Raw genomic sequence first — 56,377 nt, 5'->3', positions numbered from 1 at the left:
GAGCGTGGCACTGTTTACTGCAATTTTCTGTATTGTCTTTTAATCAGAACAAAACGTTTATTTTTTTACTCAACTAGAGATTGAAATAAGTGGTGTTTATTTAAAAAGATGCGCTAGGCTGACATGGACTGTTTTCTCACCTGACATGGACGGTTTCCTCATGATGGTTGTTGGTTATTTACCAGGTAACAAGTCTAAAACGAAACAAGGAATGAAGCCATAGACTCCTTATTTTACTCAACTAGATATTGTTACTTTGAAAAGATTGGCCTGGCTGACATGACAAATACATTAAGGGAAAATGATCTACAGACACAGAGGATGATTATATTTCTACACATCTCTTTATGTTATTTGTTATTGTTATTACTATTATGTTATTATGTTATCTATATATTTTTTTTCTTTTTCTTGGGCCTCTATAACTATATCTATAGTTTTTTTTGCGAATTGGATTGATCCCCTCTACCACACGGAACCCCACTAATCCTACCGACGGAAACGCACGAGGTGGCTAATAACAGACCTCCATCCTATGCTAGCTTGCTACCGATGGCCGACTAGCTGTCTGAATCACCGTGACACCCAACCAACCTCACTACTCACTGGACCCTTTTGATCACTCGAATAAGCATGCCTCTCCTTAATGTCAATATGCATTGTCCATTGCTGTTCTGGTTAGTGTTTATTGGCTTATTTCACTGTAGAGCCTCTAGTCCTGCTGATTATACCTTATCCAACCTATTAGTTCCACCACCCACACATGCGATGACATCACCTGGTTTCAATTATGTATCTAGAGACAATATCTCTCTCATCATCACTCAATGCCTAGGTTTACCTCCACTGTATTCACATCCTACCATACCTTTGTCTGTACATTATACCTTGAAGCTATTTTATCGCCCCCAGAATCCTCCTTTTGCTCTCTGTTCCAGACGTTCTAGACGACCAATTCTTATTGCTTTTAGCCGTACCCTTATCCTACTCCTCCTCTGTTCCTCTGGCGATGTAGAGGTGAATCCAGGCCCTGCAGTGCCTAGCTCCACTCCTATTCCCCAGGCACTCTCTTTTGATGACTTCTGTAACCGTAATAGCCTTGGTTTCATGCATGTCAAAATTAGAAGCCTCCTCCCTAAGTTTGTTTTATGAATTGCTTTAGCACACTCTGCCAACCCGGATGTTCTAGCTGTGTCTGAATCCTGGTTTAGGAAGACCACCAAAAATTCTGAAATGTTCATCCCAAACTACAACAAGATAGAACTGCCAAAGGGGGCGGTGTTGCAATCTACTGCAAAGATAGCCTGCAGAGTTCTGTCCTACTATCCAGGTCTGTAAAAACAAGTCTCTCACCGTTGTCGCCTGCTATAGACCACCCTCTGCCCCCAGCTGTGCTCTGGACACCATATGTGAACTGATTGCCCCCCATCTATCTTCAGAGCTTGCTGCTAGGCGACCTAAACTGGAACATGCTTAACACCCCAGCCATTCTACAATCTAAGCTTGATGCCCTCAATCTCACACAAATTATCAATGAACCTACCAGGTACCTCCCCAAAGCCTTAAACACAGGCACCCTCATAGATATCATCCTAACCAACTTGCCCTCTAAATACACCTCTGCTGTCTTCAACCAAGATCTCAGCGATCAATTGCCTCATTGCCTTCATCCGTAATGGGTCAGCGGTCAAACGACCTCCACTCATCACTGTCAAACGCTCCCTGAAACACTTCAGCGAGCAGGCCTTTCTAATCGTCTGGCCGGGGTATCCTGGAAGGATATTGATCTCATCCCGTCAGATGCCTTCCTAACCATCTTAAATAAGCATGCCCCATTTAAGAAATTTAGAACCAGGAACAGATATAGCCCTTGGTTCTCCCCAGACCTGACTGCCCTTAACCAACACAAAAACATCCTATGACGTTCTGCATTAGCATCGAACAGCCCCCGTGATATGCAGCTGTTCAGGGAAGCTAGAAACCATTAAACACAGGCAGATAAGAAACAATACTGTGCAGCCGTATTCATTGACCTGGCCAAGGCTTTCGACTCTGTCAATCACCACATCCTCATCGGCAGACTCGATAGCCTTGGTTTCTCAAATGATTGCCTCGCCTGGCTCACCAACTACTTCTCTGATAGAGTTCGTTCAGTGTGTCAAATCGGAGGCCCATTTTATGCAAATAAGAGTCTTACAAATTCTTAGGAAATGACAGAGTGTTTAATTTTAATTGGGTATTAAAACATAGAGGAATTTGATTCCTGTAACAGTTTTACAGGAGATCCTCTGGAAACATGGTGTAAATAAGGCGGTGGAATGGGACAGTGCTGAGATATGGGAATTTCGGGATTTTAAAGGGAGGACATCCTTGAACACCACACCTGGAGAAATCACTATCAGACAGCTGACCAAGCAGCTCAGTGGGGTGTATGATTGGTGGAAAAATACAGACCTTTCAGCAGAGAGTGAAATTCGTTGTAAAGTCATTGTTTCCTAAATGGAAGGTCGGGACTTGTGATCCAATGATGGATCGCGACCTCTTTTTAGGTACTAGCTAAAGGCGGGGATGTAACACATTTTTAAAATGTAATCTTTATTTAACTAGGCAAGTCAATTAAGAACAAATTCTTATTTACAATGACCGCCTACCCCTAGCCAAACCAGGACGACGCTGGGCCAATTGTGCGCCGCCCTATGGGACTTCCAATCATGGCCGGATGTGATACAGCCTGGATTTCAACCAGGGACTGTAGTGACGGCTCTTGCACTGAGATGCAGTGCTTTACACCGCTGCGCCACTCGGGAGCAAAACATGTCAAAGGTTCAAACACAAAAAGGTTGCCAACGACTGTGTCATGTGTTAAGGTGCTGAACAAGAACCTTGGTTAGTCCACACATTTCAAAGGCATTTCTGTTTCTGGTTATCTTTTTACTTCTCTTATAAGCAAACCCTATATGCGGCTCTCTCCAAACGTCAATAAGATAAGAACGCAAGGGACTTTTTTTGTATATCAGATGGGAGAACTATGCAGGTTTGTGAGTAGAGAGAAACAAAGAGACAGTCACAGATAAATCTGACATGTGTTTTATTCCATGGATCCTCATACTAGCTGCTTTTGGTGTCCTGGCCTTAGTTTTGTTTGTTGGAGTATTTCTTATCTACAAGAAGTGTTAAAGGTAAGCCCACATCTTTAAGTAATACTATGGGGGTTTTATTTAGCTTTTGCTCCTTTTAAATTGGATTTAATCTGTCAGGATCAAATTATGATTTCAGGTCAAACACTATTCATTATGTTAAGTTTAGACTAAAGCTTCCCACTAGGCAGAAACTGGTTGAATCTGTTGTTTTTATGTCATTTCAACCAAAAATGAAATGTGATGATGTTCAATCTATGCCAAAACCGGATTGGATTTACAAGGAATTTCATGTTTTTTCACCCAACTTTGAACCTAAATCCAATGACATTGTGAAATGTTTTATTGATATCACGTTGAATTCAAGTTAGTTGACAACTCAACCAAATTAAAATCAAAACTAGATGTTGAAATGATGTCTGTGCCCTGTGGGAAATCTGTCACTTGAAGTTGCTTTTCGGTTACATAGATACAGATTGTTACACCAGATAATGGGATTTAGTCAAAGATGTTTGGTAACCATTTCTGGGAGTGACAGGCAGTAGGCAGTAGGAACCAGCCACTCTGAAGAGGACCCAGAGAAGGCAGTGGGACCAGCCACTCTGAAGAGGATCCACAGTAGGCAGTGGCAACCAGCCATTCTGAAGAGGATTCAGAGAAGGCAGTAGGAACCAGCCACACTGAAGAGGACCCAGAGAAGGCAGTAGGAACCAGCCACTCTGAAGAGGACCCAGAGAAGGCAGTAGGACCAGCCACTCTGAAGAGGACCCACAGAAGGCAGTGGGAACCAGCCACTCTGAAGAGGATTCAGAGAAGGCAGTGGGAACCAGTCACTCTGAAGAGGACTCACAGAAGGCAGTAGGGACCAGCCACTCTGAAGAGGACCCACAGAAGGCAGTGGGACCAGCCACTCTGAAGAGGACCCACAGAAGGCAGTGGGACCAGCCATGCAGAGAGTGGGGAGAAGGAGAAGCAGCCATTACTGGTACAATAACCTGGGGTTAAAGTAGGGGACATGGTCAACCAGATCAAGCAGACCAGGGAGGGTGTGAGAACCAGAGATAGTTAGGGAGATAAGAACACATTACTGGACTATGACAAGGCAGTATCTACTGATAACATAGGTGGGACTGTGAGTAATAACCAGTTGAAACTAAACAACCAGAATCAGGGCCAGGATTCCAACCGGCCTAAATATTAGATGAGGACACCAACTAAGGAATGTAGGAATGTGAAGACGGAGAGGGGGAGGGAGAGAGAGGAAAGTGAAGAAAGAAAGTGAACGAAGAAGAGGGACTCCTCTCACCCCTTCCAAAGACCCCACAGATGTCACGTGCCAGCGATGGATACAGCCTGAACCACAATCTAACACTCCCAACAGGTTCAGGATAAACAGTGGGGGAACCGTGCTGACCAGGAGTTACATGAGGAAAGTGACAAAGGAAATGACTGAGACAGAGGGAGAGAGAGATGGAGAGGAAAGGAGAGATATCGATGGAGTGAGGGAGGGAGAGACAGAGGGAAGATGAGATGCAGCGAGGGGGGGAAAGGAAGACGAGGAGACACAGAAGGAAGCAAAGGAAGAATAGGGATATAGAAAATAAGAAGGTGACGACCAACAACAGGAGGACATCCACTCTGAGGTGGAGCCAGGGTCAGAGGAGCAAGAGGAGGAATCCAGCAGAGCCACACACACACACAACAGCCAGACTGACGGTCAGAGGTCTCCACCAACCCCTCGGAGAATGGACTAAGATGGAGCGTCCAGAGAGAGAGTAGGTGAAAGAACCTAACTTATCCCAAACAAACACCTCCATTCTAAATTCTCATACATCAAGACCCAACTTCTCCTAAAACAACGCCCCACCACCTCTTGCCCCAAAATCATCAAGTATAAGACACTCTCATGGCTATCAGATGGGTGTAGAACAAGGAAGTGTGTTGGAAACAATGGAACCCAGAGGAGCAGTAGTCAGGTAGACAGAGAGGGAGGAACACCTGGCCTATCAGGTCTGAGGAGACCCACTAGCTCAGTGTCAGACAGTACAGACACTCATGATAGAAGCAGTCCAGAATTGTCAGCTGGTCTCAGAGCCACAGCATGTAGGTACATTATCTACTCCAGTAAACTACAGTTCAGGTGCACCTTCCGGACCAGTAGACGCCAGCTCAGATACAGCATGTACACCAATTGAGAGTAGCTCAGATACTCTGTCTACTACATAGGGAAGTATAGGTAAATCCTCTGTATCAACAGAGACCAGTACAGCTACAGTCCCTGTACCAGAAGAAACCAGTTGAAAAGCACTTGTTGAATTTATAGTTTGTTTGACAAATAGTTAGATTCTGTTCAGGGAAGGTTTGTCTTCAGTAAACTCATATCTCTTCTTGGTTATCATGTATGGCCTGTCATGTTAAGCCTAGGCTACTATAATGTTCACCTATGTATACTGAACCAAAATATAAAAGCAACATGTAAAATGTTGGTCCCATGTTTCATGAGCTGAAATAGAAGATCCCAGAAAAAAAGCTTTATTTCTCACAAAATCTTTGCACCAATTAGTTTACATCTCTGTTAGTGAGCATGTCTCCTTTGCCAAAATAATCCATCCACCTGACAGGTGTAGCATATCAAGAAGCTGATTAAACAGCCTGCTCATTACACAGGTGCACCTTGTGCTGGGGATAATAAAAGTCCACTTGAAGAAGTGCAGTTTTGTCACACAACACAATCCCACAGATGTCTCAAGTTTTGAGGGAGCGTGCAGTTGGCATACTGACTGCAGGAATGTCCACCCAAGCTGTTTCCAAAGAATTTAGTGTTTAATTTTAGAGAATTTGGCAGTACATCCAACCGGCCTCACAACTGCAGACCACCCGGCTCCCACTTGGGCATGGCTCCCTTCCAGGCCCACACATGGCTGCGCCCCTGCCCAGTCATGTGAAATCCATAGATTAGGGTCTAATTTATTTATTTAAATTGACTGATTTCCTTATATGAACTGTAACTCAGTAAAATCGTTTAAATTGTAGCATGTTGCGTTTATATTTTGGTTCAATATATATTGTGAATTTTAATGAAATGTTGATCGATACAGTAAGATGGCAAACGTGTTATAAACTCAGCAAAAAAATAAACATCCGGGCCTCCCGGGTGGTGCAGTGCTAGCTGTGCTAGCTGTGCCACCCACCAGAGACTCTGGGTTCGCGCCCAGGCTCTGGTGCAGCCGACCGTGAGCGGGAGGTCCGTGGGGCGACGCACAATTGGCCTAGCGTCGTCCGGGTTAGGGAGGGTTTGGCCGGTAGGGATACCCTTGTCTCATCGTGCACTAGCGACTCCTGTGGCGGGCTGGGCGCAGTGCACGCTATCCAGGTCGCCAGGTGCACAGTGTTTCCTCCGACACATTGATGCGGCTGGCTTCCGGGTTGGATGCACACTGTGTTAAGAAGCAGTGTGGCTTGGTTGGGTTGTGTTTCGGAGGACGCATGAACTTCGACCTTCGTCTCTCCCGAGCCCGTACGGGAGATGTAGCGATGAGAGAAGATAGTAAATACTAACAATTGGATACCACGAAAAGGGTAAAATAAAGAAGAAAAAAAAGTCCCTTTTTCAGGACCCTTTCTTTCAACGATAATTTGTAAAAATCCAATTAACTTCACAGATCTTCATTGTAAAGGGTTTGAACATGCGTTTCCCATGCTTGTTCAATTAACCATAAAAAATTAATGAACATGCACATGTGGAACGGTTGTTAAGACACTAACAGCTTACAGACGGTAGGCAATTAAGGTCACAGTTATGAAAACTTAGGACACTAAAGAGGCCTTTCTACTGACTCTGAAAAACACCAAAAGAAAGATGTCCAGGCTCCCTGCTCATCTGCATGAACGTGCCTTAGGCATGCTGCAAGGAGGCATGAGGACTGCAGATGTGGCCAGGGCAATAAATTACCATGTCTGTTCTGTGAGACGACCAAGACAGTGCTACAGGGAGACAGGTTGGACAGCTGATCGTCCTCGCAGTGGCAGACCACGTGTAACAACACCAGCACAGGATCGGTACATCCGAACATCACACCTGCGGGACAGGTACAGGATGGCAACAACAACTGCCCGAGTTACACCAGGAAAGGACAATCCCTCCATAAGTGCTCAGACTGCCCGCAATAGGCTGAGAGAGGCTGGACTGAGGGCTTGTAGGCCTGTTGTAAGGCAGGTCCTCACCAGACATCACCGGCAACAACGTCGCCTATGGGCACAAACCCACCGTTGCTGGACCAGACAGGACTGGCAACAAGTGCTCTTCACTGACGAGTCACGGTTTCGTCTCAAAAAATGATTGTCGAAGGAATGAGCATTACACCGAGGCCTGTACTCTGGAGCGGGATCGATTTGGAGGTGGAGGGTCCATCATGGTCTGGGGCGGTGTGTCACAGCATCATGGACTGAGCTTGTTGTCATTGCAGGCAATCTCAACGCTGTGCGTTACAGGGAAGACATCCTCCTCCCTCATGTGGTACCCTTCCTGCAGGCTCATCCTGAAATGACCCTCCAGCATGACAATGCCACCAGCCATACTGCTTGTTCTGTGCGTGATTTCCTGCACAACAGGAATGTCAGTGTTCTGCCATGGCCAGCGAAGAGCCGGGATCTCACTCCCATTGAGCACGTCTGAGACCTGTTGGATCGGAGGGTGAGGGCTAGGGCCATTTCCCCCATAAATGTCCAGGAACTTGGTGTAGTCCATGAGGAGGAGATACACTGCAATAGTTAATGCAGCTGGTGGCCACACCAGATACTGACTGTTACTTTTGATTTTGACCCCCCCCCCCCCTCCCTTTGTTCAGGGACACATTATTCAATTTCTGTTAGTCACATGTCTGTGGAACTTGTTCAGTTTATGTCTCAGTTGTTGATTCTTGTTATGTTCATACAAATATTTACACATGTTAAGTTTGCTGAAAATAAAATCAGTTGACAGTGAGAGGACGTTTCTTTTTTTTGCTGAGTTTATGTTTTGAGGAAAATATTTAATATTGTCAATGTTTTAGTGTGCATGCCATATAGGCCTGTGAATGAATGGCTATAGGCTGGTGAGTTAAAATCTCTCTTACACTCAGTGGACAGGAAAGCAATTAAATTAACTATAGTTATTATTATTATAGTTATTATTGAATATGACAGTATTGCCAAGTTTTGTTACATTATAGCAGAGATTCTATCAATTCTAAACTAGATATATGGAATTCTGTGCGTTGCAGCCAATTATACACACTGGGAGGCGCCAAAGACCAAGACTTGAAGAAGGAATATTCCAGAACTGGTTAGAAAAAAATGCTTATTAAAGTTATTATAACATATAAACAATAATGCAATGTGTTTGTTATAAAATATTATTTAGTTGCCGCCGTCATTTACAAGTCAAATGGACCTTTATTTTATTTTCCACCAAGAGGTCATGAATAAGGAGGAACTAAACCACAGTTTACTTTCACTATCACAGCCTTAGGAAATAAAATATCAGAAGTAGGGTAGACTATGAACCACACAATGTTTTGGCATATATAATTTGAATTTACTTTTATTATCTGAACAAACAAACGAATGAGCAAATATGCCCAAACTAACGTTCATCGGATTATACTTTTGGATTTGTCTGGCGCAAAAGTTGGTTTCCGGAGGTAAGTTGATTGGCAAGGCCGAACGTAGTTTTTGCCCTACTTAATATTTGTAATGTTATTTGTGTGCTATAGTGTGCTTCCTGTATAGCCTACAATATTATCACATAATGTTTGACTATCATGAACAATAGGTATATGATATGTTACAATGTGCCTTATTAACACAATGTGCGTTGCAACTTAAAGAATACAGGAAGCCGCCCAAGTGTTATTCACATCATTGAAAAACATAGCAATCTGAAACAAGAAGCTTTATATCGACATTATGGATAATAGCCTAAACCCGCTCTTCTTAGTGATTTTCAACATGGAAAGTCAGAATGGTTTTAAACGAAGTCTGTGGGGGTTTCAATGAGAAATAAGGACCGCACCCTTATTATTTTTACACACACACACACTTTGGGAAGTGATTGAATATTAAGTCTTGGGCTTCCTTCCAAACACTTGCACATTTTCAAACCTTTTTACATTAGTTTTTACTTACACTTCTATGTTGATTTATCCATATTGACATTGAGGTTTTAAGTTTCGGCTGACTTTTTTTAGTGGATGTACAATCATTGCGAATTTAATTATGGAGCGTTTCAGGCCCCGACGTGAACATAATTGTACACTCACAAACTCAATCAAAAACAAGGGCTGAGGGGCTTACATTGCAAACGTCCCTTGTTTGGCTAATCATTTGGACCGATGTCCAAGATGGTGACAGGGATTCCCCCAAGGACATACGGCGAGGGTAAGTGGACGAGAGTGTGTCTTTTCTGAGTTTGAAACGCAGCCCTGGCCTAACCAAGGCGTAAACCTACAGAAGGGCCTGTGTGATCATGGCAGGGCCGGTGATATGGACAAACGTCCTCACGAAAAAGTGAAGAATCTTGTAGTGTGTGACCTTCGTCTGTGCCACATCGTTTAGTGTGAGCACCACTACACTGGCAACACCAAAAAATGACAGGAAACACAGTCGTTTAATGTGAGAGGCTCGGCGTTGTTAGGATTTTGAAAGTCGTGTAGTGTCCACACAGCTTTAGTTGAATTTTAACTTTGAGATTTGTATAATTAACCATTTGCCAACGATTTTGAGAAACGAAAACATTATTATTGAAATGAAACTGCTCCACGAAAATGCGCATATAAAAATAATCAGAACCTTCATGCAGATCGGTAGAAAAGGTAAGATACATTGTAAGCTTCCTCAAACTTCAATCTCACGAGCTCCCTATGGTCTTTACTATAACACCCATAAAAAAATGTGTGAACGCGCAAGCCGTGCTCACTGATGGATATCAAAGGCCCATTCAACTGATTAGTTCTGCACACACGCTCCCTCAACGTTATCAGGAGAGAGAAACCAGACATGCTCATTGCGCACATGGAGCACTTCAAACAAAAGACAATACAAAATTCACACAATGTAACAATGAATGTGTAATAATTGGCGGGAGACTGCGGAGCACATTCTGGAGAGCTGAGTGCATGCATTCTGGAGAAAGACACCCATCACTTCCCCACACACCCCTCACTGTAACGGTCGCCGTTGCATGAAGAAGAATCGTACCAAAGCGCAGTGTGGTAAGTGTTCATGACTTTTATTGAAACTGAACACTAGAACAAAATAACAAAGAGCAAAACGAAACCGAAACAGTCCTGTCAGGTGCAGAAAGCACTAAACAGAAAGTAACTACCAGCAAAACATAGGTGGGAAAATGCTACCTAAGTATGGTTCCCAATCAGAGACAGCTGTCTATTGTTGTCTCTGATTGGGAACCATACTTAGGTAGCTTTTTCCCACATGGTTTTTGTGGGTAGTTGTTTTCTGTTTAGTGTTCTGCACCCTACAGGTTAGTTTCGGTTTTGGTTATTCACTTTGTTATTTTTGTTTAGTGTTCTGCACCCTACAGGTTAGTTTCGGTTTCGGTTATTCACTTTGTTATTTTTGTTTAGTGTTCAGTTTAAATAAAAAGTCATGAACACTTACCACACTGTGCTTTGGTCTGATTCCTCTTCATCCGATGATGACACCCGTTACAGAACTACCCACCACAAACGGATCAAGCAGTGTGGTATTGAGGAGCAGAGGGTTCAGGACTCCTGGACATGGGAGGAGATCCTGGACGGAAAGGGACCCTGGAGACAGGCTGGGGAATATCGCCACCCGAAAGAGGAACTGGAGGCAGCTAAAGCTGAGAGGCGGTGGTATGAGGCAAGTCAGCGCTGCAGGCACGAGAGGCAGGGGGGGCACACGGGGAGATTGGCGGAGTCAGGCTATTGACCTGAGCCAACTCCCCGTGCTTACCGGAAGCAGCATGGTACTGGTCAGGCACCGTGTTATGCGGTAAAGCGCACAGTGTCTCCAGTGCACGCTCATAGCCCGGTGCGCTTATATGCCAGCTCTCCACAAGTGCCATGCGAGAGTGGGCATCCAGCCAGGGCAGATTGTGGCAGCTCAGCGCGCTTGGTCTCCGGTACGCCGTTTCAGCCCATGGTATCCTGCGCTGGCTCTGCACACTGTGTCTCCGGTGCGCTGGGACTGTTCAGTTCGTCCTATGCCTGCGCTCTGCCCGTGCCGGGCTAAAGTGGGCATTCAGCCAAGTGGAGAGGTGCAAGTGGTAAGTACCAGCTCTCCAGTGCTCCCCAACAGCCCGGTTCGACCTGTGCCTCCACTCTGGAGGGGCCGGGCTAAAGTGGGCATACAGCCTGGAGGAGTGGTGCCAAGGCTGCGCACCAGAGCTCCGCAACGAGGGTGCCCAGTCCGGGGACCGCAACGATGATGCCCAGTCCGGGGCCTGCTGCGAGGGTCCCCGCACTAGAGCCGCCACCTCGTGGGCCAAGCCAGAGGTGGAGCGGGGTCTACGTCCCGCACCAGAGCCGCCACCGCGGAGAAATGCCCACCCAGACCCTCCCCTATAGGTTCAGGTTTTGCGGCTGGAGTCCGCACCTTTGGGGGGGGGACGAACTATCACGCCCTGACCTTAGAGCTTTTTATGTCTCTATTTTGGTTTGGTCAGGGTGTGATTTGGGTGGGCATTCTATGTTATTTTTTCTACGTGTTTGTATTTCTTTGTTTTCGCCGGGTATGGTTCTCAATCAGGGACAGCTGTCTATCATTGTTTCTGATTGGGAACCATACTTAAGTAGCTTTTTCCCACATGGTTTTTGTGGGTAGTTGTTTTCTGTTTAGTGTTCTGCACCCTACAGGTTAGTTTCGGTTTCGGTTATTCACTTTGTTATTTTTGTTTAGTGTTCAGTTTAAATAAAAAGTCATGAACACTTACCACGCTGCACATTGGTCCGATTCCTTTTCATCCGACGACGACACCCGTTTCACTCACCTTATTATTTTCTCAATATTTTAAATGATTCTCAAGACACATTATCTTCACACATTTTAGATGCTTTCCACTGACCGCCACACCTCAATAATCAGCTAGACATATTGCCACACGCTGAGCAAATTGCTGGCTTCCCAAATAGGCATAGGCATGTGCATTTTGATTTGAAACAATCCACAGCTATTTTTTTAAAATTTTGGCAAAACATCCATTTACTTAATTTTTTTATTTCACCTTTATTTAACCAGGTAGACAAGTTGAGAACAAGTTATAATTTACAACTATCTTGGCGACCTGGCCAAGATAAAGAAAAGCAGTTCAACACATAAAACAACACAGAGTTACACATGGAGTAAAACAAACATACAGTAGAAAAATAAGTCTATATACAATGTGAGCAAATGAGGTGAGAAGGGAGGTAAAGGCAATAAATAGGCCATGGTGGTGAAGTAAATACAAATAGCATTAACACTGGAATGGTAGATTTGACAGTAGTACTTTAGGGGAAGGCTGCATCCGAACAGCGAGCTGTGTGCCCGCCAATTTTCCTTTCTAATTCGCAAGTGGCTGAAACCAGAGATTGGTATATAATGACGAGGTGTGAGTAGTTGCCCCAAAGGCGGGAATGCAGGCGACAAGTTTATGTCCCATGGAAACGTGTTGGGTTTATTCAGGACAGATTTTGGCGAGAGTGAGCCCTCTCGCTTAGCCTCTTCCTCTTTGCTCTTTTATTTAAGTTAACTGCCACCTGGTTCTCCACTCGTATAGGCAGCCTACTCTTATCTCAATGAGTCCACACACACTAGACACACTGGAACTCTCAGGCCCAACTAGAAGAGGTAGGCTACTGAAGTTGAAGCAGTGAATTCTGAGTGTCTGAATAATGCAAAAACGATGTGATTTTAATACAATAGGTAGGCTAACACATACAAAGCAGAAAAAGGACAGTTTCCAAATAATCTATGGGACAACCTAAATACAGTGTTTTCATCCCAAAGTCGTCTATCTGACCACCCGCTCCCACCTGCAGACAGAGCCGCAATGATCTCTGTCGGAACCCGCAGAGGACCCGCGTGAAAGCAGCCCTCTGGTACAGTCAGTACACAACACTATGCTCATCATGTCTTAGCAGGATCAGATGGTGACAGGGGTCCCAGCAGGTCAGACAGCCGGGGAAGACCAGACTACAGTGAATTTAGCAGTATATTAACAATATCAGTAAATGATACAAACTTCCATATTGAATTGATGGGTAGACCTACAGTAGCTACAGGACATCAGTTTAAGCTTAAAGCTACATTCTGGGATCTGGGAATAATGACAATTTCAATTAATGAACCATTGATTCTATTCTTGGATGTTATCATGTATAAATGTACACCAAGGTAATTCTTTGTCATGCCTCATCTTAGGAGATTCAGATGGTGACAGGGGTCTCAGCAGGATCAGGCAGTCAGGGAAGACCAGTCTGTGATGGATCTCAGGGGAATTTTTTACAGATACAACACTCTCTGTGCAGCAAACCCTGGACAAGCCAGATGCTATTTTAAGGCAGTCTGACAAACCTCCAAAGTTGATTTACAAACTGTATCAAGGGTTAATAGAAGATTTTCCCGATGACACAAAACATGTAAAACAATGAGTCAGGTTCATATCATCTCAGACATAAATTACTGCAGTTTAAGACCATCTATAGAACGTTCTGTTTGCCAGGGTAACTGAATAACATGCACTCGGAAATGTCATTCCTCAATTGGAGGTGTAAAACACAAAAGGGGACATATTTGCATATATTATGGTCTTGTGAAGGCTGGCTGTATTCTGACAAAGAGTATCTTCTTTTATCTCAGCAGTCCTACAGATTCTCCCTTCTCCCTGTTTCTGTTTACTTTAAATGTTGATATTGGAGACTTATCTGAAGAAACTGCATTTAGAGAGGATAAGAAATGTATTGCCATTAATTGGAAAGTTGGTTATGTATCACTAGCTTTGATCTATTACCAGATTAAGGGTATACTGGGCAACTTTCATAAGGCCTAGATGCCTGGAATTCAGTATGACTAAAGGAGTCTGTGTTGAAAACATGCCCACGCCAGGGGAGATACCTATCCCTAGCTGCTGGGAGTCTGCAGTCCTGTGGGTGGTCACTCTGGCCTTAGCCTAACACACCCACAACTAATAATATATGTTTCACGAAGATCCTAAAGCTGAGTCAGGTGTGTTGGGTGGGGCGCTGCAGGGTGGTGGACCCCTAGGGACAGGACGGGGGGACCCAGCTATATTGTGTGCAAGGTAAAAGAGATCTGCAGTACTTTTAGTCCTATGATATTAATTATATGGAGGATTGGCTATTTCTTTGTGTTAATGTATTTTTATTTATCTGTTATTTTACCAGGTAAGTTGACTGAGAACACGTTCTCATTTGTAGCAACGACCTGGGGAATAGTTACAGGGGAGAGGAGGGGGATGAATGAGCCAATTGTAAACTGGGGATTATTAGGTGACCGTGATGGTTTGATGGCCAGATTGGGATTTTAGCCAGGACACCGGGGTTAACACCCCGACTCTTACGATAAGTGCCATGGGATCTTTAATGACCTCAGAGAGTCAGGACACCCGTTTAACGTCCCATCTGAAAGACGGCACCCTACACAGGGCAGTGTCCCCAATCACTGGCCTGGGGCATTGGGATATTTTTTTAGACCAGAGGAAAGAGTGCCTCCTACTGGCCCTCCAACACCACTTCCAGCAGCATCTGGTCTCCCATCCAGGGACTGACCAGGACCAACCCTGCATAGCTTCAGAAGCAAGCCAGCAGTGGTATGCAGGGTGGTATGCTGCTGGATATTTGAGGTGTACACTGAATTCGGAAAGTATTCAGACCTCTTGACTTTTTACACATTTGGTTACATTACATCCTTATTCTAAAATGGATTAAATAACAAAAAATCCTCATCAATCTACACACAATACCCCATAATGACAAAGCAAAAACAGGTTTTTAGAAATGTTTGTAAAGAAATTATATACTTATTTATATAAGTATTCAGACCCTTCGCTATGAGACTCTAAATTAAGCTCAGGTGCATCCTGTTTCCATTCATCATCCTTGAGATGTTTCTACAACTTGTTTGGAGTCCACCTGTGGTAATTTCAATTGATTGGACATGATTTGGAAAGGCACACACCTGTCTATATACGGTCCCACAGTTGACAGTGAATGTCAGAGCAAAAACTAAGCCACGGGGTTGAAGGAATTGTCTGTATAACTCTGAGGCAAGATTGTGTCGAGGCACAGATATGGGACAGGGTACCAAAACATTTCTGCAGCATTGAAGGTCCCCAAGAACACAGTGGCCTTCATCATTCTTAAATCTTCCTAGAGCTGTCTGCCTGGCAATCGGGGGAGAAGGGCCTTGGTCAGGGAGGTGAACAAGAACCTGATGGTCACTCTGACAGAGTTCCTCTGTGGAGATGGGAGAACCTTCCAGAATGACAACCATCTCTGCAGCACTCCACCAATCAGGCCTTTATGGTAGAGTGGCCAGACGGAAGCCACTCTTCAGTAAAAGGCACATGACAGCCCACTTGGAGTTTCCCAAAAGGCACCTAAAGGACTCTCCGATCATGAAAAACAAGATTCTCTGGTCTGATGAAACCAAGATTGAACTCTTTGACCTGAATGCCAAGCGTCACGTCTGGAGGAAACCTGACACCATCTCTACGGTGAAGCATTGTGGTGGTAGCATCATGCTGTGGGGATGTTTTTCAGCGGCAGGGACAGGGAGACTCATCAGGATCGAGGGAAAGATGAAGGGAGCAAAGTAAAGAGAGATCCTTGATGAAAACCTGCTCCAGAGTGCTCAGGACCTCAGACTGGGGTGAAGGTTCACCTTCCAACAGGACAACGACCTTAAGCACACAGCCAAGACAATGTAGGAGTCTCTGAATGTCCTTGAGTGGCCCAGCCAGAACCTGGACTTGAACCTGATTGAACATCTCAAGACCTGAAAATAGCTGTGCAGCGATGCTCCCATACCACCTGACAGAGCTTGAGAGGATATGCATAGGGGAATGGGAGAAACTCCCCAAATACAGGTGTGCCAAGCTTGTAGCGCCATACCCAAGAAGACTCGAGGCTGTAATCGCTGCCAAAGGTGCTTCAACAAAGTACTTAGTAAAGGGTCTGAATACTTATGTAAATGTTATATTTCAGTTTTTTACTTTTAATAAATTCGCAAAATATTCTAAAAACCTGTTTTTACTTTGTCATTATGGGGTTATTGTGTGTGGATTGATGAAAAAAATGTAATCCCTTTTAGAATAAGGCTGTAACACAACAAAATGGGGAAAAAGTCAAGGGGTCTGAATACTTTCCGAATGCTCCGTTATGTGAAGAATACGTAGGATAGAATAGTTTATGTACAGCAATAGTTGAATAGGATGGCCTTAACTAGAATACAGTATATAGATATGAAGTGGGTTAAACAGTATGTAAACATTAATAAAGTGACCAATGTTCCATCCATGTCTATGTTGTACCTTGGCTGCAAAGGGAACGAGAGGGCCGAACTTGACCAGGCCATGAAACTGTACAGGAAAGCACATTAAGCTATTGATGGATGGATGGATGGATAGACCGTATGTGTTATTTTGTGTGTGTTTTTTTGTTTCCAAAATGTTCCTTTGTGAACAAAGAAAATGAAAGGTAGGAACTGGGAAGGAACTTGTGTTTGGAGAGAGTTGAGTTATTGACTAGACTGGGGTGGGGGTCGGACTGGTGGCGGTCGGGCTGGTGGGGGTCAAGAGTTGTTCATTTGTTAGGCTATTGGTTAAAGGTGCAACACAATATTTATTATTGAATTACTTTTGATCAAGTTTAGTCTCACTTAAACATATTTAATATTGATTTCTTACGTAGCTTGATGATTGTGGGCATTTGTGCTTACTTTTTGTTCTAAATAGAGACGGCATAGTGGATTGTGTAAAAATGCAGGAAATTGGCTGTAGATGCCCCAACAAATGTTGAGACCCCCAGACGCCCTACTAAGTTATTTCCCACCCACTTCTAAAAACAAAGTGGTGCCCCTGGAAATAAGTTATGATGAACTTCCCAGGGTGGGGAAAGTGCACGCAATCTTAATGCTCCTTTCCAATGAATATCCAGGGTCTTATTCTGGTGACATGATTATTGATACTTGACTGCTGTAATAATGTCATCATTTAGACTAGCCTACCAGCACAGCCTATCAGCACAGCTTACCAGCAATATTTCTGAGTGTGGTTGCCTAGAACCCACGTGCCAAGACCAGAGTAGGCATTTTGTTATTTAACTCAACAGTTTTTGTTACAAAACTATCAATAGAGTTGAAAATACGCTGGAAACATGTTGAACTTTAGATTTTTATTCCCGTACATGAAAATATAAGCGAAAAAGTACATTTAGTGTGATTTTGATTAGATTTGATTAGGATCCCAATTAGCCGACGCCAATGGTGACATTACAGACAAAATACTTTACAATTTACATACATTTAAAAACATTAACATGTAGTGTGTGTGCATCTATCAGTTATACATACAGTGGGGCAAAAAAGTATTTAGTCAGCCACCAATTGTGCAAGTTATCCCACTTAAAAAGATGAGAAAGGCCTGCAATTTTCATCATAGGTACACTTCAACTATGCCAGACAAAATGAGACAAAAAAAATCCAGAAAATCATTTTGTCCTCCACTCGTTACCTGTATTAATGGCATCTGTTTGAACTTGTTATCAGTATAAAAGACACCTGTCCACAACCTCAAACAGTCACACTCCAAACTCCACTATGTCCAAGACCAAAGAGCTGTCAAAGGACACCAGAAACAAAATTGTAGACCTGCACCAGGCTGGGAAGACTGAATCTGCAACAGGTAAGCAGCTTGGTTTGAAGAAATCAACTGTGGGAGAAATTATTAGGAAATGGAAGACATACAAGACCACTGATAATCTCCCTCGATCTGGGGCTCCACGCAAGATCTCACGCCGTGGGGTCAAAATGATCACAAGATCGGTGAGCAAAAATCCCAGAACCACACGGGGGGACCTAGTGAATGACCTGCAGAGAGCTGGGACCAAAGTAACAAAGCCTACCATCAGTAACACACTACGCCGCCAGGGACTCAAATCCTGCAGTGCCAGACGTGTCCCAGTACATGTCCAGGCCCGTCTGAAGTGTGCTAGAGAGCATTTGGATGATCCAGAAGAAGATTGGGAGAATGTCATATGGTCAGATGAAACCAAAATACAACTTTTTGGTAAAAATTCAACTCGTCGTGTTTGGAGGACAAAGAATGCTGAGTTGCATCCAAAGAACACCATACCTACTGTGAAGCATGGGGGTGGAAACATCATGCTTTGGGGCTGTTTTTCTGCAAAGGGACCAGGATGACTGATTCGTGTAAAGGAAAGAATGAATGGGGCCATGTATCGTGAAATTTTAATTGAAAACCTCCTTCCATCAGCAAGGGCATTGAAGATGAAACGTGGCTGGGTCTTTCAGCATGACAATGATCCCAAACACACTGCCCGGGCAACGAAGGAGTGGCTTCGTAAGAAGCATTTCAAGGTCCTGGAGTTGCCTAGCCAGTCTCCAGATCTCAACCCCATAGAAAATCTTTGGAGGGAGTTGAAAGCCGGTGTTGCCCAGCAACAGCCCCAAAACATCAATGCTCTAGAGGAGATCTGCATGGAGGAATGGGCCAAAATACCAGCAACAGTTTGTGAAAACCTTGTGAAGACTTACAGAAAACGTTTGACCTCTGTCATTGCCAACAAAGGGTATATAACAAAGTATTGAGAAACTTTTGTTATTGACCAAATACTTATTTTCCACCATAATTTGCAAATAAATAAATTAAAAATCCTACAATGTGATTTTCTGGATTTCTTTTCTCATTTTGTCTGTCATAGTTGAAGTGTACCTATGATGAAAATTACAGGCCTCTCTCATCTTTTTAAGTGGGAGAACTTGCACAATTGGTGGCTGACTAAATACTTTTTTGCCCCACTGTATGTATAACTGATAGATGCACACACACTACATGTTAATGTTTTTAAATGTATGTAAATTGTAAAGTATTTTTTTTTTGTCAGTACATACACAACAAGTAGGTCACATGGGGGAGAGGCGCTGTGCCGTGAGGTGTAGCTTTATTTGTTGTTTTTAAACCAGGTTTGCTGTTCACTTGCCCTATATAAGATGGAAGGGAGTTCCATACACTCATGTGCACTACGTCATCACACACAGCCTTTTATTCTCAAAAAGTCAGTTTGATGGGAGCATCTCTGTGGTGGGAGAATTTTCCTATTGTTTTATGCAGATTTAGAGTAATAGCATGAAACTCTGTCGCAGATTGGATGGAAACCTTGCTAGTGATATAATAGGGGACAGGGTGTAGACAAAGACTTTAATCTGTGGTGTAGTCTAGATACATTTCTGCTCCAGTGGTGGTGAGGGGGGACATACTAGTCAAAGTGGTCAGACTACTGTCGTATCTTTGGCTATGTCGGATTAAGTGATATGACATGCTATTCTATAAAATAATTTCTCCGTAATTAATATTACCTGATTGAGCTAATCATGTAAATGTAATTAACTAGAGAGTCAGGCACCACAAAATAATATTTATAGAGCTGTTATCTTCCGAATAAACTCTTAAAGACCTAGTAATATTTTACATCCATAGCAGTCAATATTAATCGTCATCTTAATTCAGTCTCATCTGAAAGTTGTCAATTCTTGGTTATCTGCATGAACCCTGGCTAACAATTTGAATCAGCAATACAAAAATTGGGTTTAATCATTTATTTACTAAATACCTAACTAATCACACAGAATTACACATACACAAAATTAAATCATAACTTGATTATAAATGACGTCATAAAGGAAAACGTCCCTAGCGGGCGGAACAGATATGACAGCTTGTTACACAAAAGAAAAGGGGCTTGTTTGAAAAAGTTCTATAGCCCATGTCCCTTCACAGGGGCGGGCCACTGATTGAGCAGAGCCCTATCTTATGAAAACCCAAATCTCACATTTTAGAAGCTAAAATCACAATTCATCCCATCACGAATAATTTCATATTCAAACATTTAAATTGAGCAACAATTCCATGTGAATCCGATAACTCTGATGTGTAGACTTTCCATTGTAGAGTTTGTCATCTGATCATTGATGAGAATATCTCAGATGACAACCGAACTGACATCATATTCATTAAGTACCACCGCATATGTTCAATTGGTCGGATTACCAGAATATAGTTAATTTCCCCCCACCTTCTGATGTTCCCAGAATCTCTATGTTAACCAAGGGTTTTGCAAATGTAACATCAGTAGTGTAGAGAGAGAAAAAAGGGGGAAAGAGGTATTTATGACTGTCATAAACCTACCCCCAGGCCAAAGTCATGACACTACATAGACCAGTTATACCCAGCAAGACGAATTCTAGACATAAACAGTAAAGGTTGATAATAATGACAGTTCAATGCCAATTGGGTTAGGACTACATATTTATACCCTAACCCTAATGTGTTCCCCTGGATACATTGATACTCTGATACATGTATGAAATGTCTGCTTTTCCAGATCTTTATCATGAAGTGGGAGGGAAGCTCGTGTTGACGCCGGACAAGTCCACAGTGACTGACCCCATCACAAGCATCCTATGGAAGCATGGGAAGAACAAGGTGGCAGAATGGGACAAGGATTTTGGTGGTCTGGACATCTATGCTGCCTTCAAAGAGCGTACAACCCTGGACCAGACTACTGGAGAGCTGAAAATCAGTGGATTGATGAAAACAGACAGTGGAGTTTATTCTGTGGAGTTCAACAGCAAACTGCTTGACAAGACATATACACTATCTGTTATCAGTAAGTGTTTCTATGTGTGTGCGCATACATGTGTGTGTGTACGTACATGTGTGTATGTATGTGTGTGTGTGTGTGTGTGTATGTGTGTGCATGGTTGTGTAGAAACAACAGGTTATTGTAGTGCCTCAAGTATTTTCCCAAATGATTCCTGTTTCTTTCCTCTATTTACAGAGGCAGTCCCCAAACCCAAAATCACTTCTTCCTGTAACGCCAACCAAACCTCCTGCACTCTGACCTGTGAAGGTGACACCACTGATGCTGAACCCGTCACCTACAGATGGAAAGTGGCAGAGGGGGCGTGGGAAGTCGGAGTAAAACAGTTTAATGTCTTTAAGAGCGACACTGGCCAATCAAACAACGGTTACAAGTACATCTGCAAGCTGAATAATGCTGTTATTGGGGAAGGGAAAGTCAGTGAGCCAGTTGGAGAGGTGTTTGGTCCAGGTGAGTGGACACTCATAAGTGTGTTACAGTCTTATGTATTGATATGTCAGTAACACTGCTAGTGTTGTAGGACATTTTGAATGCTGCACTATGTAGAATTCCTGATCAACTCCTGTCAAAGTATCAATAAAACATGTTTTCATTTCAGAGCCTTCCAATACCAGTACTATTGTTGTTGGTGTTGTCATATTAGCGCTTGCTGCCGTCGTAACAGGTAAGAACAGCACATCTACAGTAACAGTAACAGAGCACTGCACATGTACATCTGAAGCACAGATTGACATAACAGCACCAACAACAGTGAGCTATACCCCCTGAAGGGGATACCTGTTCTACCTGTTATAGCTGTATTTACAGTAGTGTTCAGGCTACTGCTACAGTCAAGACAAGGGGTTAGATGCACCACCTGCCGTAGGGCACAGTCTTCATAATGTGTCACAGGGAGGCACCAGTTTGGACCGGCACAATATGGATTAGTCCAGTCTGAATTAATCAGCAAAAAGGATGGTAAATACTTTGTGTCAACCTAAAAATATGTTTAGTTTACTATGGCTATTCGATGTGAAATCGCTGGCTAGGATATTTTAACCTTTGTCATAGGCTACATCCATCCTATTTGTTTTTTATTGAATGGCTCAACTTTTACAGAAAACTCATGTCTGCTACGTAGGCTGAACACATAGCCACAGGCATTCCATTTGGATTAGCAGGGTAGCTCAAGAACAATCATTTAAGAAAGTAGACTAAAATCATTCCAATCCCGATTTAAAATGCAACGTCTGTTTAGAGTATTGGATGGCATGGCTTAGAGAGCAGCTGCCAGCATGTTACCTTTTCTTTCACTTTTAGAAAGCGGAGAACACAGAGTACCAGTTTGTTTTGCCGGTCAGCAATTTAGGCCGGTCGCCGATTGCTTTGAATCTTATGTCAGGATTTGAACTCGCCCTTGTAATCCTTGTTGTAATCTGATAGCCAGGGAATTGGTGGAGTCCTCCTTTTTGGTGACCATTGGAAACCAAAAGCTATTTTATTGCTATTAAAATATAGGTTGTGATAGCTGTAGCTTAATTGGCCCAGGAGGCTAGTGCCATTTTGGTTTCATGTATTGTTATAAAAATAAACACAACTGAACAACTTCCCCAAAATACATGTCCTGACACTCATTGACACGCGCAATCATTTTGGATGAAATCATTGAATGACTTGTACAGTGCATTCAGGAAGTATTAAGACCCCTTGACCTTTTCCACATTTTGTTGCGTTACAGCCTTATTCTAAAATGTATTAAATCGATTTTTTTGCCTCATCAATCCACATACAATACCCCATAATGACAAAGCAAAAACAGTTTTTTTGTATTTTTGCTAATTTATAAAATTTTTAAAACAGAAATATTAAATTTATATAAGTATTCAGACCCATTACTCAGTACTTTGTTGAAGCATCTTTGGCAGTGTTTACAGTCTTGAGTCTTCTTGGATATGACGCTACAAGCTTGACACACCTGTATTTGGGGAGTTTCTCCCATTTTTCTCTGAAGATCCTAAAGCTCTGACAGCTTGGATGGGGAGTGTCGCTGCACAGCTAGTTTCAGGTCTCTCCAGAGGTGAACCTTCGCCCTAGTCTGAGGTCCTGAACGCTCTGGAAAAGGTTTTCATCAAGGGTCACACTGTACTTTACTTTTCATCTTTCCCCCGATCCTGACTAGTCTCCCTTCTGCTGAAAAACATACCCACAGCATGATGCTGCCATAACCATGCTTCACCTTAGGGATGGTGCCAGGTTTCCTCCAGACGCAACGCTTGGCATTCAGGCCAAATAGTTCAATCTTGGTTTCAACAGACCAGAGAATCTTTTTTTCTCATGGTCTGAGAGTCTCCAAGCGGGCTTCATGTGCCTTTTACTGAGGAGTGGCTTCTGTCTGTCCACTCTACCATTAAGGCCTGATTGATGGAGAGCTGATGAGATGGTTGTCCTTCTGGAAGGTTCTCCCTTCTCCACAGAGGTACTCTGTGAGTGACCATTGGGTTCTTGGTCACCTCCCTGAACAAGGCCCTTCTCCCCCGATTGCTCAGATTGGCCGGGCGGCCAGACCTAGGAAGAGTCTTGGTGGTTCCAAACTTCTTCCATTTAAGAATGATGGAGGCCACTGTGTTCTTGGGGACCGTCAATGCTGCAGAAATGTTTGGTACCCTCTGCAGATCTGTGCCTCGACACAATCCTGTCTCTGAGCTCTGGGCAATTCCTTCAACCTCATGGCTTGGTCTTTGCTCTGACGTGCACTGTCAACTGTGGGAACTTATATAGACAGGTGTGTGCCTTTCCAAATCATGTCCAATCAATTGAATTTACCACAGGTGGACACCAATCAAGTTGTAGAAACATCTCAAGGATGATCAATGGAAACAGGATGCACATGGGCTCAATTTCGAGTCTCATAGAAAAGAGTCTGAATAATTATGTAAATAAGGTATTTCTGTTTTTTATTTTATTATATATTTGCAAACATTTCTAAAAACCTGTTTTCGCTGTTTTACTACGGGGTATTGTGTGTATTCTAAAATTGATCAAATATTTTTTTTAAAGGTGTAATGTAAGAAAATATGGAACAAGGGAAAGGGTCTGAATACTTTCTGAGTGCATAGTATGTGTACGTTTATTTTGCAACAGCAGTGGGGTGTTCAGCATGTTAGCTCCCTTCAAAAAAGCATGTGTATATTTTGTGCGTCCTTGTTGATTGTAGGACTTAGTTGTATGCCTTTTATTTCAACGCACGTGTAGGATTTATCGAGCATAGTTTGCATTCATCGTCAGCTGTTTAATGCACCGGTTACTTTCACATTGATTTGAAGTCGGCCTTGTTCAGGTACTGTATACATGTTGTTTATTGGTGCTTTCAGAAATGATGTATTTTTATTGCAGCTTAAGCATGTAAATGTGGGTGAAGTCATACTCAACAGCTGACAGAATGGTTAATGCAGACTTGTACTTTAAGAGGTATTTCTCACTCTGATTAAAACATAGATTTTTTTACTCCTCAGGACTTTTGGTGTGGAAGAAAAAGACAAGTAAGATAATTCTCTGTCTCTTCCTGTCTCAATTCTTCATACTCACTGCTTCACAAAAATGGTAGAACATTTGGATTCCAGTGAAAACAAAGAACCATTTGAATGAAAATGTTAATAATGTCTTACATTTTTGTATTTTTTCCTCTCAGGATATCCCCATAACACCTGGATTGACTTTTTGAGAAAGTTTTTTTGTGCAAGGTTTGGTAAGTGTTACCTTAACTGGTCCATATTCAACCTGCTAACGGGGTCCCCAAAGTACAGACACAGCATTATTCATGTATACAGTATATTCACAACCTTCCATGCACTGTGATAGAGAGTGTGAATTCACAGATGTAATTCAACAACCCAGAATTTTTCCAAGTTTTCTCATCATAACCTTATGCAAACTTTAAAGGGCAAATACCTCCTACATTCAAGGAACCTTTTCTACTCTATTTGCTGTAAACAATGTCGATGGATGGTGAAACTTTACAGGGGATGCAGGTAACAATCAGAATTATTTTCCCCGGATACTGTTTATCACACTATAGGGGATGATCAGGTCACCAACCGTGGAGCCTCAGGGATTCTATCTGGGGTTGCCATGGATACAGTTTATAGCACTGTAGGGGAGAAGTCTTCTAGTGATTACTCCAGGAATCAGAATAATAACAATCATCCCACTAACACAGGTAGTAACACTAACACACCTTTTACTTAGTACTTCTATGGGGATATTTTGACCATGCTGATATGTAGAGATGTTGTCAGTAATGTGTTTCTCATATTATTTGTGGTGGAATTTATTTGAAGAACATGTTTTAGTGACGTCTACATACAGTATGAGAAGGTGATTACTGAGTTTAAAGTGAGCAATGTGTGGACTAACATATATAAAATGTGTATGATGCAGTTGGAATCTGCAAGGAAAATGTGCTTTAAATGATGTACTTGTGATGAGTATTTGAAATAACCTTCTGGGTTTTGGTTTATCTTTACATCTATGCATTTTTGCACTGTCAAAATGTCACCCATAGAGGTAACACTGTGGATAAAGATTGTCACTGTTGCCCCTTGCTAGGTTGTACTGTTGAAAAGCCAATTACTTCACAATCTTCATTCAGGACATTTTCAGTTCTGAGAACTGTTTCCATGTTGTTTTGTTTTATATGATAGTTGCTGGTTCAGAGATGTGGTTTGTTTCAGAATGTCTCAAGTCCATTGCAGGTTTTGTGTCTTTAAGAGCTCATGGTTAAACCATTAATCTACTGCAGGGGTAGACAACCCTGGTCCTGGAGGGCCGTGGGAACTTCATGTTTTTGATTTAACCAACCTGGAAGACCAAGTGCGTTGAATTTAGGCAATCACTGAAGTGATCAATTAGCTCAGTTGGTCTGGTGTGGCGCCTAGTTGGAACGAAATCCTGCTGCACACTCCAGGAACAGGGTTACCTACCCCTGATCTATGTTACAAATCCAATAGTTGCATCATCATCATTCAATATTGTCACAACAAAGATGTTTGAGAATGCTAAACTGATCTATTCTCTCTTCAGTTAGATCCAGTGATGGAAACAACCAAACCACAGGCAAGTCCTCCAGCTAATTTAAGACGTCATGAAGCAGAAGTAGCATTAGAAGTTAGATGCTCATCTGCATATCTCAGAATATCACAAGAACATAGCAATCAATCTATTTTATTTGAATTCTGTAAATTACTTTAAGTAGGCAGTTGCTGTGTAAATCAATGACACTTGATGGTAAGACACAGTGGCAGTCACCATGAATTCTGTCACTTATCATCCTTTTCATTGTCATCCAGAAGTGAACACAACAAATACTAATATGGTTTGTGTATGAGAATGCGAAGCTCAACTTTTCTCTCTTCTCAGTTAAACTCAGTGATGGAGTCCAGACAGAACAAGGCAAGTAGACTTAAGACTGTATAAAGCAGAAGTAACTTCTTAAGTAGCATTTGAGGTCGTAGGAGAGAGGCTGTAGTTAATGTTTTCCTTCTGTGATTCTGCAGAGACGGTTAGGCTACTGTCCATCAAAACAGGGGATGATGACACAGACAAATTGCAGGGGAATGGAGGTGTGTATGAGACTTAAGCGGATGGTTTAACCTGTAACAGATCTGGAATCAGTGCTTTGGCAGTTACAGTACACCCAATGCATATCTGTTCCGGATGATTCACATAACTGACTGATTCTTAAAAGCTAAATACATTATACTGTGCATTACAAATATAAAGGGTTCATCTAGAACAGGGGTGGGGCTGCATTCCGAATACGTAAAAGGCACACCCCCAGCCCTCAAATTAAGTGGACACTTCTGATGACGTTTGACGAGTTGACACTTGAAGGGCAAGGGAGGAATGTATGAATGAATGAATGAATGTTAAATGGACCGCCCTTGCCAGGACATTTGTCTCTCATTTGTCCCACGGTTGTGTTTTCAGTCGTCATGGAACCACCGGTAGCTGTTGTGTGGGTGCTTTATATGCTCTACAGTCATTTATGATAGCATTTCCTATCTTGACTAGAAGACAACGCATCCGCAGACATCGAATACTTGCCATCCAACGATATTGGGTAAATCCAAACGTATTATGTGTGATGTCAGGGAAAGTTGAAAGCTAACCAAACAAAAACATCATTACTTTTATGAGATGTTTGTGCCGTCAGGTGAATTATTAACTTATTTACATTATTTTTTACTTATGTATGTTGACTTCTCCATATTGATGTTGGTTTTACGTTTAGGTTGACTTCTCTTAGCAGATGTACAATCATCACGAATTGTATTATGAGGCGTTTCAGGCCCGGGAGTGAACAGAATTATACACTCGCACACTATCACAAACGAGGTCTGAGGGGTTATGTTGCCAACTTCCTTGCTTGGCTAATTGTTTGGACCGACGGCAAAGATGGCTGCGGGGATTCCCCCAAGGGCGTAAGGCGGAGGATGGTGTGTCTTTTACGTGTTTGGAACGCAGCCTGGAAATCGTCAGACATTCGGCCCTCCGTTGAATGAGTTCGACACATGACCTAGAGGGTTACTAGAAATTATCTGATTAGAAAGTTTGTCCTTCTGTTCGCTTTTGCAGATAAACCTAGTAGATCCAACAGTCCTAACGATGAGTCAAAGTTTGATTGTAAGAAGACACAGTGGCATTCACCCAGAATTCTGTCACTTATCATCCTTTTCATTGTCATCCAGAAGTGAACATAACAAATGCTAATGTGGTCTGTGTATGAGAATGTTAAGCTTAACTTCTCTTTCTTCTCCTCATCTAAAGGCAGTGATGGAGTCCAGCCAGGACCAGGCATGTAATCAAGTTCATTTTAGGCTGTATAAAGCAGAAAAAACGTCTTTAAAGATGAACTATGCAGAAATCACTCCGCCATTTCCTGATTTCTAAAATTCTAGTAGTTAAACTAAAATTAGGCCATGTGAAGAACAAGCAGTCATTGTGTAGATAATCATTGTACCAAAAATGAAATATATTTTGCAAACCAGAAATGTAATATATTTTCCATAACCAAAAATATTGGATATTCAGCTGTTTTGAAGCTGGTGTAAAAAAGAAGAAGAAAAGAACAGGAAGCATAGAAGAGATCTATCTACTGCTTCTTAGATTAGCTTTCAATGAGAATGAAAGATCTAGAACTCACATTTCTATGAATTTGTTTGGGTCTCCCAAAAAGTTACATATTGTAGCTTTAAGCAGTGTTTTATGCAGTAGGAGAGAGGCTGTAGTTGATTTCCTTCTGTGTGTGAGAGGTTACAGTGGCCATCACCAGAAATCTGTTTACATTTAATTAGGAACTTTTACTCGTGTGTGTGTGTGTGTGTGTGTGTGTGTGTGTGTGTGTGTGTGTGTGTGTGTGTGTGTGTGTGTGTGTGTGTGTGTGTGTGTGTGTGTGTGAGAATGCACAGCTGTAATCCCGACACCCAGAATATTTCCAAGTTTTATCATCATAACCTTATGCAAACTTAAAAGGGCAAATACCTCCTAAATTCAAGGAACCTCTTCTACTGTTTGTTGTAAACAATCTTGATGGATGGTGTAGCTTTACACGGTACACAGGCAACAATCAAAATGATGTTGCCCCAAATATCGTTTATTGCGCTGTAGGGGATGATCAGGTCACCAAACGTGGAGCTTCAGGGATTCTATCTGGGGTTGCCATGGATACAGTTTATAGCACTGTAGGGGAGAAGTCTTCTAGTGATTACTCCAGGAATCAGAATAATAACAATCATCCCACTAACACAGGTAGTAACCCTAACACACCTTTTACATGGTACTTCTATGGGGACATTTTGACCATGCAGATATGTAGAGATGTTGCCAGAAATGAGTTTCTCATATTATTTGTGGTGGAATTTATTTGAAGAACATGTTTTAGTGACGTCTACATACAGTATGAGAAGGTGATTACTGAGTTTAAAGTGAGCAATGTGTGGACTAACATATATAAAATGTGTATGATGCAGTTGGAATCTGCAAGGAAAATGTGCTTTAAATGATGTACTTGTGATGAGTATTTGAAATAATTTGTTTGGTTTTGGTTTATCTTTACATCTATGCATTTTTGCACTGTCAAAATGTCACCCATAGAGGTAACACTGTGGATAAAGATTGTCACTGTTACCCCTTGCTAGTTTGTATGTTCCAAAAGCCAATTATTTAATGCGCCTCAGTGTGAGTCTTATTCTTTACTTGATCTGTCAATCAGAACATTTTGAGTTATCAGAACTTCCATGTTTTGTTTGAACATCTGAAATCATCAGCAAATTTTAGACTGTATTAGATGTGTATCTGAATAACTCAGAATATCATAGGAACTTAATTCTCTGTGTGGCTAGGTATTTCTTCTGAGAGCTCCACTACCTGTAAGCTCCACTACCTGTAAGCTCCACTACCCACTACAGACAGGCTAGGAGTCATACAGCACTTAACTGGGGGAGATGATTTATAGACAAACTTTGTTATTCCGTCCTCAGGGACGGCTGGCAACAATGCCAACAGTGTTAAGCCGATTACAGAACCTGAAGAAGGTTCAAATCAAATCAAATCAAATTTTATTTGTCACATACACATGGTTAGCAGATGTTAATGCGAGTGTAGCGAAATGCTTGTGCTTCTAGTTCCGACAATGCAGTAATAACAAGTAATCTAACTAACAATTCCAAAACTACTGTCTTGTACACAGTGTAAGGGGAAAAGACACTAGCTAGGTTTCCATCCAATTGGCGACAGATTTTCATGAGAATATTCTAAAATTTGCATAAAAAACCAGAAATATGTTTCCATTAAACTGACTTGTTGCGGATAAAAGCCTGTGCGTGATGACCTGGTGCACATAAAAATAACATTTGCAGTTAATTTCCCATCTACTGAATAAAAAATACAACTTAAGTGGGTTTCCCATCCCATTTTCAACTCTACTGATGGTTTTTCACCCAAAAATGTGCCCTCTAGCCAACAGCTCTCAGATACAGTGTGGGCATAGCGTACATGATGAGATTATTATGGACAAAAGTCAGATTCTTTTTTTATTTGTCAAACAGCAGCCAACTATCTATCATCATGTCACCAGAATATGACCCTGAATATTTATTTGAAAGGAGCATCAAACTCATCACCTTGGACTTTCACCACCCTGTGAAGTTCATCATTTATTTAGTCTGTAACCTAATAAACTGCGTACTTTCCAGAGTCGTAGTGGCAGGACCACACGTCATTGCGTGACTCCAAGTTTACTTTAATATGATCATTATTAAATCAATATTTGTGCATAAAAACGTTTCCACTGTTATTTCTCACATAATTAATTTGACAGACACAAAGATCCCACCTTGTCTTGTGTGTTTTGTCGACATTTGGAAAGTTTACTGACATTAGTTGTTTCCAACAGGCTGGTCATTCAATTTGTTTTTTATTGGGCATGTACTTACATAAAAAGGTTGGATAGACACCTGGTTACAGATGGAGGTGAAAGTGGCGTTACACTGGAATTCTACCATCAAATATGTTGAGGATTGTTAGAACAAGTCGGGTTTGAAAAACATTGTGGTGGGAGGGCTAGTCCTGTCTAAACAAACACTGTCTGGGAAACACTGGTGGTTCAGTAGAGAGGCTGTAGAACATGGTTTACCCTCTCTGTTTGTTTCCTCAGTGGCCGAGTCTAAAACAGATGGCAGCGCTGCACCAGTGGGCGAGGATGAGTCTAAAACGAATGGCTGCACTGCACCAGTGGACGAGGATGAGTCTAAAACGGATGGCTGCACTGCACCAGTGGGCGAGGATGAGTCTAAACCGGATGGCTGCGCAGCACCAGTGGGCGAGGATAAGTCTAAAACGGATGGCAGCGCTGCACCAGTGGGCGAGGATGAGTCTAAAACGGATGGCAGCGCTGCACCAGTGGGCGAGGATGAGTCTAAAACGGATGGCTGCGCTGCACCAGTGGGCGAGGATGAGTCTAAAACGGGTGGCTGCGCTGCACCAGTGGGCGAGGATGAGTCTAAAACGGATGGCTGCGCTGCACCAGTGGGCGAGGATGAGTCTAAAACGGATGGCTGCGCTGCACCAGTGGGCGAGGATGAGTCTAAAACGGGTGGCTGCGCTGCACCAGTGGGCGAGGATGAGTCTAAAACGGATGGCTGCGCTGCACCAGTGGGCGAGGATGAGTCTAAAACGGATGACTGCGCTGCACCAGTGGGCGAGGATGAGTCTAAAATGGATGGCAGCACTGCACCAGGGGCTGACCTAAACGCAGCTGAAGGAGAGGCAAAAGGAGGTGTGTATGAGAAAGGGATAGTAAACCTCAAGTCCCTCTAAATGCATCAGGATAAAATAGATGGGGAAAGACTGGCATCTTAAACTGTCATAACAGAGCAGGAATTAGTGCCATTGTAATTACAGCATTCTTTAATCACATTAATTCTGAATGGTTTCATTTCTCAAGTTCAGTTCTCCTATTGTGTTTTCTTGCAGGGAAAGATGATTCGTATTGTAGGACGGTAAGTTGGAGTGTGATAACAATGTAGACTGTTTTCACTTAATTTCCCTTTATTATGCAATACTTCTTGCCACACTCTGGTCAACTCACTATAAGTAGACTATTAGTCTGTTACCAACTCTTGTTCCTACTAACTGACGTCTCTCTAGACAGGGAACTGTGGACCAGAGGTACGCAGAGGATCATGAAGACAAGAGAACCCATCGTCTCACCTGAGTTACCAGCACTGGACGACAAGGCATTCTAACGTTCAGAGAACATTTCCATAGCAATAGACTGGCTTGTGTTCGGTGAAACTGAGGTCCATTTATAACAGTCACTTGTCCTTTCTAAACAAGTGTGCTTTATAAAAACAAGGAGTGGGAAATGTGTAGCAATAGTTTGACCCCTAGAAGACCTTTTTGAAATTGAAAGTATAGAAATGCACAAGCCCAACAAAGCAAAGCACCTTTAAGGCATCATATTAAAGCTTTGATTAGAAATGAAGCAGCAACAAATCATAAACCAACTCAACATTGGATGCAATAAGGCTTTCTTGTCTCAGATATAACCAGCAATCAAATGAATAGTCAATACTGTCAGTAGTCCAAAGGTCAAAGTCAAAAAGAGATTCAGTTCAACCAAAAATGTCCTTTAAATCCAGGATTCCCAAGATTCAGTTCAGTTCTTTCCCAAAAAAGGTAAATCCACAAAAAATATAAATTATATTCCAATAGTAAGAGCAGGAGAGTCGATCAACAATTCACATTCAATCAGATACACTCATCATTCCGTGGTGTTGAATGGAAGTCCTTAAATCCAGTCATTTCCCTTTTTATGGCAAATAATCCAGTGGAACAGGTTTAAACTACACCATTACGGAGCTATTTTACTTGCAAAGTTTTCAAAAAAGCATTTCCTCTTTGTTCCTCACACCATAGCCTTTAAAAAAAAAAGTTAGCTCTTCCCTTTCCTACACACACATGACCACATACTTAAATTGACAGGTATCATTTCTGGCCAATGAACAGATTATCCACTTTGTGGTAAGGAATACATGCATGACCATTAATTCTGTTTTGTATCACATTTAATGTGGCAACGTTACAAGCGTTAGTTTATTTTAATCTTGTTTAGTATGTCCAAAGCTGCCCTCTTCTTCTCTGCATATTTCTGATCTTCTACCTGTCCTCTCCTCTATTTAAGAACACAATTATTGCTAGCAAGTGTTATGCCCATGTCAAGATATTAGGTAAACAAGCAGAGGAATTTCCATGCCCTAGGCCTACTGTATTTTAACTGAATTTGCTTGTTTGTATACTTATATTTACATGATCATTTTCCATTGTTGTACATTAATCCTAGTGTATGTGGTTTGTGTGTTGTTTGTGTGTTGTATGTAAGAAGGTTGGATAAAAGCCTTTGTATATTTTGCAAAAAACACCAAATATATTTAAATATGGAAATAACAAGGGGTGCTGCTGAGAATCTTTGTCATAGTATTTTTCGCCGCTCATATAGAAGTATTTTGTTTATATTATTAACACACACACACACACACACACACACATATATATATATATATCAAAAGTTTGGAAACCTATTCATTCAAGGGGTTTTTCTTTATTTTTATAATTTTCTACATTGTAGAATCCTAGTGAAGACATTAATGAGGCTGGTAACTCTAATGAACTTCTCCTGTGCAGCAGAGGTAACTCTGGGTCTTCCTTTCCTGTGGTAGTCCTCATGAGAGCCAGTTTCATCATAGCTCTTGATGGTTTTTGCAACTGCACTTGAAGAAACTTTCAAAGTTCTTGAAATTTTCCAGAGGCAAAATAACCAGGGATGTTGTCTTGATAAGTGTGTGAATTAGACCATTTTCTTGTCCTGCTAAGCCTTCAAAATGTTACACATACTTTTGGGTGTCAGGGAAAATGTATGGAGTAAAAATTACATTATTTTCTTTAGGAATGAAGTGAAGAAGTTGTCCAAAATATAAATAGTAAAGTACAGATACCCCCCAAAAAACAACTTAAGTAAAAATATGTTAAAGTACCACTTAAGTACTTCACACCATTGCAGCTTTGCACATTCTTAGCATTCTCTCAACCAGCTTCATGATGTAGTCACCTGGAATGCATTTCAATTAATAGGTGTGCCTTGTTAAAAGTTAATATGTGGACTTTCTTGCCTTCTTAATGTCTTTGACCCAATCAGTTGTGTTGGGACACGGTAGGGGTGGTATACAGAAGATGTCCTATTTGGTAAAAGACCAAGTCCATATTATGGCAAGAACAGCTCAAATAATCAAAGACAAATGACAGCCCATCATTACTTTAAGACATGAAGGTCAGTCAATCCAGAAAAATTCAAGAACTTTGAAATTTTCTTCCAGTGCAGCCGCTAAAACCAGCAAGCTCTATGATAAAACTGGCTCTCATGAGGACCGCCACAGGAAAGGAAGACCCAGAGTTCTCTCTGCTGCAGAGGATAAGTTCATTAAAGTTACCAGCCTCAGAAATCATCAATTAACTGCACCTCAGATTGTTCAAGTAACACACATCTCAACATCAGCTGTTCAGAGGAGACTACGTGAATCAGTCCTTCATGGTCGAATTGCTGCAAAGAAACCACTGCTAAAGGACACCAATAGGAAGAAGACTTGCTTGGGCCAAGAAAGACGATCAATGGACATTAGACTGGTGGAAATGTATTTTTATCTGATGTTTCCAAATTTGAGATTTTTGGTTGCAACTGCCGTGTCTTTGTGAGAGGCAGAGTAGGTGAACGGATATCTCTGCTTGTGTGGTTCCCACCGTGAAGCATGGAGGAAGAGGTGTGATGGTGTGAGGGCGCTTTTGCCGGTGACATTGTAAGTGATTTATTTTGAATTCAAGGCACACTTAACCAGCATGGCTACCACAACATTCTGCAGCGACACGCCATCCCATCTGGTTTGCGCTTAGTGGGACTATCATTTGTTTTTCAACAGGACAATGACCCAATACACCTCCAGGCTGTGTAAGGGGTCTTTGACCAAGAAGGAGAGTGATGGAGTGCTGCATCAGATGACCTGGCCTCCACAATCACTCGACCTCAACCCAATTGAGGGTTGAAAAAGCAAGTAATCAGCATATGTGGGAACTCCTTCAAGGCTGTTGGAAAAGCATTCCAGGTGACTACCTCATGAAGCTGTTTGTGAGATTGCAAAGCTGTTATTAAGGCAAAGGATGGCTACTTTGAGGAATCTAAAATAAAACCAAAAAATTACAGTAAAGTTTAACCTTCACTTTTACGTCATGTCTGCTAGGTAGGCAGGCGTAAGACCGCCACAGTGAGTCAACATACTACAAACAGTCGGTAGCTACAAACAAACTAGCAAAATGACTTCTAAGAAAAGGCTCACACTTCATAGCGTCACTTTGACAGAAGCGATACTCTGCGCAGTATCATCAGGTAGGTTATTCTGTTGCACAGGTTGTTGTCTGGGTGGTGCAAAACTCTTCTTTTAAAGATGCACTCGTGTTTATTACAAGTTACTGGTCTGTTGTGTGTGCTGATTACAAACAAGGATATCACAAGTCAATACAGCATAATCTTACGACACTGCTAATAAAAACACAGATACCTTAAAAAAATGGAGAGGCGTGGATCAGAATACCAGTGTGACCTGGTGTGACCTCCATTTGCCTCATGCAGCGCAACACATCTCCTTTGCATAGAGTTGATCAGACTGTGGAATGTTGTCCCACTCCTTTTCAATGGCTGTGCAAAGTTGCTGCATATTGGCGTGAACTGGAACTGGTGAACTGGAACACATCGATCCAGAACATCCCAAACATGCTCAATGGGTGACATGCCTGGTGAATATGCAGGCCATGGAAGAACTGGAACATTTTCTGCTTACTGCAATTGTGTACAGATCCTTGCGACATGGGGCTGTGTATTGTCATACTGAAACATTAGGTGATGGCGGTTGATTAATGGTACGACAATGGGCCTCAGGATCTTGTCACGGTAACTGTGCATTCAAATGGCCATAGATAAAATGCAATTGTGTTCATTGTCTTTACCTTTCGTCTGCCCATACCATAACTCCACCACCACCATGGGGCACACTATTCACAAGGTTGATGTCAGCAAACAGCTTGCCAAAATGACGCCACGTCTGTCATCTGCCTGGTACAGTTGAAACACCTGTGGCATTGTGTTGGGTGACAAAACTGCACATTCTAGAGTGGCCTTTTATTGTCCCTAGCACAAGATTCATCTGTGTAATGATCATGCTGTTTAATCAGCTTGTTGATATACAGTGGGGAGAACAAGTATTTGATACACTGCCGATTTTGCAGGTTTTCCTACTCAAAGCATGTAGAGGTCTGTAATTTTTATCATAGGTACACTTCAACTGTGAGAGACGGAATCCAAAACAAAAATCCAGAAAATTACATTGTATGATTTTTAAGTAATTAATTAGCATTTTATTGCATGACATAAGTATTTGATACATCAGAAAAGCAGAACTTAATTTTTGGTACAGAAACCTTTGTTTGCAATTACAGAGATCATACGTTTCCTGTAGTTCTTGACCAGGTTTGCATACACTGCAGCAGGGATTTTGGCCCACTCCTCCATACAGACCTTCTCCAGATCCTTCAGGTTTCGGGGCTGTCGCTGGGCAATACAGACTTTCAGCTCCCTCCAAAGATTTTCTATTGGGTTCAGGTCTGGAGACTGGCTAGGCCACTCCAGGACCTTGAATTGCTTCTTACGGAGCCACTCCTTAGTTGCCCTGGCTGTGTATTTCAGGTCATTGTCATGCTGGAAGACCCAGCCACGACCCATCTTCAATGCTCTTACTGAGGGAAGGAGGTTGTTGGCCAAGATCTCGCGATATATGGGCCCATCCATCCTCCCCTCAATACGGTGCAGTCGTCCTGTCCCCTTTGCAGAAAAGCATAGTAGAAAAGCAGAACAAATAGTTATTGTGACTACGCCCATTTTAGCTCGCTCATTAATGTCATAATCAAAATTACGGATTGCCTTCTATACACTCATCGTTCCCTTATGCCATAGTTTGTACACCTAAATTGTCAGTAGAAACCACATTTGTTTAAGCAAGTCAGCCAGATCAGCTATGTTATTTAAAAGTCAGTAAATGAGTCTGAATGAATTGTTTTGATGCCAGATAAAGCTCCGCTGATAGCCAGTAGTAGCGGTGGTAAGGATTCCCTCCATGATGCTGAAAAGAAGGGTCTGCTGTTGGGCGCCGTTTGCCACTGTTATAGTGCAATTAATGTCATTGTTAGTGTTGAGTTGTGGCTTTTCTGGCATGCAGCTACCATTTTATTTACTTTTTGCCCCACCAAGATCACCACTGTTTACAAGACATAAACTATCTGTCATCAGTACCTTGTTATATGTGTGTGTTTGTGTATATAGTGCTGTGAACAAGTATTTGCCCCCTTTCTGATTTTTTCTATTTTAGCAACATGTTTTGACACAGAATATTTTTTGATCATCAACCAAAACATAATATTAGATAAAGGAAACCTGAGTGAACAAATAAAACAACATGTGGATACTTGGGTTTTGGCGCATGAGCTGCTGGTTTCAGGTCCTTCCACAACATTTAGTGGTGGTAGCTATTCAAGTGTGTTAACTTCTGTGCAGCGTGGGGAGCCAACATGATGCAGAACAGACCCCCAATATGCAGGCTAAGTGGAGCAGGCACTGTGCGCAGTTAAGAGGGACATCTGCAGCACCGAAAGTAACACAGATTCTAGTGCCAAATCATTCTTCATGTTCTAGTATTGAAAAAGTACCTTAAGATTCTGTATACCGTGCAACACTATATCAAGCATTTTCCCAAATTATTCCTGTTTCTTTCCTCTATTTACAGAGACAGTCCCCAAACCCACCATCACTTCTTCTTGTAACCCAGACAAATCCTCCTGCACTCTGACCTGTGAAGGTGACACCACTGATGCTGAACCAGTCACCTACAGCTGGAAAGGGGGAGAGGGGCCGTGGGAGGTCTTAGACAAACAGCTGAATGTCTCTAAGAGCAACACTGGCAAATCAACCAATGGTTACAAGTACATCTGCAAGCTGAAGAACTCTGATGGAGAAGGGGAAGTCAGTGAGCCAGTTGAGAGAGGTGTTTGGTCCGGGTCAGTGGACACTCACAAGTGTGTTACGGTCTTATGTATTGATATGTTAGTAACACTGCTAGTGTTGTAGGACATTTTGAATGCTGCACTATGTAGAATTCCTGATCAACTCCTGTCAAAGTATCAATAAAACATGTTTTCATTTCAGAGCCTTCCAATATCGGTGCTGTTGTTCCTTTCATTGTCACTGCAATATTAACACTTGTCTGCCTAATTAATAGGTAAGAACAGCACATCTACAGTAACAGAGCACTGTACATGTACATAATTGTGAAGCACAGATTGACTTAACAGCAGCAACAACTGGGAGCTATACCCCCTGAAGGGGGTATCTGTTCTACCTGTATTTACAGTACTGTTCAGATGTGCAGGTGCTGTATGTAGGATGTTTATTGGTGCTTTCAGAAAATATGTATTTTAATTGCAGCTTAAACATGTAATTGTGGGTGAAGTCATACTCAATAGCTGACGGAAAATGAATGCAGACTTGTACTTTAAGAAGTGATAAAATATGAACATTTTTACTCCCTGGTTTGGTTGGTATGGAAGAAAATAAAAGGTATGATGATTGTCTGGCTCTTCCTGGTTCAACTCTTCATACTCACTGCTTCCCCAAAGTGTTACACAATGTGAAGTCCATTTAAATGCTTTAAGTGTCTTAATAATGTCTTACATTTGTGTGTCTTTTTCATTTCAGGATATCCCCAAGACACCCGGATCAACTTTTTTTTGAATGTTTTGTGGTGGAATTTATTGTACGTTTTGCCCTAAATTGACTCAACCTGCTAACAGGGTCCCCAAAGTAATACAAACACAACATTATTCATGTATATATTCACAACCTTTCATGCACTGCACACACGCTTCCTCTCAGCACAGGACAGCAGTGTTGTTTTTGTCCCATCCCAGAAATCAAGAAACCTGTTTTAATGTAAGTGTATGTGTGCGAGAGAGAGAGAGTGCATAGCTGTAGTCCTACCACCCAGAATATTTCCATATTTTCTCATCATAACCTTACGCATGGAACGTCTTTTACTCTGTTTGCTGTAAACAATGTTGATGGATGGTGTAACTTTAGGGATCCAGTCAACAATCAGACTTCTGTTTCCCTGGATACTGTTTATCACACTGTAGGGGATGTTCAGGTTGCCAACCGTGGAGCTTCAGGGGTTCTTTCTGGTCTGCTTGTGGTAAATCATGGGGTGTTGGGTTGAGCGTGCAGAGATTAACACAGAGACAGGGAGGTTCTAGTCAGCAAACACGACTTTACTAGGCTATAAAATACAATCACGTAGGGTTGGCTCGGTCCTTCTTCTCAGCTTCTGCTCTATGTCTCGGTCTCTCTGTTCTCTCCCGCGGTGTGCCATAGTGCTCCTATTATGTGGCCTCCACAGCTGGTTTCCGCTAATTACCTCTACTTGGGGCCATGCATGTCGGGGTGCCCAGTCCGTGTACTCCCAGCAGAGGGAGCCAACGTCGCAGCACATACCTCTCCTCTATCACCAACCCCCGTGGTAGACCTCCCGGGATACCACACACTGTAGGGGAGAAGTCAAATCAAATGTATTTATATAGCCCTTCGTACATCAGCTGATATCTCAAAGTGCTGTACAGAAACCCAGCCTAAAACCCCAAACAACAAGCAATGCAGGTGTAGAAGCATAGTGGCTAGGAAAAACTCCCTATAAAGGCCAAAACCTAGGAAGAAACTTAGAGAGGAACCAGGCTATGTGGGGTGGCCAGTCCTCTTCTGGCTGTGCCGGGTGGAGATTATAACAGAACATGGCCAAGATGTTCAAATGTTCATAAATGACCAGCATGGTCAAATAATAATAATCACAGGCAGAACAGTTGAAACTGGAGCAGCAGCACGGCCAGGTGGACTGGGGACAGCAAGGAGTCATCATGCCCGGTAGTCCTGAGGCATGGTCCTAGGGCTCAGGTCCTCAGAGAGAGAGAAAGAAAGAGAGAATTAGAGAGAGCATATGTGGGATGGCCAGTCCTCTTCTGGCTGTGCCGGGTGGAGATTATAACAGAACATGACCAAGATGTTCAAATGTTCATAAATGACCAGCATAATCAAATAATAATAAGGCAGAACAGTTGAAACTGGAGCAGCAGCACGGCTAGGTGGACTGGGGACAGCAAGGAGTCATCATGTCAGGTAGTCCTGGGGCATGGTCCTAGGGCTCAGGTCCTCCGAGAGAGAGAAAGAAAGAGAGAAGGAGAGAATTAGAGAACGCACACTTAGATTCACACAGGACACCGAATAGGACAGGAGAAGTACTCCAGATATAACAAACTGACCCTAGCCCCCGACACATAAACTACTGCAGCATAAATACTGGAGGCTGAGACAGGAGGGGTCAGGAGACACTGTGGCCCCATCCGAGGACACCCCCGGACAGGGCCAAACAGGAAGGATATAACCCCACCCACTGCCAAAGCACAGCCCCCACACCACTAGAGGGATATCTTCAACCACCAACTTACCATCCTGAGACAAGGCTGAGTATAGCCCACAAAGACCTCCGCCACGGCACAACCCAAGGGGGGGGAGCCAACCCAGACAGGATGACCACATCAGTGAATCAACCCACTCAGGTGACGCACCCCCTCCAGGGAAGGCATGAGAGAGCCCCAGTAAGCCAGTGACCCAGCCCCTATAATAGGGTTAGAGGCAGAGAATCCCAGTGGAAAGAGGGGAACTGGCCAGGCAGAGACAGCAAGGGTGGTTCGTTGCTCCAGAGCCTTTCCTTTCACCTTCCCACTCCTGGGCCAGACTACACTCAATCATATGACCCACTGAAGAGATGAGTCTTCAGTAGAGACTTAAAGGTTGAGACCGAGTTTGCGTCTCTGACATGGGTAGGCAGACCGTTCCATAAAAATGGAGCTCTATAGGAGAAAGCCCTGCCTCCAGCTGTTTGCTTAGAAATTCTAGGGACAATTAGGAGGCCTGCGTCTTGTGACCGTAGCGTACGTACGGCAGGACCAAATCAGAGAGATAGGTAGGAGCAAGCCCATGTAATGCTTTGTAGGTTAGCAGTAAAACCTTGAAATCAGCCCTTGCTTTGACAGGAAGCCAGTGTAGAGAGGCTAGCACTGGAGTAATATGATAATTTTTTTTGGTTCTAGTCAGGATTCTAGCAGCCGTATTTAGCACTAACTGAAGTTTATTTAGTGCTTTATCCGGGTAGCCGGAAAGTAGAGCATTGCAGTAGTCTAACCTAGAAGTGACAAAAGCATGGATTAATTTTTCTGCATCATTTTTGGACAGAAAGTTTCTGATTTTTGCAATGTTACGTAGATGGAAAAAAGCTGTCCTTGAAATGGTCTTGATATGTTCTTCAAAAGAGAGATCAGGGTCAAGAGTAACGCCGAGGTCCTTCACAGTTTTATTTGAGACGACTGTACAACCATTAAGATTAATTGTCAGATTCAACAGAAGATCTCTTTGTTTCTTGGGACCTAGAACAAGCATCTCTGTTTTGTCTGAGTTTAAAAGTAGAAGGTTTGCAGCCATCCACTTCCTTATGTCTGAAACACATGCTTCTAGCAAGGGCAATTTTGGGGCTTCACCATGTTTCATTGAAATGTACAGCTGTGTGTCATCCGCATAGCAGTGAAAGTTAACATTATGTTTTCGAATGACATCCCCAAGAGGTAAAATATATAGTGAAAACAATAGTGGTCCTAAAACGGAACCTTGAGGAACACCGAAATTTACAGTTGATTTGTCAGAGGACAAACCATTCACAGAGACAAACTGATATCTTTCCAACAGATAATATCTAAACCAGGCCAGAACTTGTCCGTGTAGACCAATTTGGGTTTCCAATCTCTCCAAAAGAATGTGGTGATCGATGGTATCAAAAGCAGCACTAAGGTCTAGGAGCACGAGGACAGATACAGAGCCTCGGTCTGATGCCATTAAAATGTAATTTACCACCTTCACAAGTGCCGTCTCAGTGCTATGATGGGGTCTAAAACCAGACTGAAGCATTTCGTATACATTGTTTGTCTTCAGGAAGGCAGTGAGTTGTTGCGCAACAGCCTTTTCTAAAATCTTTGAGAGGAATGGAAGATTCGATATAGGCCGATAGTTTTTTATATTTTCTGGGTCAAGGTTTGGCTTTTTCAAGAGAGGCTTTATTACTGCCACTTTTAGTGAGTTTGGTACACATCCGGTGGATAGAGAGCCGTTTATTATGTTCAACATAGGAGGGCCAAGCACAGGAAGCAGCTCTTTCAGTAGTTTAGTTGGAATAGGGTCCAGTATGCAGCTTGAAGGTTTAGAGGCCATGATTATTTTCATCATTGTGTCAAGAGATATAGTACTAAAACACTTGAGCGTCTCTCTTGATCCTAGGTCCTGGCAGAGTTGTGCAGACTCAGGACAACTGAGCTTTGAAGGAATACGCAGATTCAAGGAGGAGTCCGAAATTTGCTTTCTAATAATCATAATCTTTTCCTCAAAGAAGTTAATGAATTTATCACTGCTAAAGTGAAAGTCATCCTCTCTTGGGGAATGCTGCTTTTTAGTTAGCTTTGCGACAGTATCAAAAAGGAATTTCGGATTGTTCTTATTTTCCTCAATTAAGTTAGAAAAATAGGATGATCGAGCAGCAGTAAGGGCTCTTCGGTACTGCACAGTACTGTCTTTCCAAGCTAGTCGGAAGACTTCCAGTTTGGTGTGGCGCCATTTCCGTTCCAATTTTCTGGAAGCTTGCTTCAGAGCTCGGGTATTTTCTGTGTACCAGGGAGCTAGTTTCTTATGAGAAATGTTTTTAGTTTTTAGGGGTGCAACTGCATCTAGGGTATTGCGCAAGGTTAAATTGAGTTCCTCAGTTAGGTGGTTAACTGATTTTTGTCCTCTGGCGTCCTTGGGTAGACAGAGGGAATCTGGAAGGACATCAAGGAATCTTTGTGTTGTCTGTGAATTTATAGCACGACTTTTGATGATCCTTGGTTGGGGTCTGAGCAGATTATTTGTTGCAATTGCAAACGTAATAAAATGGTGGTACGATAGTCCAGGATTATGAGGAAAAACATTAAGATCCACAACATTTATTCCATGGGACAAAACTAGGTCCAGCGTATGACTGTGACAGTGAGTGGGTCCAGACACATGTTGGACAAAACCCACTGAGTCGATGATGGCTCCGAAAGCCTTTTGGAGTGGGTCTGTGGACTTTTCCATGTGAATATTAAAGTCACCAAAGATTAGAATATTATCTGCTATGACTACAAGGTCCGATAGGAATTCAGGGAACTCAGTGAGGAACACTGTATATGGCCCAGGAGGCCTGTAAACAGTAGCTATAAAAAGTGATTGAGTAGGCTGCATAGATTTCATGACTAGAAGCTCAAAAGATGAAAACGTCATTTTTTTTTGTAAATTGAAATTTGCTATCGTAAATGTTAGCAACACCTCCGCCTTTGGGGGATGCACGGGGGATATGGTCACTAGTGTAGCCACGAGGTGAGGCCTCATTTAACACAGTAAATTCATCAGGCTTAAGCCATGTTTCAGTCAGGCCAATCACATCAAGATTATGATCAGTGATTAGTTAATTGACTATAATTGCCTTTGAAGTAAGGGATCTAACATTAAGTAGCCCTATTTTGAGATGTGAGGTATCATGATCTCTTTCAATAATGACAGGAATGGAGGTGGTCTTTATCCTAGTGAGATTGCTAAGGTGAACACCGCCATGTTTAGTTTTGCCCAACCTAGGTCGAGGCACAGACACGGTCTCAATGGTGATAGCTGAGCTGACTACACTGACTGTGCTAGAGACAGACTCCACTATGCTGGCAGGCTGGCTAACAGCCTGCTGCCTGGCCTGCACCCTATTTCATTGTGGAGCTAGAAGAGTTAGAGCCCTGTCTATGTTGGTAGATAAAATGAGAGCACCCCTCCAGCTAGGATGGAGTCCGTCACTCCTCAGCAGGTCAGGCTTGGTCCTGTTTGTGGGTGAGTCCCAGAAAGAGGGCCAATTATCTACAAATTCTATATTTTGGGAGGGGCAGAAAACAGTTTTCAACCAGTGATTGAGTTGTGAGACTCTGCTGTAGAGCTCATCACTCCCCCTAACTGGGAGGGGGCCAGAGACAATTACTCGATGCCGACACATCTTTCTAGCTGATTTACACGCAGAAGCTATGTTGCGCTTGATGATCTCTGACTGTTTCATCCTAACATCGTTGGTGCCGACGTGGATAACAATATCTCTATACTCTCTACACTCGCCAGTTTTAGCTTTAGCCAGCACCATCTTCAGATTAGCCTTAACGTTGGTAGCCCTGCCCCCCGGTAAACAGTGTATGATCGCTGGATGATTCGTTTTAAGTCTAATACTGCGGGTAATGGAGTCGCCAATGACTAGAGTTTTCAATTTGTCAGAGCTAATGGTGGGAAGCTTCGGCGTCTCAGACCCCGTAACGGGGGGAGTAGAGACCAGAAAAGACTCGGCCTCTGACTCCGACCCGCTGCTTAATGGGGAAAACCGGTTGAAAGTTTCTGTCGGCTGAATGAGCGACACCGGTTGAGCGTTCCTACAGCATTTCCTTCCAGAAACTGTGAGAAAGTTGTCCGGCTGCGGGGACTGTGCCAGGGGATTTATACTACTATCTGTACTTACTGGTGGCACAGACGCTGTTTCATCCTTTCCTACACTGAAATTACCCTTGCCTAGGAATTGCGTCTGAAGCTGGGCTTGTAGAAACATGATGGGCTAAATAACACAGACACTGGACAGAGGAAAATTGTAAAAAAAAAGTGTCATGGACTGACAAATCTAAGTTTGAGGTGTTCGGATCACAAAGAAGAACATTTGTGAGACGCAGAAAAATATGAAAATATGCTGGAGGAGGTCTTGACGCCATCTGTCAAGCATGGTGGAATCAATGTGATGATCTGGGGGTGCTTTGGTGGTGGTAAAGTGGGAGATTTGTACAGGGTAACATTTCTTCGACAACAGGACAATGACCCAAAGCACAGCTCCAAACTATGCAATAACTATTTAAGGCAGAAGCAGTCAGCTGGTTTTCTGTCTATAATGGAGTGGCCAGCACAGTCACCGGATCTCAACCCTATTGGGCTGTTGTGGGAGTAGCTTGACCGTATGGTACATAAGAAGTGCCCATCAAGCCAATCCAACTTGTGGGAGGTGCTTCAGGAAGCATGGGGTGAAATCTCTTCAGATTACCTCAACAAATTGACAACTAGAATGTCTAAGGTCTGCAAGGCTGTAATTGATGCAAATGGAGGATTCTTTGACGAAAGTTTGAAGGACAATTATCATTTCAAAATCATTATTTATAACCTTGTCAACATCTTGACTATATTTCCTATTCATTTTACAACTAATTTCATGTATGTTTTCGTGGAAAACAAGGACATTTCTAAGTGACCCCAAACTTTTGAACGGTAGTGTATGTGCTGTGTATACTCTTGTGTGTGTGTGTGTGTGTGTGTGTGTGTGTGTGTGTGATGTATTTATTTATGTAAGAAATGTTTGACCTTGAAAAATAAAAACTGTTACTGTATTTACATGTTTCTATTGTCCCCCTAATAGCTGGTGCTGTGATTGGTGTCTTGGCTTCTGTTCTATTGGCTGTTCATCCATGTGTAGAGTCTCATCTTCTGGAAGTGTTTCAAAGGTAAGTCCATGTCTTTACTGTAAATATTACCATAAATGTTTTATTATTTGAGTCTCCTCCTTGAAGTTTGATGGAAATATTTTTTTTCATATCAACAATTGTATCTCTAGCTATCTCAGGATCAAAGAATGACTCCAGGTCAACAAAATATTCAGATTTTGAAATTAAGAAAGGGAAAGTGTGCTCCATATGCTCCAACATCCCTGGTTCTCTAGGTATGATATGTTGAATGATATCCAGAGCAGGACAAAGAACTGCACGCTGATTGGCTGAAAGCCGTGCTATATCAGACCGTATACCATGGGTATGACAAAACTTGTATTTTTACTGCTCTAATTACATTGGTAACCAGTTTATAACAGAAATAAGTCACCTCGGGGGTTTGTGGTATATTGTGAATATACCACACCCCCCCCAGGTCTTATTGTTAAGTATAACCAGATTACCCACACCAGCAAGGCTGTGATAACTAGAGAGTGTGAGGAAGAGAAGCAGCCGTTACTATATGAGGCAGGATCTATTGATAACACAGGTGATGTTGAGAGTAATAGCCTGCTCTCAGGTGAGGACACTGACTAAGGTATCTAGAAACAGAGAGGGAGAAAGAGAAAAGGAAGTGAAGGAAGAGAGCAAGAGACAGGAGAAGGACATGTCACAGACTCATCTCACCCCTTCCAAAGCCCTCTCGGATGTCACATACCAGCGATGGATACAGCCTGAACCACAATCAGGATACACTGTGGGGGACAGAGGATTATGGGAATGGATCTGACCAGGAGTCACATGAGGCAAGGGTCAGAGGTTATGATGCAGAGACAGGGGGAGATGGAGAGACAGAGTGAGAGAACAAGGGAAGATGATATGGCGAGGGTGAGGAAGAAGGTAGAAGAGATGGAGAGGAAGAGGGAAAGCAGAGGGAGAGGAGGAAGAATAGAAAACACAGGAAGAAGGGAAGGAAGAAGAGGGATATAGAAAAGAAGAAAGTTATTCCCATCAACAGGAGGACATCCACTCTGAGGAGGAGCCAGGGTCAGAGGACCAAGAGAGCCACACACGACAGCCAGACTGACGGTCAGAGGTCTCCACCAACCCCTCAGAGAAGGGATGACGATCGAGCGTCAGAGAGAAAGTAGGTGAAAGAACCTAACTTCTCAGAAACAAACACGTCCAACCCAAATTCCCATACGTCAAGCCCCAACTTTTCCTAAAACAACAACATTCTCCCACAATCCCCCAACACGTGTTTCACTAAGACCACCATCTACAAGACACTCACATTGCTATCAGATGGGCGTAGAACAAGGAAATGTAGTAAAGACAATGGAAACCCAGAGGAGCAGTGGTCAGGTAGACAGAGAGAGAGGAACACTTGACCTAAGAGTTCTGAGGAGACCCACTAGCTCTGTGTCAGACAGTACAGACACTCATGATAGAAGCAGTCCAGGATTGTCAGCTGGTCTTAGAGCCACAGCATGTAGGTTCATTATCTACTCCAGTAAACTATAGTTCAGGTGCACCCTCTGGACCAGTAGACACCAGCTCAGATACAGCATGTACACCAATAGAGAGTAGCTCAGATACTTTGTCTACTACATAGAGAAGTATAGGTAAATCCTCTGTACCAACAGAGACCAGTACAGCTACAGCCTCTGTACCAGAAGAAAGCAGTTGAAAAGCACTTGTTGAATTTATAGTTTGTTTGACAAATATTTAGATTCCATACAGGGAAGAATTGTTTCTCTTCAGTAAACGCATCTCTCTTTTGGGTTATTATGCATCATACTGTTATCCTGTATGCAATGTGCTGTCATGTTTAGCCCAGGCTACTATAATTGTTATAAACTTTGAATAATGTGAATTATAATGAAATGTTAATCCATGCAACAGAAATGTATGATGTTTTGACGAAAATATTTCATTGTGTGAATGCTTTTGTGTGCATGCCACAAACAGTAGGTCTACAGGTCAATGGTTACAGGCTGGTGAATCAAAAGCCCTCAGGCTCAGTGGACAGGAGGACAATTAAATGAACTATAGTTATTAAGTTACCTTTGAATATTACAGTATTGGCAACCTTTGTTGCAATACACAGTGATCCTATCAATTCTAAATTGTATATGTAATTCTGTGCATTGTAGCCAATTATACACACAGGGAGGCGCCAATGACCATGTATGGGCATGACTACACCAAGGAATGTAGAATAACATGTTGTTAAAGCCTCTCCTGCCGATGATAAATGAGACAACATGCACATGGCCACATTCATATAAAGTGGCATTGTTTACATCGTTACCTAGCAACCCACTACCACTACTACTTTTAGAACTACTAGTCTTAGCACCTTAGCACCTTAATCACTATGAAGAATGATGCCAACAAGAAGAGGAGGAGGATATGAAATAAATTAAACAAGAAGAAGAGCAAGTGGACCAGCAACCTGAGCATGGCGTTAACGTTAGACATGCAGAAATCACTAGTGCTGCTATAGACGACATAGAAAAGGAGATCAATTAAAAAGCTACATCAAGACAAACCAATTGGGCAGCGAAATGCTTTCTGGAATGGCTGTCAGAAAAGTGGATAAACATTGGTCTGGCAAATGTTTTAAAACAGAAGATGGGTAATATTCTCCAGAGTTTCTACGCCACCGCATGGACTGCTGAAAGAGACCGATATGGAATCACCTGCTTCGCTGGACGGCGGCTGTCCTACACCGCTACTTAAATGAGCCTTCACTGAGCCAGTCTTGGTGCCTGATGAGAGATATTGAGTTCCTAAACGCAAACAATGTCTTTGCTGGTATCATAAAACAGCTGAGAAGGGAGGACAGGGACAGAACCAACCACCACCCAGGTGTAACACAGTCACAGGAGGACCTAATAATCCTCTGTGAGTCCGAAGCCTTGAGCCCCGCCACCCCTAGACAATTACTGAATAAGGTGTGGTTTGATTTGCATTTGCACTTTGGCCGAAGAGGCAACAAAGGAAATCGCAAACTGAAGCCATTCTCATTCGTAATAAAAGAGGACAAAAATGGATTGAGATACGCAACACTGAGTTTCACTGAAGAAACGAAGAACCACAAAAATCCAATGGAAAGAGACGGAGACAATAATCGGGGCTGCACGTATAAAAAGATAGGGAAAGTGCTCTGCCCAGTGGCATTGCTAGATAAATATCTCTCTAAATGACCAGAACATGCCCAAGCCTTTTATCTATGCCCCAGACGAAAGCTCTCCGATCATGAAAACTTGTGGTATACCATGGAGCCAATGGGACTCAACACCCTTTCATTAATGCTGCCTCGTCTGTGCAAGGTATTGTAACACCCTGATCTGTTTCACCTGTACTTGTGACTGTCTCCACCCCCCTCCAGGTGTCACCCACCTTCCCCATTATCCCCTGTGTATTTATACCCGTGTTCTCTGTTTGCCTGTTGCCAGTTCATTTTGTTTCTTCAAGCCTACCAGCATGTCTTCCCTCTGTTCCTGTCTAGCAATTGTTCCTGTTTTCTAGTTTTCCTGGTGTTGACCATTTCTGCCTGTGCTGACTCTTAGCCTGCCTGCCGTCCTTTACTTTTGTCCCCCCTATCTGGATAACTGAGCCCTGCCTGCCCTTGATCTGTCTTATGCCTGCTCCTGTTGGAGTAGTAAACTGTTATTACTTTGACGTTGTCTGCATCTGGGTCTTACCTTAAAATGAACCTCTAGTGACTCCCCATCCCGCATGCGGGAGCGTAATCATCGACTGACACTAATTAGCATAATGCAACGGACATAAATATTCCTAGAAAATATTCCTATTCATGAACATCACAAGTGAAATATATTGAGACACAGTTTAGCTTTTTGTTAATCACCCTGTCATCTCAGATTTTCAAAATATGCTTTACAGCCAAAGCTAGACAAGCATTTGTGTAAGTTTATCGATAGCCTAGCATAGCATTTTGTTCAGCTACTAGCAGGTAACTTGGTCACGGAAATCGGAAAAGCAATCAAATTAAATCGTTTACCTTTGATGAACTTCAGATGTTTTCACTCACGATGTTACGGTGCGTGAATGAGGACCCAAAAGCGAATTAACGTAAACAGAGCTTCTTTAATAACAAAACAAAACGTAGGCTCAGATGGACCGGCAGGTTCCGACAGGACAGGACAAGGTTGCAGCAAACATGACGATAGTCTGGTTCAGGCATGAACAACACAAACAAGAATCCGACAAAGACAGGAGCAGAAACAGAGAGAGATATAGAGGACTAATCAGAGGGAAAAAGGGAACAGGTGGGAAAAGGGGTGACGAGGTAGTTAGGAGGAGACAAGGCACAGCTGGGGGAAAGAGGGGGAGAAAAGGTAACCTAACAACGACCAGCAGAGGGAGACAGGGTGAAGGGAAAGGACAGAAACAAGACACAACATGACAGTACATGACAGTACCCCCCCACTCACCGAGCGCCTCCTGGCGCACTCGAGGAGGAAACCTGGCGGCAACGGAGGAAATCATCGATCAGCGCACGGTCCAGCACGTCCCGAGAGGGAACCCAACTCCTCTCCTCAGGACCGTACCCCTCCCAATCTACTAGGTACTGATGACCACGGCCCCGAGGACGCATGTCCAAAATCCTACGGACCCTGTAGATGGGTGCGCCCTCGACAAGGATGGGGGGGGGGGGGGGGGAAGACGAGCGGGGGCGCGAAGAACGGGCTTGACACAGGAGACATGGAAGACCGGGTGGACGCGACGAAGATATCGCGGAAGAAGAAGTCGAACTGCGACAGGATTAATGATCCGAGAAATACGGAACGGACCAATGAACCGCGGGGTCAACTTGCGAGAAGTGGTCTTAAGGGGAAGGTTCTGAGTGGAGAGCCAAACTCTCTGACCGCGACAATATCTAGGACTCTTAGTTCTACGCTTATTAGCAGCCCTCACAGTCTGCGCCCTATAACGGCAAAGTGCAGACCTGACCCTCTTCCAGGTGCGCTCGCAACGTTGGACAAAAGCCTGAGCGGAGGGGACGCTGGACTCGGCGAACTGAGATGAGAACAGCGGAGGCTGGTACCCGAGGCTACTCTGAAAAGGAGATAGCCCGGTCGCAGACGAAGGAAGCGAGTTGTGGGCGTATTCTGCCCAGGGGAGCTGTTCTGACCAAGACGCAGGGTTGCGAAAAGAAAGACTGCGTAAGATGCGACCAATAGTCTGATTGGCCCGTTCTGCTTGACCGTTAGACTGGGGGTGAAAGCCGGAAGAGAGACTGACGGAAGCCCCAATCAAACGGCAAAACTCCCTCCAAAATTGAGACGTGAATTGCGGACCTCTGTCCGAAACGACGTCTGACGGAAGGCCATGAATTCTGAAAACATTCTCGATGATGATTTGTGCCGTCTCTTTAGCAGAAGGAAGCTTAGCAAGGGGAATAAAATGAGCCGCCTTAGAGAACCTGTCGACAACCGTAAGAATAACAGTCTTCCCCGCTGACGAAGGCAGTCCGGTGACAAAATCTAAGGCAATGTGAGACCACGGTCGAGAGGGAATGGGAAGCGGCCTGAGACGGCCGGCAGGAGGAGAGTTACCGGACTTAGTCTGCGCGCAGACCGAACAAGCAGCCACGAAGCGACGCGTGTCATGCTCCCGGGTGGGCCACCAAAAGCGCTGGCGAATGGAAGCAAGCGTACCCCGAACGCCAGGGTGGCCGGCTAACTTGGCAGAGTGAGCCCACTGAAGAACGGCCAGACGAGTAGGAACGGGAACGAAAAGAAGGTTCCTGGGACAAGCGCGCGGCGACGGAGTTTGAGTGAGTGCTTGCTTTACCTGCCTCTCAATTCCCCAGACAGTCAACCCGACAACACGCCCCTCAGGGAGAATCCCCTCGGGGTCAGTGGAGGCTACTGAAGAACTGAAGAGACGAGATAAAGCATCAGGCTTGGTGTTCTTAGAGCCCGGACGATAAGAAATCACAAACTCGAAACGAGCGAAAAACAGCGCCCAGCGCGCCTGACGCGCATTAAGTCGTTTGGCAGAACGGATGTACTCAAGGTTCCTATGGTCAGTCCAAACGACAAAAGGAACGGTCGCCCCCTCCAACCACTGTCGCCATTCGCCTAGGGCTAAGCGGATGGCGAGCAGTTTGCGGTTTCCCACATCATAGTTACGTTCCGACGGCGACAGGCGATGAGAAAAATACGCGCAAGGGTGGACCTTGTCGTCAGAGAAGGAGCGCTGAGAAAGAATGGCTCCCACGCCCACCTCTGACGCGTCAACCTCGACAATGAACTGTCTAGAGACGTCAGGTGTAACAAGGATAGGTGCGGATGTAAAACGATTCTTGAGGAGATCAAAAGCTCCCTGGGCGGAAACGGACCACTTAAAGCACGTCTTGACAGAAGTAAGGGCTGTGAGAGGGGCTGCCACCTGACCGAAATTACGGATGAAACGACGATAGAAGTTCGCGAAGCCGAGAAAGCGCTGCAACTCGACGCGTGACTTAGGGACGGGCCAATCAATGACAGCTTGGACCTTAGCGGGATCCATTTTAATGCCTTCAGCGGAAATAACAGAACCGAGAAATGTGACGGAGGAGGCATGAAAAGAGCACTTCTCAGCCTTCACAAAAAGACAATTCTCTAAAAGGCGCTGGAGGACACGTCGAACGTGCTGAACATGAATCTGGAGTGACGGTGAAAAAATCAGGATATCGTCAAGGTAAACGAAAACAAAGATGTTCAGCATGTCTCTCAGGACATCATTGACTAATGCCTGAAAGACAGCTGGAGCGTTAGCGAGGCCGAAAGGAAGAACCCGGTATTCAAAGTGCCCTAACGGAGTGTTAAACGCCGTCTTCCACTCGTCCCCCTCCCTGATGCGCACGAGATGGTAAGCGTTACGAAGGTCCAACTTAGTGAAAAACCTGGCTCCCTGCAGGATCTTGAAGGCTGAAGACATAAGAGGAAGCGGATAACGATTCTTCACTGTTATGTCATTCAGCCCTCGATAATCTATGCAGGGGCGCAGGGACCCGTCCTTCTTCTTAACAAAAAAAAACCCCGCTCCGGCGGGAGAGGAGGAGGGGACTATGGTACCGGCGGCAAGAGCTACAGACAAATAATCTTCGAGAGCCTTACGTTCGGGAGCCGACAGAGAGTATAGTCTACCCCGGGGGGGAGTGGTTCCCGGAAGGAGATCAATACTACAATCATACGACCGGTGTGGAGGAAGAGAGGTGGCCCTGGACCGACTGAACACCGTGCGCAGATCGTGATATTCCTCCGGCACCCCTGTCAAATCACCAGGCTCCTCCTGTGAAGAAGAGACAGAGGAAACAGGAGGGATAGCAGACATTAAACATTTCACATGACAAGAGACGTTCCAGGAGAGGATAGAATTACTAGACCAATTAATGGAAGGATTATGACAAACTAGCCAGGGATGGCCCAAAACAACAGGTGTAAAAGGTGAACGAAAAATTACAAAAGAAATGGTTTCGCTATGATTACCAGAAACAGTGAGGGTTAAAGGTAGCGTCTCACGCTGAATCCTGGGGAGAGGACTACCATCCAGGGCGAACAAGGCCGTGGACTCCCTTAACTGTCTGAGAGGAATGTCATGTTCCCGAGCCCAGGTCTCGTCCATAAAACAGCCCTCCGCCCCAGAGTCTATTAAGGCACTGCAGGAAGCTGACGAACCGGTCCAGCGTAGATGGACCGACAAGGTAGTGCAGGATCTTGAAGGAGAGACAGGAGTAGTAGCGCTCACCAGTAGCCCTCCGCTTACTGATGAGCTCTGGCTTTTACTGGACATGAAGTGACAAAATGACCAGCAGAACCGCAATAGAGACAGAGGCGGTTGGTGATTCTCCGTTCCCTCTCCTTAGTCGAGATGCGGATACCTCCCAGCTGCATAGGCTCAGCACCCGAGCCGGCAGAGGAAGATGGTAGTGATGCGGAGAGGGGGGCAACGGAGAACGCGAGCTCCTTTCCACGAGCTCGGTGACGAAGATCAACCCGTCGCTCAATGCGAATAGCGAGTTCAATCAAGGAATCCACGCTGGAAGGAACCTCCCGGGAGAGAATCTCATCCTTTACCTCTGCGCGGAGACCCTCCAGAAAACGAGCGAGCAAAGCCGGCTCGTTCCAGCCACTGGAGGCAGCAAGAGTGCGAAACTCAATAGAGTAGTCTGTTATGGATCGATTACCCTGACATAGGGAAGACAGGGCCCTGGAAGCCTCCTCCCCAAAAACAGATCGATCAAAAACCTGTATCATCTCCTCCTTAAAGTCCTGATACTGGTTAGTACACTCAGCCCTTGCCTCCCAGATTGCCGTGCCCCACTCACGAGCCCGTCCAGTAAGGAGAGATATGACGTAGGCGACACGAGCAGTGCTCCTGGAGTAAGTGTTGGGCTGGAGAGAAAACACAATATCACACTGGGTGAGGAACGAGCGGCATTCAGTGGGCTCCCCAGAGTAACACGGCGGGTTATTGATTCTGGGCTCCGGAGATTCGAAAGCCCTGGAAGTGGCCGGTGGATCGAGGCGGAGATGGTGAACCTGTTCTGTGAGGTTGGAGACTTGGGTGGCCAGGGTCTCAACGGCATGTCGAGCAGCAGACAATTCCTGCTTGTGTCTGCCTAGCATCGCTCCCTGGATCTCGACGGCTGAGTGGAGAGGATCCGAAGTCGCTGGGTCCATTCTTGGTCGGATTCTTCTGTTACGGTGCGTGAATGAGGACCCAAAAGCGAATTAACGTAAACAGAGCTTCTTTAATAACAAAACAAAACGTAGGCTCAGATGGACCGGCAGGTTCCGACAGGACAGGATAAGGTTGCAGCAAACATGACGATAGTCTGGTTCAGGCATGAACAACACAAACAAGAATCCGACAAAGACAGGAGCAGAAACAGAGAGAGATATAGAGGACTAATCAGAGGGAAAAAGGGAACAGGTGGGAAAAGGGGTGACGAGGTAGTTAGGAGGAGACAAGGCACAGCTGGGGGAAAGAGGGGGAGAAAAGGTAACCTAACAACGACCAGCAGAGGGAGACAGGGTGAAGGGAAAGGACAGAAACAAGACACAACATGACAGTACATGACACACGAGACTCCCAGTTAGATAGCCAATGTTGAAGGCGAAATAGCTCCATTTATTCTTCACGTTTGGCTGAGAAATCGACCTGGAAATTACGGTCACGAAAACGCCGAAAAATATTCCAAATTAGCTCCATAATATCAACAGAAACATGGCAAACGTTGTTTATAATCAATCTTCAAGGTGTTTTTCAAATATCTATTCGATAATATATCCACCGGGACAATTGGTTTTTCAGTAGGACCGATTGGAATAATGGCTACCTCTGTATTTTACGGGAGAGTCACTCTGAGAGTCATCAGGAGACCACTTACACAATGTAGCCGCTTACGGGTATTCTTCAACATAAATAGGTAAAACTACGTCACAATGCTGTAGACACCTTAGGGAATACGTAGAAAAAGTAATCTGGTTGATAGCCCATTCACTGCTCAATAGGGACACATTGGAACGCAGAGCTTTCAAAACACGAGGCACTTCCGGATTGGATTTTTCTCAGGCTTTCGCCTGCAATATCAGTTCTGTTATACTCACAGACAATATTTTTTTTCTATCCTAAGCTGTCAATTATATGCATATTCTAGCATCTTGTCCTAACAAAATATCCCGTTTACTTTGGGTACGTTATTTTTCCAAAAATGAAAATACTGCCCCCTAGTCACAAAAGGATATTATTAATTAAAATGTGATAGTACAAACTGGCCATGACTGACCCAGCAGACCCGGCCAGCTGCACAATGCCATCTCCTCCCAAGGAGCCACCATCGGTAGGCACGAGGAATTGCTTGGTGGCATCATGGAGGGGTCCAAATGTTGGCTGAACGCCATGACCAGGCATTGGACATTTTGCTGGAGCAATTCCGCGAGTTGTCTGTGAGGCAGCCTACCACTGTGGTAACCCCACAGCCCCTCAGTAACTCAGCTGTTAGTAGCGCCGTCTCATTGGTCACTCCACCTCCTTGGGAGCCCAGCTTACCTACCCCGGAATGCTTTAATGGAGAGCCGAGCACCTGTTGGGGGTTTCTAGCTCAGTATGCCCTCATCTTTGAACTTCAGCCCTCTTCCTCCCCCTCGGATCGCTCCAAGATAGCCTACCTCATCACGCTTATGTCCGGGAGGTTTCTCACCTGGGCTACTGCTGTATGGGAACAACAGCCGGCCATATGCGTTAGTCTGGAGGGGTTCGTGGGAGAGGTGAAGAAGGTTTTTGATGCCCCGTTCTCCAGGAGAGAAGCGGCCCAGAAGCTAATCCAGCTTCGGCAGGACTCCCGAAATGTGGCAGACTATGCGGTGGATTTCTGCACGTTGGCAGCGGAGAATGCTTGGAACCAAGAAGCACTGTTTGATATGTTCCTGCACTGCATCTCAGAGGAGGTCAAAGATGAGCTTGCTGCTCAGGAGTTACCAACGGATCTCAATTCCCTCATTGCATTGACCATCTGTATCGATGGGCGATTACGGGAACGACGGAGGGAGAGGAAATTCGATTTCGCTCGCAAGACCAGGGATTCCACATTGCCTCCGAGTCATCCCGGAAGTCCCCGACGGTCCCTTTGCTGAGAGAACCCACGGCTTCCCGACCTCCACCGAGAGTTGCCGCTTCCCGAGCCTATGTGACTAGGCAGAGCTGGGCTGTCACTAGCAGAATGGCAATACAGGACCAACACGAAGGGTTGTCTGTATTGTGGGACTCTTGGTCATTTTGAGTCCTCTTGTCCTTTAAAAGACCAGGCTCACCAGTAGGAGCGAGAACTCTGGTGGGCCATGTGGAGAACTTTTCTGCTTCCCTTGCTCACACCCATTTTCATGCCATTCTGCTGTGGAGAAACCAGTCTAAATCTCTTTGTGTCCTCATTGACTCTGGGGCTGATGAGAGCTTTTT

At 43.7% G+C, this 56,377-nt stretch overlaps 1 protein-coding gene across 7 annotated transcripts; it reads left to right on the top strand.

The window, feature by feature from the left end:
- The first annotated feature begins 8,516 nt into the window (after positions 1-8,516).
- Positions 8,517-33,040, top strand: LOC110527331. Of its 7 annotated transcripts, none has more exons than XM_021608534.2 (15): positions 8,517-8,818; positions 20,780-21,064; positions 21,236-21,508; positions 21,657-21,722; positions 24,550-24,576; positions 24,726-24,782; positions 25,113-25,253; positions 26,117-26,149; positions 26,453-26,485; positions 26,590-26,655; positions 27,671-27,718; positions 27,863-27,889; positions 30,750-31,370; positions 31,568-31,593; positions 31,746-33,040. In XM_021608534.2, the coding sequence occupies exons 1-15, from the start codon at positions 8,752-8,754 to the stop codon at positions 31,806-31,808; spliced, it is 1,833 nt and encodes a 610-aa protein (XP_021464209.2). In that variant the 5' UTR covers positions 8,517-8,751; the 3' UTR covers positions 31,809-33,040. The 7 variants fall into 7 exon arrangements, with proteins under 7 accessions (XP_021464209.2, XP_021464211.2, XP_021464212.2 ...); XM_021608535.2 differs by having other exon boundaries at positions 8,530-8,818; positions 31,742-33,040; XM_021608536.2 differs by lacking the exon at positions 27,671-27,718 and having other exon boundaries at positions 8,522-8,818.
- Positions 33,041-56,377: the final 23,337 nt, after the last annotated feature.

Source organism: Oncorhynchus mykiss, chromosome 7 (assembly GCF_013265735.2).
Source record: "Oncorhynchus mykiss isolate Arlee chromosome 7, USDA_OmykA_1.1, whole genome shotgun sequence".
Classification (NCBI taxonomy): Eukaryota; Metazoa; Chordata; class Actinopteri; order Salmoniformes; family Salmonidae; genus Oncorhynchus; species Oncorhynchus mykiss.
The sequence above is the reverse complement of the archived record's forward strand: the minus strand, read 5'-3'. Positions and strand labels throughout refer to the sequence as shown.

Coding starts and splice junctions, on each gene's coding strand:
- LOC110527331 (XM_021608534.2), top strand. CDS start 8,752: ATGCCCAAACTAACGTTCATCGGATTATACTTTTGGATTTGTCTGGCG. Junction 21,065..21,235: donor ATATACACTATCTGTTATCA/GTAAGTGTTTCT, acceptor CTCTATTTACAG/AGGCAGTCCCCAAACCCAAA. Junction 25,254..26,116: donor CAATCATCCCACTAACACAG/GTAGTAACACTA, acceptor TTCTCTCTTCAG/TTAGATCCAGTGATGGAAAC.